Source organism: Haliotis cracherodii, unplaced genomic scaffold, assembly GCF_022045235.1.
Source record: "Haliotis cracherodii isolate W230 unplaced genomic scaffold, xgHalCrac1.p SCAF_23, whole genome shotgun sequence".
Classification (NCBI taxonomy): Eukaryota; Metazoa; Mollusca; class Gastropoda; order Lepetellida; family Haliotidae; genus Haliotis; species Haliotis cracherodii.
In genome coordinates this window covers 9,935,130-10,002,673 of record NW_027266279.1, presented here as the reverse complement: position 1 = coordinate 10,002,673, position 67,544 = coordinate 9,935,130, and the positions used below count along the sequence as shown (strand labels likewise).

The following is a 67,544-nucleotide window of genomic DNA, read 5'->3' as shown; positions in this document are numbered from 1 at the left end:
TGTGCACTAGCGACAAAAATATCTGTGCTTCATAGAAAGTGAATATTAATGACCCCACGACCTAGTTTGGCGATGTTCGTAGAAGTGAGTTCTGCTGTATTGCCATCGCATTTGTACATTTTAATCCAAATATAAGTCATAATACTTATTTCAAATAGACAAAATAGCAGTTCGTAAAGCGGGTTTGTTTACGTAGTACATATTCTCAACAAGTGCGTTTAGTTTCGAATGTGGGCCCCACCTCGAACTTCGATTAGGCAAACGGAGTTAGCTTCCTTCTCGAACCATCGATAATATCCACGGCTCGTAGACGTTTATTTTCAGCAAGCCGTGGCATCACGTCAACGGCATTTACGGTTAAACAAAGTTGTCCTTTTGTGGTTAAACGCCGCACTTGGCAATATTCCGGCTATATGACGGCGGTCTGTTAATGATCGATTTTTGACTAGACAATCCAGTGATTGACATCATGAGCATCGATCCACGCTATTGGGATACGATGACATGCGTCAACCAAGTCAGCGAGTCTGACCACCCGATCCCGTAAGTCGCCTCTTACGACAAGCACAGTCGCCTTTTACGGTAAGCATGGGTTGCTGAAGACCTATTCTATCCCGGAATCTTCACGGGTCTCACCATGAGTTGACAATCTTAGAAGAATGTGTGGAGCGCCCTAAATGTTAGCTCGGATCGGAACCATGTCAAAAGCCGAAGCTTTATGCAGTTGTTTACCCGATTATAAATAAAACAAGGATTCATTGGTGGGACGCGAGTGATGATTTCTTCATAAATTATAGAAACTTAAAACATGAAAAACGCCGTAGTTTGAGTTATATATATTTCCACCATGCCCGTGGTGTAGTGGAAGAGCGTCCGACCGGAGAGCGGATGTTCCGGGGTTCGATCCCCTGCCGCGTCATACCAAAAGACGTTAAAAGATGGTACTTGTTGTTACCCTGCCTGGCGCTCGGTATTAAGGGGCTAAAACAAGGACTGGTCGGCTCGGAGTTAGTATACAGTCTACAGATGAAACGTTTTTCAACTGATAAATCTGTTAATAAGTATGAGAAAATAGAACTTAATCTGTGCTCTATTTTAAATATGAATATTGTGAATGGTCGAGCTGGTCCAGATGCGTCCGTTTGTGACTGTGCATTTCTTGCGTCAACAGGAGCGAGTGTAATAGATTATGTCATTGTGTCAAGTGATTTGTTTGCAATGTGCTCAGATTTTAATATCGGATCGGACCGAGTCACCGAACCTGCCAGTCAGTTGTGCATTTCAATCACGTGACTATGAAATCCACACCAGTTCGTCAGCTGATACCCACCGAGACGGGGAAGGTTTCAAATTTCTATGGGATAATAATTTTGCTTTAAGATTTAGAGACAATATCTTGTCATCCGACATATCATCTATGCTTAATGACTGTTGCACTCTTGCCTTGACCGATATCGACCAAGCTGTTAAAGATTTTACTGATTCTATTCACCAGGCTGCGGACTTCATGAAGAAAAAGAAGAAAACTTATCCTGTAAAATCAGATCAACCATGGTTTGACTCAGAATGTGATTTCAATCGATCAGAAACGCTGAGGCTTCTGAAATGTTTTAGAAGATCAAAGAACAGTGAATCACTACATTTATATATTACTCAACGCAATAAATATAATGATCTAATAAGGAGCAAAAAGAGACAATATAATACATCTGTCAGAGACATTTTACTAGGTAATATAAATAACTCAAAAGAGTTTTGGACTGTGCTAAAGATATATACAACCAAGTCGTCAAAAAGGACAATGTAAATATATCAGAATGGTTTTCGGTTTCCGGAACTTATTTGAAGAATGTAACGCTAATTTGCCAGAACAGACTGATACTGACTATAATGCTAATGATACGGCCGCCTGTGTACTGGATTCTCCAATCACCCAAGAAGCGATACAAGAAGCAATCTATAAAATAAAAAATTCTAAATCTCCAAGTCAACATAACCTTACCCCATAATCTTTCAAATCCTCCTCCGATATATTGTTGCCACACATGGAATTGTTGTTTAATGTCATTTTTGAATCATCTTATTTCCCTTAAATCATGGAGTACAGGTATCATAGTCCCTTTGTATAAGTCAGGTGATAAATCTGATCCTAATAATTATAGAGGTGTTTCCCTTTTAAGCACTTTAAGTAAACTTAATACATCAGTTCTTAATGCAAGATTAGTATTTTGGGCAAATTCGTACGACAAAATTAGCGAGTCGCAAGCGGGATTTCGAAAAGGATATAGCACAAAAGATAATATTTTCATTTTACAAACTATTATTCAACACTACCTTTCAAAAAAGCGTGGTAAGTTTTATGCGCTTTTTGAGGACTTCAAAAAAGCTTTCAACTTTGTTAACAGATCTAAATTATGATCTATATTAAAATACAGGGAGTTTAACCCAAGATGTTAAATGCACTCTGAAAGTTTTGATTGCCCCTCGGGCCTCAGTCAAGGCTGCGTGTTAAGCCCCTTATTATTTTCTATTTTTATAAATGAGCTTGCTGAACAAATAGAATCTTCCTGTGCGCCAGGGGTGCAACTGCATCCTGATATCATACTGCTGTTATTTGCAGATGATATCGTCCTTTTTGCAGATACTGTCTATGGGCTACAAAAACGAATTCATGTTTTAAGTTGTTTTTTTGATAAATACCACCTATCTTTTAACTTTGCAAAAACTAAAATAGTTGTTTTTAAAAATGGTGGAAATTTATCAAGAGTCGAAAAGTGGTATTTTAACGAGCACCAGCTTGAATGTGTTTCATGTTACAAATACTTGGGATTATTATTCTCTAGATCACTACTGTGGTCTGCTCATGTTAATAGTGCATCAACTCAGGCAAAATAGGTTCTGTGTGGAATATTTAAATCATTATATATGTTAAATCCTTTACCTCATGATCTATTATTTTAAATCTTTGATTCCAAAATAAGACCCGATTCTACTGTATGGCTCTGAAGTTTGGGGTGTTCATAATTACGAAGAAATAGAGGTTGTACAAATGTTTGCCTGTATCCGCAAATCACGTTGTTAGAGGAGAATGCGGAAGATACCCAATGTACATATTTGCATTTAAACGTGTTGTTAAGTATTGGTGGAAAATAATTAATATGCCTGAATCACGTTTGGTAAAGAAATGTTATAACTTATTATTGTTAGAGTGTAGTAATGGTAAACTAACTGGGCATCAAAAGTAAAACACACCCTAGTCTCTACTGGTTTTGGTTTCATATGGGAACAACAATTTATAAGTAAAATCTCCAGCTTTCTGTCGGAATGTATACTCCGTCTTGAAATATCTTATGAACAAAATTGCTCTTTGATCAAGCTCAAAATCAACTTTTTACAGTTTATTCAAAACAAATTTCGGCTTAGAAAAATATTTAAAAGAATTATCAATTTTTAAATATTGGCGTGCCTTTGTGCAATATATATGTTGTTGTCACCAGTCCCGAATTGAGACTGAGAGGTATAAAAAAGAGTTAGAATCTGAAAGGTTGTGTCTGGCTTGCAATCAAAATCAAATTGAAGATGAATTTCATTTTATAATAATTTGTGATCGATATGTACATTTAAGACGAAATTATATACCCAAAAGGTTTTACCTGTACCCCTCCATACATACGTTTAATATCTTAATGGCATCAAATAATGTAATAATCATTCAAAATTTATCCGTATTCTTTTACAAAGCAATGAAACTACGTCTTGTGTAAATCACCTAAAATTTTGTATTATAATGTTTCTCTCTCACTGTATACTCTGTAATGTATAATGGGCCTGTGGCCTACAGTACATAATGAATACTATAATACTGTGTCTGAGTGGAGTATTTATGCTAAAATGCGGCATGGTATCTCAGTGTGTAAGCACTATAAATCGGCATCAGTCCGGACTAGTACAAGCACACACACACACACACACACACACACACACACACACACACACACACACACACACACACACGTACATGCACGTCGCTATATAAATGCAATAATCTTGGACGCGACGTTAAACCCCCATTTCACCTCACCTCACCTTTCACCATGCCACAGATATTTATGGGGCGCTTCTATTAATATTTCGCCCCATTATGAGTTTTCGTGAGTGAATATTCACATTGTGTCGGGTGGGTGTCTTGCTTCTGTCTATAATAGTCACGTGACACAATTGTAGCTGAATCTAATATTTACCACCACTAATCATAGTTTTAAAAGAATATATCTTCAGCAACCCATGCTTGTCGTTTAACAGGCGACTAACGGGATCGGGTAGTCAGGTTCGCTGCCCTGACAGTCTCCAAATGTACTCCTGGGGCCACTTAGGACAACAGATTAAAACTCTTAAATTGTTTGATAGGCATTACTTAGAAGTTGACGGATGACAAGATAGACACAATTTTTTATGGATAACAACTTCTTTAATACTGTAAAAGGCGACGTTTCGGTATAGATCCTTATACCGTTGTCAAGCAAGACTGAATGAGGGACATAGTGCAGAATATATATAGCAAGTGGATGATTAACAATAGATTAAAACTCTGCAAACACACGGGACTTGACACAGACAAACGGGGAAGTGACGCGGAACACCGAATCACGTCTAATGAACCTATGAAACGTCATGTGCGGGCGTGCCTTGACGCCAGCAGGGACACATGCGATATTTACTGTGACCATCCAGAATAGATTATTGCACTTATATAGCGACGAGCATGTACGTGTGTGTGTTTGTGTGGCTGTTTGTACTAGTCCGGACTGATGCCGATTTATAGTGCTAGCTCACTGAGATATCATGCCGCAGTTTAACATGAATACCCAACTTAGACACAGTATACTGACTCCGAGCCGACCAGTCCTTGTTTTAGCCCCTTAATGCCGAGCGCCAGACAGGGTAACAACAAGTACCATCTTTTAACGTCTCTTGGTATGACGCGGCGGGGTATCGAACCCCGGACCTTCCGTTTTCCGGGCGGACGCTCTACCACAAGACCACGGAGGCGCTCAAGAAGACAATGAATATATGTAATAACATATGATAAACTATTTATTATTTACAATCCTATGCCCATATTATTACACTGTCCGCATGTGGATTCCATTCCATGGTCGCATTAATGACCACGTACTCTTGATACGCCTGAGGCTCTGCAACAATACCAATCTTGGTCTGTGCCTGGTACTGAACATTTAAAGCTTCAGTTTCCATGGAATGATCCTTTCGTGACCAACTCGTGTTATTCCGGGACAAGCCGAATAGCAATCTCATTAAAATTAAAATCTCATTAGTTTTAGCTACTGCTAAACAAAGATCTGAGGACATCCTATTACGGGTCACGTCAGAACGACCTTTCGCGAACTTTGACCGATCAATGAAATGACTGACAAGAAATCGACATTATCCAATCAGAAGGCAGCTTTCTCGAGCTTTATGACGCTAGTTTCAAACTGGCGACTACGCTTCGAAACATATTTTGACGTATTCTCGATTATAAAAAAATAAAACTCTTTAAAATAACATTCTGGAATGGCTTACATATGGCCTAGATTGTATGGATATAATCACAAACCTCGTCATTGTCGTTCGGAATACCCTCTGTTAAATATTTCGAGGTTGCATGATTAGAAAACACATTCCGTCTGGCACTTTCATGATCTGGTAAGTGCAATAATCTTGGACGCGACGTTAAACCCCATTTCACCTCACCACCATGATCTGGTAAGCGACGCTCTGATTGGTTGGATGAAAGGTCGTTCTGACCTCAGATCTTTGTTCAGCGATAGCGAGAACTAAGATCTGATTTTAATGAGAATAGCGACTCGTGTCCCGCTCATGGCCATTTTTGCGACCGGCTTCCGTTTTAGCATCGTTGCGTAATGGTTGACATATCTTTCCCCATATATTATATATATTTCAGATGCAAATTAAAGCACGACAGGAAATGCGAAATTATACAGTATGATTGAACACATTTAACTGTGTCTTGGGTATTTTGTTATGTAAAATCAAAAAATATTTCCGGGGGATTCTTTGACGCGGAATTTGAAATCATACACGCATTCTGATTGGTCTGTCGTATTTTCGCACTCGTTGATAAAAGTGGCAAACATTCTCGGAAGCCTCGGAATTTTTCCACTGTTATCAACTCGTGTTGATATATTTGATATCAAAAGACACTCGGGTGAGATTCTCTCTCTCTCTCTCTCTCTCTCTCTCTCTCTCTCTCTCTCTCTCTCTCTCTCTCTCTCTCTCTATATATATATATATATATATATATATATATATATATATATATCTATATAAATATATATCAATATCAATCATTGAATATATATATATATATATATATGCACTATCGGGTATCATAGTTGTGCTTTGGGCCTTAATGTTGTAAGTTTGTTCGATTTTATAATATTTGTAATTTTGGAGTTATATAAATCTAAATTTCAAGCGCATGCTTTCTTTTGCCCAAACCTGATGCTACGATGAGGGCGTGTCGTACCCAATATGCACGTGGAACCCATGCCCGTGCCTTAAACCAGGAACGCCACGTAGTTGGCTGGAGCAAAACCATGAATCATCTCATAACGGAATGTGAACATTCACAGTCACACAACCCCGACCGGAGAGTCGAACAGTTGGGCCGATTGGCACGCGCAATGCTTCTTAAGTTTCTGATGTAATAACGTGTAACGTTGTCAAGAGTGGCCCTCAAGTATGCATCCACACACCCAACGAGGTATGGGATGACATGGGGAAACGTTCAGTGCTAGTCATAGGAATGAACCGGCAAGGACGTCCCTTCCCGCTCAGCGTTAGTGTAGACTTACAATGGCTTCCAAACAGGAAAATGGGATTGGGAACTTGACACGGGAAGGTATGGTCATAATGATTATGAGTGGTTTTAATCACTTTATAAATAAGTATACGGTTTTTAATTAAATAGATTGAAGCGGTAAGGAATTTGCACATTATTAGCCCATGAGCCGTTAAACATTCTGTCAAAGACGCCAGTTACCGTTAAACATCTTGCCAAAGACCCCATGTGGCGTAAAACATTGCATCAAAGACTCAAGGCGTCTTCAATTTATAATACTTGAAGGAAATCAACGCGATTCTTTCATATTACTATATTATCTCTCATGACATGAGACCCGTGAAGATTTCGGGGTAGAATAGGTCTTCAGCAACCCATACTTGCCGTAAAAGGTGACTATGCTTGTCGTAAAAAGCGACTAACGGATCGGGTGGTCAGGCTCGCTGACTTGGTTGATGCATGTCATCGATCCCAATTGCGTGGATCGATGCTCATGATATCAATCATTGGATTGTCTGGTCCAGACTCGATTATTTACAGACCACCGTCGTATAACTGGAATATTGCTGAGTGCGGTGTTAAACAACAAACAAACAAACAAATCTCATGACATGACAGAAAAACGAAAGCAGCATGAAGGAATATTTTGTGTTGTGTTTTGTAGATACAAGAACTGTGAGCTGGGTGGTTAACTGTATAAATACTGCCTACATGCCACTAAGACATGATCACTCACACAACCCAGGTCGTTAGCCAATACCGTTGGCCAAGCTGTATATAGAGGACAGAATGTGTAATAAAAGCGGCAAAAACATTTCCATAATCATAATTAATTGTCAAGTGTACGATTTCGTCTTTATCATAAGCGTGCGTTTATGAAAAACTATCATGATACCAGTCGTTCGCGAACAGGTGAGCGCATCCTGCCCCAACGGCTGCACCGGTCGCAAACACATGCAAAGGCAAGTCAAGTGTTCACCTGAACACGGGTACAAGTTAAAATACGGACTGATGTACATTGGCCATCATTTTGGTCACTGATGGATCAAATTTGGAAATGACCTCCGTTCATGTGGTCACCATAAAACCTCACCCTGTTTGCTTCTGGTACAACTGTGCGCCGTCACCGTACCTCCATTTCAGTTTTGAGTTATGTAATGTAATTAATTTTGTAATAGTAATTGTGGTTTGAAATTGAAGAGTTTTATTGTTTTCTTTAGAAATGCTACATTTGCTACTTCATAAAGTGGGGCGATCGGGTTGCCTAGTGGTTAAAGCTTTCGCTCGTCACGCCGAGGACCCGGGTTCGATTCCCGACATGGGTACAATGTGTGAAGCCCATTTCTGGTGTCCCCCGCCGTGATATTGCTGGAATATTGCTAAAAGCGGCGTAAAATCAAACTCACTCACTACTTCATAAAGTTCCTTCAAGTTGTATTTGTTTGCGAACTTTCATGAGCTGGTAAACGAAATACAACAAAAAATATATTAAATCATGAACGTTGAAACTCTGGTTTCGAGTGGTCACTATTTCAGAGTTTACGTTACTCGTAACATTAACATCGTTCCCTCAATGGTGTCTGTCTTCAGTCACGAAGACTGTTTACGTTAATTAAATACGTGCCCCTGCATAAATATATACGGTATCGTACAGCTAATGAAAACTCGTAGTTTTGGAAGCGAAATCTATAGATAGATAAACCCTGTCTTTCAGGCTGTTGTGTCCATTTAGCAATTTCGTCTGACGCAACCGTTGAAACATACAATGTTACTACATGTATAATGTCTTTCAGAGGGGCGGTCGGGTATCCTAGTGGTTAAAGCGTTCGCTCGTCACGCCGAAGACCCGGGTTCGATTCCCGACATGGGTACAATGTGTGAAGCCCATTTCTGGTGTCCCCCGCCGTGATATTGCTGGAATATTGCTCATAGCGGCGTTAAACCAAAACTCACTCACTCTTTCAGACAATTCACACAGCCATGATAAAAACTCCAAAAAGGCTCCCCTGCCCTTCCGCCAGAAAATTTCCTCATGGCGATGGATGACATCCATGATCGTCTGGTTCGGCTTCATCAGCAGCACCCTCATGCGCAACTCCTTCAACATGGCGCTGGTGTGCATGACCGGAAGTACGCCCCCACCCCGACCGGGAGCGAACCTAACCCAGCGGTTGGTGTACACTACGAACGTCACATCAAATGCGTCAAGAGAATCGGTGAATTGAGTTTTCATTTTCCTGTTTTGTTAAACCAGTTCAAAACGTGTTCATCATAAGATTTCAGAAAACCGAAATAACCAAAAGGACGCGAAAATGGATGGTTCCGTTTGATAAAATATTGAAATTTATGAAAAAAGATTAAAAAAACGACTTGGCAAAATTACAGCAGAAAATATCCCCATTTTAGATAACAAAAGCCTCCTTAACCTTAATTATTTTGTAATTTCCGTTAAAAAAATTAAGCTTCAGGGTAGGCTGATAAGTTCTGAGCTTCACTTGACCTAAAGGCATTTATATGGTATATTTTGTACCAATGACACACTTTGGCCAACGATGTTTGGTGGATTGTATCCATGTTTCGTGGAAGTCCTTATCTTGGCTGTTCAAAACGTAAGCTCTCCACAGTTGCTATGCCGTCATCGTTCGTGTCGAAATGGGTTCGAGTGTGTCTTCATGTTTTGGAACAGATGGAAGTCTGACGGAGCCAGATTAGGAGAATAAGGTAGGAGCGGAAGGAGTTCAAAGCCAAACTTGTGTATTGTAGACATGGCAATGACTTATTTGTGTAGTGGCGATGTCCTTGTGGAAGAGCACACCTTTTCTCAGCTTCCCACATGCCTTAGTCTAACTTTTATCCCGTAATTGTCTAAAGCACGCAGCACAGTTAAGCTCCGGTTATTGTCAGAAATGGGACCATGGTCCACAGTGATGTCTACCTCAGCATCCTAGAACACGGAGGCCATAGCCTTTCAAGCTGGTGGGGCAGTTGTGATGGCGGTGACGTCAAATGCTTCCATTGTTTTGATTGTTGTTTGGCTTCAGGATGAAAGTGGTGATCCCAGGTTACATCCAGAGTTACAAATTGCTGCAAGAAACCTTCTGGATCAGCTTCAAACGGATGCGTGAGTGAGACAGATCGGCGTTTCAGGTTGTGGGCAAGATTTGTGAATATTATTTCAATACACAAAGTTTGACGTTGTGCAGAACATATAAACATAAAATGGCTGTATCGGTTGACATTTGGCGAGCAGGAAATGGAACCTTTACCCAACCTAGAGGTTTTGCCTTACTCCCCGTCTTGAAAATGGACGCCATTGCTTGACCTGTCTTACCACTTGGTAATCCGTACAACGTTATTGCTGACTATATGGTCTTCAGGTCTTACGGTTACATCATGGTCGATTTGTTTTGTTTGTTTGTTGTTTAACGCCGCACTCAGCAATATTCCAGCTATATGACGGCGGTCGGTAAAATAATCGAGTCTGGACCAGACAATCCAGTGATTGACATCATGAGCATCGATCCACGCAATTGGTATCGATGACATGTATCAACCAAGTCAGCGAGCCTGACCACCCGATCCCGTTAGTCGTCTTTTACGACAAGCATAGTCACCTTTTACGGCAAGCATGGGTTGCTGAAGACCTATTCTACCCCGGAATCTTCACGGGTCTACACCATGGTGTACTTATCCCACATTGATTCCGCCACCATCTTTCTGTGATGCTGTTGAAGCTTTTTGTGTGAGCAAAATGTCTGGATCAGTTACGAGTTCTTTGTTTACGTACAACGAAAACAGGAGCCACATCCGCAACCACCTCTGTGAAAGGACATGTGATGATGTATTAGTGGGAACAACTCAACTATATACAGACAAACCCTTAGCAGACAGAAGTTTAACAACATGCAGAATCATCTTGTGACACCTTTTCTTCACTCCACGTCAGAGACAACTTGAACTTGACCCAGAATTGACTAAAATGTGTTGTGCAGATACTGATATTATGATCTGGGATAGAACCCAATCCTGGTCCTGAGACAAGAACAAACAGTGGGCCAAACAAGGAAAGTCAACCTCAACAGGTATGACAGATTTTGATAAATCTGACTTTGATGTTTGTTTGTTTGTTGTTTAACACCGCACTCAGCAATATTCCAGCTATATGACGGCGGTCTGTAAATAATCGAGTCTGGACCAGACAATCCAGTGATTGATATCATGAGCATCGATCCACGCAATTGAGATCGATGACATGCATCAACCATGTTTGCGAGCCTGACCAACCGATCCCGTCAGTCGCCTCTTACAACAAGCATTGTCACCTTTTACGACAAGCGTTGTCGCCTTTAACGCCCAGCATGGGTTGCTGAAGACCTATTCTACCCCGGATCTTCACGTGTCTCTGACTTTGAAAGACTGCTGTCTCAAATAAAGTTGGTTTCTATCAAAGTTGATAAAATTCAGACTGATTTGTCTTCTAAATTATCAACTATGACTGCAACGCTAACTTCACTTGCAACAACGGTTACTGATTTGAACTCAAAATGTGGTCATTTGGAGAAACAAAATACATCCTTGAGAAAAGAAGTGGAAACACTCACTACGAAACTGTACTACCTCCAAAATCAAAGCCGACGAAACAATCTCTTGTTCCACGGTATCCCGAAAGTTAAACAGCAAGTTGGAGATATATCTCAGTGTACTACCTCTTCAAAAAAACCCAGAACATTTGACATCTATAATTCAAGAGTGTGCTGAGGACAGTGGTATGGCTGTAACACTAACATTAGCTTGTGTGCTTCTTCGCTGTGGTTTGATGCAGAATGTGAAAATATGAAACGCTGTAAATACAAACTGTTAGACATGTTTAGAATTAGTTGAGATATAGACTCTTTAAAGAACTTTCATGTAGTCCACAATAGATTTAGAGATATAACCGGCGAAAAAAGGATGTATTTGATGAATCTGCTATTGTAAATATTCTCCTGTTATGATAAGAGAAATTCAAAAATATTTTGGTCCGAACCGAAATTTCACCTACGGAAGCCACCCGTAACCACCCAGTATTGGTGTTTCTCAGTGGACTGATTACTTTAAAACTGTTTTGAACATAACTGATAATGGAACTGATGTTCATATGTTGCGTTCTGCAAACCTGTATAACAGAGGATCGAGTTAATAGCATCAATTGTTATGTATGTAACGATGAGGGTGTTGACAGTTTGCTGAATCAAGATATAACGGCTAAACAGGTTTCAGAAGCCATAGAATCCCTCAAATGTGGTAAAGCAGCTGGTCCTGATGGTATTTTACCAGAGATGATAAAGTATGGCAGTGATGTTTTAATTCCACATCTTCTAGTTCTCTTTAACAACATTCTATGCAGAGGTAGTTTTCCAGATCAATGGTCTGAAGGTATTATCTTCCCTCTCCACAAAAAAGGTAATGTTCATGTTGTTTATAATTATAGGGTCATTTCCTTGATTGATATTTGTGGTGAGGTTTTTACCCAGGTTTTGAATAATAGATTACAGCATTTTGTTGAGTTACATGATAAACTCACGGAATGTCAGGCTGGCTTCCGAAAAAAGGATAGTCCGCAGTGGATAACATGTTTATTCCCCAATCATTAGTGCAGAAATATTTGTCTAAGTCAAAAGGAAGATTTTACTGTATGTTCATAGACTTTCAGAAAGCTTTCGACTCTATTATTAGGGATCTTCTTTGGTTTGTTCTGCATTCAAATGGAATTCATGGGAAATAGTTACTATCATACAGGACATTTATTCTAAAACTCTTGCTTGTGTTAAAATTTCAAAGAGTAGCATCTGAGATTATTTTAACACTCTCAGTGGTGTATGACAAGGGTGCGTTATAAGTCCTCTTTTGTTTTCGTTATTCATAAATCAGAAGAGGAGATCCAACGGTGTGGTGGTAGAGGGATTTTTGTACATGAGGCTTAACTGGAATTGGTTCTTCTCTTATATGCGGATGACTTGTGTATTTTTGCAGATCCAGTTCTTTAACAACAGAAAAAGATTGATGTATTACACACATTTTGTAACAAATGGGGTTTAAAAGTTGACATGGATAAAACTGATATCTTAGTTTTTCGTTATGGTGGTAAGTTAAGGAACTACGAGAAATGGAAACTAGGGCATATGCATGTCAAGGTTTCTACATATTACAGTTATTAGGGTGTTAAATTTCTAACAGACTGTGTTGGTCGAGAACAGTTCAGACATTAGTTTGAAAGCAAGTAAAGCTTTAATTCCTATAAAACAGTTCAGTTATAATCATCGAAATATCGCTTCTAAAGTGTTTAAAATGTTCGACTCTCAGATTAAACCTATTATTTTATATGGTTCGGGGATTCGGGGTGTACATAAATGGTTGTTTCTCGAACGTTTCCAAGCGGAGTTTTGTAAATCTGTTTGGGGTATTAGTTCCAAATCTACAATTGTTGTAGGTGCTTGGAGAATGTGGTCGATATGGTATTTATATTGATTCTTACATAAGATGTTTAAGATATGGGTTTAAGCCTCTTAATATGTCTCGAGAGATTTCCAAAACGGTGTTACGATATGTTAGTTTGGTTTGATGCCGTTGGTAGGTTTCTGCTATTAAGAATGTTTAATTCTCATGGCTTCGAACGTGTGGGAATTTCAAGATGCTGGTGATCGCGAATATTTATAGTTTATACTGAGGGTTAAGGACTGTCATGCACAAACATGGCACAAACATGGTATTCTGAAGTGTCTGGATGCTCGAAATTAGAACTGTGTTCATTATTTAAGACATCATTATCACTATCTATTAAATATATTTTCAAAAGAAAAGCGATGCAAGCTTACCCTTTTACGTCTTGGAGAACTGGGAATTATACATAACACAGGAAGGAGGAATGGCATCGATAAGACACTCCGGTTTTGTCCATTGTGCAAGTTAAGGGCAGTTGAAAATGAAATTCATTTCATTCTTGTTTTCCCAATTTATGAAGATATTCGCTCAAAATATTTCCTTTAGACTTTATTACTGGTAATAATCGTAAAGACATACTGGGGCAGTCGGGTAACTTAATGGTTAAAGCGTTCGCTCGTCACGCCGAAGACCCGGGTTCGATTCCCGACATGGGTACAATGTGTGAAACCCCTTGGTGTCCCCCGCAGTGATATTGCTGGAATATTGCTAAAAGCGGCGTAAAACCATACTCACTCACTAAAGACATACGAGTCAGAATGTTAAACTCTACTGGTGTAAACTATTTTGAGAACTTAGCCAATTGTGTTAAAAATGCTATGTTTTCGTTCTTCTTACCTGTGAATATTATTTCACACATCATTTGATGTGAAACTAAATTGTATATATCTGCACGTGGGCCTGAGGCCTTATTACCCAATAAACTGATTGATTGAGCTTCAAACAGAGCCACATTATCACGAGACATGTGTTACCTGGTGCATTTTCTAATAAACGTCAGAAGCTTTGGAACCCAACGACATGATACTTTTCCCATTGCCAAGTTTCTGTGATAATGGAATGAACTCCGTCTTGGAATATGCCTAATATATATATATATATATATCAGGACGAGCAACATGACGCTCAGACATTCACCGGCCATGTCGTTACCATGTCGTTACTATGTCGTTGCTTCTCGTGGTTGTCTTCAAGGGCTCTCCCTGCCACGCTTCCCTATCGGTGTACTCATTTCTTCAAGTACCTGATCGCTGCACATTTTCCTAAGGTCACGGACTCCTGTTTATTTTAATGACTTGCGAAACGTTTCGCTCAACTGACCCAGGCTTATGTTGGTGTGCCTCTTTGACATCATCTGATGACCACAACAAAAGATTCCATTATAACGCAATTCCTTCCACGTGAAGCTCAGAACTCATCAGTTATACCACTTACACGTTTATAACGAACACATTTATAACGAACTGTGCTGTTTTTATCCTTATAATGAACTACGGTAATGACGAGCTAAAGTTAATGGTTTCTTTGACTTCGTTAGAACCGTTGTTTAATGTATTAAGCACTGGGAAGAGTCACTATGTGAACTATCTTTCTCTGTTTATTAATATATTCATTATTTTTAACGTTGCTTGATGATATGCCATTTTTGCCCCCAAGGCTATACATATGTATAAACAGTAATTTGTTGCCACAGATCCCCCCTCCGGGAGAGTTCGACTGGGATGAAGCCACCCAGGGCATCATCCTCTCCTCCGTCCTATACTTCGGCTTCATGGCCCCTGCCATCAGTGGCTTGATTTCCAAGAAATTCGGGGCTAAGAAAGTCGTGGGAATCAGCATGACCATAAGTTCGGTGATGAACCTTCTCACCCCCTTCGGTGCCCGAGGTCACATGTACCTGCTCATTGCCATGAGGGTCGTCATTGGTTGCTTCTCGGTATGCTGCTTTGTGATTGGTTGTTTCCGTCTATGCCTGTTCCGGAACGATTGAAATTTATTATTAATATGCCCGCGAAACTATCCTGAAACTTTGCTGCAGTGATGTAACAGATACTTTGCATGAAACGAATCTGTTCAAATGAACCTCTCAGTGTTTAGTTTTAGATGGAACGTGCTTTCTATGAAGAGATGCTACCACTACTGCGACATAAACCTATATGTTAAGATATGGAGTTACAATCACCTGAGCGCTGTGATCGTTTTGCGGAACGAGTGACGGGTCTCAAGTTTCATTTTACATGTCTTATTTGTGCTTTCATTTATTGATCTATCCCAAATGACGTTCGGAATTAAATATAATTCCACTACGATAAAGTAATTTCAAAATGCCCAGTCTGAATGACTAAATGGGACGCAGTTTTCATGACATTCTCATTCTAAATGGATAGTGATTTTAGAGGTCTGTGGATCCAGTTAGATATTATTTTATATTATGGGTCGGCGAAAATCTCGTGATCAAGTAATAGAAAACACACAAATGTAGAATAACGTGCATCTGTTGCTGGTTATGGAGCTTGTTGGACACACTGTATGTTCTAGGGAACCATTCTGCCCGCAACCCAGGAACTGTGGGGACACTGGGCCCCTGATGAAGAGAAGGTGCAACTTGTGTCCTGGACACTGTCCGGTAAGATAACTAACAAAACATACCAAAAAGCCATGGTTCAAGATAACGAGCTGCACTAGTTGAGGATGAAGTAATATTATAAACGATAACTTCTTTGATAGGCATTTAGAAATAGTATCAAGCTTGATAACCGTGTTAGAACCTACACCGAAACGTCGCTGTTAATTGTAATAAAGAAGTTGTTCATCCATAAATTCTTATCCTTACTTAATAAATGATAATCGAACGTTTTTCTCTTGTGTATGTCAGATGGCAAAAAATGAACATTTCTAGATTTCTTCTTACATAAATAGCAAGAATTGATTAACCTCAGGCCTCAGCATTACAAAGCTTAACCACAGATTTGTCCTGGTTCAAACCTCGTGGATAATGCTGAATTTGGCGGAAACCAGTTTTCACACATGCTCTTCGGTTTCACTGTAACCAAACCAGGGAAAGAGCAGATCATAAACCTTTTTCATTTTTTGACCAAGGGTTCATTCTTTTGTCTGTTAACTTTAGACTGTAGACGTTAGACCTATTTGCATACCTTGTCAATGCTTATGTTCATACCCTGACAACCAGTTTCTCATACCTTGACAAGTAGTTACACTCGGGGGCACGGGTGGCCCAGTCGTCTAAGGCGCCGCGATTCGCTGTACAGAGTTGCGTCCCTTGGGCACGCCAGAAACCTATGATTGTGGGTTCGAATCCCGGTTCGCCCCGATTATGTTTCTAGGTTTGTCTGCACCATACCCGTGCTCGTGGGTTTCACCGAAGTGGTAAACGTCTTAGACCTGCATCATTTCGGGCTTTCCTCCCACATTAAGCTGACACGCCGTGATATAACTGGAATACTGTTAAAAGCGGCGTTAAACCCAACTCACTCACTCACTCACTCACTAGTTACACTCATTCATTGACAAGTAGTTACACTCATTCATTGACAAGTAGTTATATTCATACCTTGACAGATGGTTCTACTCTTACCTTGACAAGTAGTTACACTCATACCTTGACAACTAGTTCTACTCATACCTTGACAACTAGTTCTACTCAAACCGTGACAACTAGTTCTACTCATACCTTGACAGCTAGTTCTACTCATACCGTGACAGCTAGTTCTACTCATACCTTGACAACTAGTTCTACTCATACCTTGACAACTAGTTCTACTCATACCTTGACAACTAGTTCTACTCATACCGTGACAGCTAGTTCTACTCATACCTTGACAACTAGTTCTACTCATACCGTGACAACTAGTTCTACTCATACCTTGACAACTAGTTCTACTCATACCGTGACAGCTAGTTCTACTCATACCTTGACAACTAGTTCTACTCATACCTTGACAACTAGTTCTACTCATACCTTGACAACTAGTTCTACTCATACCTTGACAACTAGTTCTACTCATACCGTGACAACTAGTTCTACTCATACCGTGACAACTAGTTCTACTCATACCTTGACAACTAGTTCTACTCATACCTTGACAACTAGTTCTACTCATACCGTGACAACTAGTTCTACTCATACCGTGACAACTAGTTCTACTCATACCGTGACAGCTAGTTCTACTCATACCTTGACAACTAGTTCTACTCATACCTTGACAACTAGTTCTACTCATACCTTGACAAGTAGTCATATTCATACCGTGACAACTAGTTCTACTCATACCGTGACAACTAGTTCTACTCATACCCTGACAACTAGTTCTACTCATACCCTGACAACTAGTTCTACTCATACCCTGACAACTAGTTCTACTCATACCCTGACAACTAGTTATCTGTTGTAGGTGTCAACATCGGAAGTCTGGTGTCTTCCCTCATTTCCGGGTTCCTGTGCACGATCCCTCTAGACAATGGCTGGCCTTTCGTCTTCTATGTGTTTGGTAATACAATAAGTACACAATAACGAAAGAACGATTTACATTCACAAACATAGGGGGCGGTCGGGTAGCCGAGTGGTTAAAGCGTTAGCTCGTCACGCCGAAGGCCCGGGTTCGATTCCCGACATGGGTACAATGTGTGAAGCCCATGTCTGGTGTCCCCCGCCGTGATATTGCTGGAATATTGCTAGAAGCGGCGTTAAACCGAACACACTCACTCACTCACAAACATAGGATGATTACGCACAAAAATTAATGGAATACGATTAATGGGTTTGTGAAGTGAAGGTTACCATCTGGGACGGTCGGGCAGCCTAGTGGTTAAAGCGTTCGCTCGTCACGCCGAAATGGTTCGATTCCCGACATGGGTACAATGTGTGAAGCCCATTTCTGGTGTTCCCCGCCGTGATATTGCTGGAATATTGCTAAAAGCGGCGTAAAACCATACTCATTCACTCTTTTAAATAAAAATCGTGTATAATCGCCTCCACACCCATTCTCATTCTCCGCCTCCACACCCATTCTCATTCTCCGCCTCCACACCCATTCTCATTCTCTGCCTCCAGGCCCATTCTCATTCTCCGCCTCCACACCCATTCTCATCCCCCGCCTTCACACCCATTCTCAATCTCCGCCTCCACACCCATTCTCATTCCACGCCTCCACACCCATTCTCATTCTCCGCCTCCATACCCATTCTCATTCTCCGCCTCCACACCCATTCTCATTCTCCGCCTCCACACCCATTCTCATTCTCCGCCTCCACACCCATTCTCATTCTCCGCCTCCAGGCCCATTCTCATTCTCTGCCTCCACACATTCATTCTAATCCTCCGCCTCCACACCCATTCTCATCCTCCGCTTCGAAAACCATTCTATTCTCTGCCTCCACACCCATTCTCATTCCACGCCTCCACACCCATTCTCATTCTCCGCCTCCACACCCATTCTCATTCCACGCCTCGAGACCCATTCTCATTCTCTGCCTCCACACATTCATTCTAATCCTCCGCCTCCACACCCATTCTCATCCTCCGCTTCGAAAACCATTCTCATTCTCTGCCTCCACACCCATTCTCATTCTCCGCCTCCACACCCATTCTCATTCCACGCCTCCACACCCATTCTCATTCTCCGCCTCCACAACTATTCTCAATCTCCGCCTCCACACCCATTCTCATTCTCCGCCTCCACACCCATTCTCATCCTCCGCCTCCACACCCATTCTCATCCTCCGCCTCCACACCCATTCTCATCCTCAGCCTCCACATCCATTTTCATCCTCCGCCTCCACACCCATTCTCATCCTCCGCCTCCACACCCATTCTCATCCTCCGCCTCCACACCCATTCTCATCCTCCGCCTCCACACCCATTCTCATTCTCCGCCTCCACACCCATTCTCATTCTCCGCCTCCACAACCATTCTCATTCTCCGCCTCCACACCCATTCTCATCCTCCGCCTCCACACCCATTCTCATCCTCCGCCTCCACACCCATTCTCATCCTCAGCCTCCACATCCATTTTCATCCTCCGCCTCCACACCCATTCTCATCCTCCGCCTCCACACCCATTCTCATTCTCCGCCTCCACACCCATTCTCATTCTCCGCCTCCACAACTATTCTCATTCTCCGCCTCCACACCCATTCTCATCCTCCGCCTCCACACCCATTCTCATCCTCCGCCTCCACACCCATTCTCATCCTCAGCCTCCACATCCATTTTCATCCTCCGCCTCCACACCCATTCTCATCCTCCGCCTCCACACCCATTCTCATTCTCCGCCTCCACACCCATTCTCATTCTCCGCCTCCACAACCATTCTCATTCTCCGCCTCCACACCCATTCTCATCCTCCGTCTCCACACCCATTCTCATTCTCCGCCTCCACACCCATTCTCATTCTCTTCCCGGCACGTCTTCCAGGAGGTTTGAGCTTGTTGTGGTGTCTGGTTTGGTGGCTGATGGTCTATGACACACCTGATGAACACAAGTGGATCTCGGAGGCAGAAAAGAAGTATATCAAAGCTAACATCAGAACCGTTCCCGATAAGGTAAAGATAGGATTCTCTCTCCTCTAACCCCCTCCCACCCTCCCTCCTCTTTCTCGCTACCTCTCCTCTCTCTCCCCTGTAACTCTCTCCCACCCTCTCTCGCTGTCTCTCATCACTCTCTCTCTGTCTGCCTGTCTCTCTGTCTCTTCTTTCCTTCATCTTCTCCTCAGCCAATAGTTTAGGGTTGTGATTCTTAACCTGACACGTTTATCTCCCCAACAGAGTACATTTATCCCCTACAAGAGCCTGCTGACATCGGTACCGCTGTGGGCTTTCATCTGTATCCAGACAGTCCACATGTGGTGTGCAACCATTTTCTTCACCTACCTCCCCAAGTACATGAGGGACGTGCTCCGGTTCCCCATAGAACAGGTCAGTCTAAGTCTTCTCATAACATGACTTAAGGCCACCAGGTATAGCCGTCGTTCGAAACACCCGTAGTTTAGCATCGATTTACGACAACGAAGCCAAGCTAAGACTTCTTCGTGACATTAGGTGAGGTGAAGTGAAATGGGGTTTAACGCCGCGTTCAAAATTATTGAACTTATATAGCGACGCGCATGCAAGTGTGTGTGAGAAAGTGTGTATGTGTGTGTTTGAGAGTTGCATGTGTGTGTTTGAGAGAGTGAGAGTGTGTGTATGCGTGTGTGATTGTTTGGCGTGAGTGTGTGTGTACGTGTGTGTGTGTGTGTGCGTCCGTCCGTGCGTGCGTGCGTGCGTGCGTGTGTGTGTGTCTTGGCGGTCTTGTGAAATGGGGCCCTAAGCCAGTATTACAAGATGGGTGTTACGATTACCTAAGCGCTAAGATGGCTTTGTAAAGGGACCTGCTTCTTACAAGAGTGAATGAGTGAGTATGGTTTTACGTCGCTTTCAGCGACATTCCCCCAAAATAACGGCGGGGGACACCAGAAATTGGCTTCACACATTGTACCCACATCGGGAATCGAACCCGGGTCTTCGGCGTGACGAGCGAACGCTTTAACCACTAGGTTACCTTACCGCCCCTTTGTCACAAGAGGCGTCTGATGTCTATTGGGTGTCTATGTGCCCGAACGGGACGGATAGTTGATCATTCATTCAGTCATTGATTTGCTTTACCAGAATTCGATCATTTGCAACCCGACATCACAAAGCTAAAATATTGCTAATCTGTGCGTAACGCTACCCACAACAAACAAGACTTCGGCGGCTGTTCTGAGTGATAATATTGGATTATTAGTCTGAAACTGTGAGTTCGAATCCGGTTCGCCCCGATTATGTTGATATGTTTATCAGCACCATACCCGTGCTCGTGGGTTTCACCGAAATGGTAAACGTCTGAGGCATGTATAACTTCGAGCTTCCCACATCAAACTGACACGCTGTGTGTAACTGGAGTGAGTGAGTGAGTGAGTGAGTTGGGTTTAACGCCGCTTTTAACATTATTCCAGTTATATCACGGCGTGTCAGCTTAATGTGGGAGGAAAGCCCGAAGTGATGCAGGTCTCAGAGGTTTACCATTTCGGTGAAACCCACGAACACGGGTATGGTGCTGACAAACCTAGAAACATAATTGGGGCGAACCGGGATTCGAACCCTCAATCATAGGTTTCTGGCGTGTCAAAGGGACGCAACTCTGCACAGCGAATCGCGGCGCCCTAGACCCGTGTATAACTGGAATACTCGTAAAAGCGGCGTTAAACCAAACTCCCCCACTCATTACTGTTGGATTATTTTCCAGAATGCCATCGTCTCGTCTGTCCCTTTTGCCTCAAGATTTCTCGGGGTCATTTTCTGGGGTGTCGTGGCTGACCAGATGTCCAAACGAAATATAAGCACAACGGTCAACAGGAAGGTTATCCAATCAACTGGTATGTCACTGGTGACCTCGATTTTTAAATGTTTAAAATAGTTAAAAAATTAAAATTATATTTTACCTTCGCATCGGCATTGTTTCAGCTCAATCTACTCACTGGACCCGTGAAGATCCGGGGTAGAATCGGTCATCAGAACCCATTCTTGCTGTAAAATGCGACGATGCTTGTCGTTAGAGGCGACTAACAGGATCGGATGGACAGGCTCGCTGACTTGATTGATGCATGTCATTGATCCCAATTGCGTGGATCGATGCTCGTGATTTCAATTCCTGGATTGTGTGGTCCAGACTCGATTAATTATAAACCGCCGTCATATAGCTGGAATATTGTTCAGTGAGGCGTCAATCAACAAACAAACAAAACAAAACACGAACTCACTGCGCATTCTTGGTCATGCCGATCGCTGATTATAATCCCGTCTTTTTCTTGTCTCGCCAGGCTTTTTGACCTGTGCTGCGATCACTGTAGGTATTGGTTACATCGGTGAAGATCAGAAAATTGTGGGCGTGGTGCTCTTTGTTGTCACCATGTTCTTCCAGTCTTGTTCCTTTGCCGCATCCTCCATTGTCCCACTTGATATCGCACCAAGGTACGTATTACCCCCCGAGCTATGGAGTAGGCTGCCATTGGATATTAGGAACATTGACAGTCCTACTTTGTTCCGATCAAGACTCAAAACCTATCTTTTCACCAAATATTTCTTAGAGTATTGAGGCTTTGTGTTTTCCTAGCTGTGTAATGTCTCAAATGAAGCGATTTTGAGCAGTTCTTCGAACTGGACACCAGCGCTTTATAAAACTGTAAACTGTTATTATCATTATGATTACGCACGCACGCAGGCAGGCAGGCAGGCACGCACGCACGCACGCACTTGCAGGCACGTCGCTATATGAGTGCTACAATCCTGAATGCGACGTTGCATCCCAATTCATTTTCCCTCACCTTAAGGAAGATACGGAGATCATAGGCAAACTGTTCTTGTGAACACGAATACGAGTCTGATCGAAGATAATCATATTATGATGGTTGGACGTTGCAATCTAGTGGACGCACATGTTCACAGAGACTTGCTGAGCCTATGCCCACTTGTCCACTCGTCCCACTCCTTATGTAGCAGTGATCAATTGAGTTTGGTTTAACGCCGCTTTTAAGCAATATTCTAGACGTGGACATTATACGTGGGCTTCACACATTATGAGGATGTATCGAACCCAGACCTTCGCAATGATGCGCGAACGTTGTTCGTTATTTAAAGCCGCACTCAGCAATGTTCCAGCTAAACGACGGCGCCTCTTATGTATAAGTGGTAGAAACAGATACCCGTTCTTCCGTTGACAAATGTTACATGGAAGTGAAAAAGAATGTTCCACATTCGACAGACTGTTCTAACACAGTCAATTGTGACGTAAGAAGCAATTAATGACGTCACATCACGCGTTATAACGTCACATCATGCATAATGACGTCACATTACGAATTATGACGTCATCACGCATTATGACGTCATGGAATATTTGTATCAGACAAAATCCTATGACGATAATGATAAGTCTGGTCATGTCGCACACGCATGTTTGTTTCAATTATTTTACATGTGTAGTGAGTGAGTGAGTGAGTGAGTGAGTGAGTGAGTGATTGAGGTGGGTTTAACGCCTCTTTTAACACTTTTCCAGTTATATCATGGCGTGTCAGCTTAATGTGGGAGGAAAGCCCAAAGTGATGCAGGTCTCAGACGTTTACCACTTCGGTGAAACCCACGAGCACGGGTATGGTGCTGACAAACCTAGAAACATAATCGGGGCGAATCGGGATTCGAACCCACAATCATAGGTTTCTGGCCTGCCCAAGGGACGCAACTCTGCACAGCGAATCGCGGCGCCTTAGACGACTGGGCCACCCGTGCCACCCTTACACGTGTATGCTGTCAGCTGAATGGCACTTTGCGTTTTAAGTAAAGTCATGATACGAATGCATGAAGATATTTCAATTTCAGATTAGCGAGCGTCATAACGGGCATGTTTGTCGGGGTGGGAGCCTTTGTGTCGATATTTGCACCCATAACCGTCTCCAGCTTGACCCCAGATGTAAGTATGACATTAACCTAATCGGGTTAGAATAGGTCTTCAGCAACCCATGTTTGTCGTAAGAGGCGACTATGCTTGCCGTCAGAGGCGACTATGTTTGTGGTAAGAGGCGACTATGTTTGTGGTAAGAGGCGACTATGTTTGTCGTAAGAGGCGACTATGCTTGTCGTAAGAGGCGACTATGCTTGCCCTAAGAGGCGACTATACTTCCCGTAAGAGGCGACTATGCTTGTCGTAAGAGGCGACTTTGTTTGTCGTAAGAGGCGACTATGCTTGTCGTAAGAGGCGACTATTCTTGTCGTCAGAGGCGACTATGCTTGTCCTAAGAGGCGACTATGCTTGTCGTAAGAGGCGACTATGCTTGTAGTAAGAGACGACTATGCTTGTCGTAAGAGGCGACTATGCTTGTCGTAAGAGGCGACTATTCTTATCGTAAGAGGGGACTATGCTTGTCGTAAGAGGCGACTTTGTTTGTCGTAAGAGGCGACTATGTTTGTCGTAAGAGGCGACTGTGCTTATCGTAAGAGGCGACTATGCTTATCGTCAGAGGCGACCATGCTTGTCGTAAGAGGCGACTAAAGGGTTCGGGTGGGCAGGCTCACTGACTTGGTTGATGCTTGTCTTCTTATCCCAATTGCGTGGATCGATTCTCATGATATTGATTTCAGCATGGTCTGGTCCAGATTCGATTACTTACAGGCCGCCATCATATAGCTGGAATATTGCTGAGTGCAATCAAATTAACGGAAACCTCAGCTTCACCCACTAGCTGCTTTCATACGTTCTAGTCATAATGATTGCAAATGTCATGGTCTTGTTTTGTTGATATAAGAAAAGATGGTGAAAACCAAAATGCGTTATATTTCATTTCATTATAAGTCGCCGGCCGCCTCCGTGGACTAGTGGTAGAGTGTATGCCCGGAGAGCGGAAGTCGGGGTTCGATCCCCGGCTGCGTCATACCAAAAGACGTTAAAAGATGGTACTTATTGTTGCCCTTTCTGGCGCTCGGCATTAAGGGCTAAAACAAGGACTGGTCGGCTCGGAGTCAGTATACTGTGTCTGAGTGGGGTATTCATGTTAAACTGCGGCATGGTATCTCAGTGAGCTAACACTATACATCGGCATAAGTCCGAACTAGTATAAGCAGACACGCACACACACACACACACACACACACACACACACACACACACACACACACACACACACACGTCGTCATATAAGTGTAATAATCTTGGTCGCGACGTAAAACCCAATTTCACCTCGTCTCTTCCTAAACCCCCACCCTCTCCACCCCGCCGCTGTTATCCTCGTGGCAAAGATAATCATCTCCTTATTATTGAAGTTTACATGAAATTTTAGAATGCAGCTTGCACTGATATTCATAACTTGTTTTTCATGGTATTCAGGGCACTCTGGAAGAATGGCGATCAGTGTTCTTCATGATTATTGGTTGCTATGTCTTCGGCGTAACAGTCTTTGCCATATTTGGAAGTGCCGAGCTACAGCCGTGGGGAAAGAGCCTTGCTGTTGCCATAATACATCCGCCAGAGGGCGTAGCAGACAAAAGTAACCCGGATGTCACAACAAATGGAAAAGTCAGTCACGACGCCATCAGAAAAGGACCACCCAGAGTTCTCATTGAGCGAGAAGTTAGCGTTATTTCAACCCATTCCATGAGAAGCATCCAGTCGAACGCGTCCGCTATTCCTGCTCCGATCATAGTGAAATCGACGTATTACTTGGAAGAAACCAGTGACGTAGAAGATAATGTCTTTGTCGATGACGTTAATCACAGAAGCGCAGAAAGCAAGGACGGAAGTGTTAATTACGGGTATATTAATGACGTCAATAATGATGAGGAGGACACCCGTCTGTAGACACGTGGGCACGGGTGTCCCAGTCGTCTGAGGCGCCGCAATTCGCAGTGCAGAGTTGCGTCCCTTGGGCACGCCAGACACGTATGATTCTATGAACCAATGTCAGCACCATACCTGTGCTCGTGGGTTTCACCAAAGTGGTAAACGTCAGTGACCTGCATCACTTCGGGCTTTCCTCCCACATTAAGCTGACACGCCGTGATGTAACTGGAATAGTGTTAAAAGCGGCGTTAAACCCAACTCACTCACTCACTCACTGAGACTTGCAGGACTGTGGGTTTTCCTACGACATTAAGCTGACACACAGTGATGTAATAATTACCTCATCACTGTCACGTGTGCCGCAAAGTCTAATAATGAACTCATCACTTGTGCCATTGTATGATAAAAATGATGTCTGTTTGCTGAGGATCTTCTTGTGATGTCATTGTACATTTTGAACACATTATAGTTATACTGGCACAGAAATATACATCGTGTTGTATTCTCTGCTATGAGCAATGTAATATTGATCCAACCAATTGTGATACATGCACAAGCAATAAAATATGTGACTCAGAAAGATATTTAGATATAAATAAATATCTCATCGTTTCCATAGATTAGAACTTGTACAATTCTGTTTAAATGTATGTTATATGTATTGATGGGCAATATTTAGAAAGGAGTTTAAATTCCACTGCATATATTTATTGTATTATTTATGACACGTGAATATTCCTGAGGCTTGTAGATATTGTTTTCACATGAAATTTTAACAGAAAATGGATCACGAATTCGACACCATTTCGACAAAATGGTGTTTCAACTGCAATATTTTCAATTCAATGATATTACTTCCATGAGGACTACCATATACATGTGACAAAATATATATGAAATAAAGCATATTAATTATGAATTTGTTATTCTTTTGACATCTTATCTGGATTCCGGGGCAGAAGACCATTGTCTTGTGCTAAAAAAGCCCACTAAAACGTCGTTCGGGTGGGTTCAGTTTGATCATCAGGGAAGGTCGGGTAGCCTAGTGGTTAAAGCGCTCGCTCGTCACGCCGAAGACCCGGGTTCGATCGCCGACATGGGTAGAATGTGTGAAGCCCATTGCTGGTGTCCCCCGCCGTGACATTGCTGGAATATTGCTAAAAGCGGCGTAAAACCGTATTCACTCGCTCAGTTTGATCACCATTGGACAACGATCGTCGGTTATGCAATGAATAAAACCTTCTTGTGGCGCCAAGACTCAAGTATTTACAAACCGTAAACATTTGTGACAGCAGTAACTCCTTGTGGCTGCCAACCCCCTTTTGATTTGCGGGATTGGGGGTACGCGGGACGTAAAACAAATTCGTATCTCGTATGAAGATTCAACGTATAAACATCATTAGTAGTGTTCTTAAAAATGATGTTTCTTTCATTTATACTTATTTAAGTAATTTAACTTCAAATCGCACCTTTTAATGACCGAGGAACGTGTTCCCTTGGTCTTTGTGGTCAACTTGATGCTTTTGTATATTGAATTCAGCAGGTGCTTTTAAGATTTGTGTCAAGTAGTATTCAAAATTCAGGGGTGAACAAATGAGACTCTGAGTGAAAACTTACATGGTATTTTAGATTCAGGGGTGGAGGGGTTGGCGCTAATCTCGGTGTCAGGCCAATGTTCTGTTTCCTTCAGAGTTCATCAGAAACGTTTGACATTGAGATTAAATCTTACTCTGCCAATACTGTGTTGTGAACAGGATGTATGAATGAATATTTTAAATAATAAAATTAATAATTTTCATCTAAATTTTGGAAGTTGATTTTTTCAGATATTTTTTAAATTGAATTTGCTGTTCCCTTGGACAGCAACGTGATTGGCAAAATGCAAGAAAAGCAGGAGAAGCAAGCGGACTTCGCTTTTGAATTGTTTCACTTGCATCCTCAGCATACAGTCGTCCGACGCCCCATTGTTTCCGGTCCCCCCGGTTTGGTACCCTCGGACCTCTCAGTCTCAGAGTTATTGATAGGCCGACTTTGTCCGTCCCCCAGACCCTAAAGTATAAATAAAAAAACACGTATTCGTCCGAAGTCTGGAATGATTTTCAAACCTGAAATTAAGCATTGGACTCCATTTGGATTTTACTGGGATTTTGGTGATACATATTTTCAAATATGATAACTGAATTTCTTGGACTAAATGTTAGTCTAGGTTCGACAAGACGGCACTTCCAGGGACAAGTCCCATTCGCTGTCTGAGCTGATGATGAGCCAAACCAGCCTCTTCGCTTCAGTTTTTTATTTTAACCTTTGATAATGATGATGATAATAATAATAATAATAATAATAATAATAATAATAATAATAATAATAATAATAATAATAAAAAAATAAAATAAAAATGAAAATAAAAAAAAATAAAATAAAGATACTAATAAAAAAATCAATAATAATAACCAGCCTTACGGTGCCAGGATCACCAAATTCATATTTGCTGCAGTGTTGTTGTAAGTTGTAAGTGTTGGTGTATAATATGAAATAATATTAATTTATTTTGCTGACAAAGCCACGGTGTTAGTGTTAAATCAACTTCAAACAGAATATACCATTGTATATTTCATGCACAGATCAATCAAAAGCTCTGCGAAGTATAGTCAGCTATATATAACCTTATTGAGAAATATACAACAAAAGGTTTCTAATAATGCAAAGTAAGTAACGAGGAAAATTCGTGCTTGACCATGGCCACATAAAAAAAACATTTGTAAAGTATTTTTGTTTGTTTTAGCCTTCTAGCAAGGTCTCCTCTGATAGTTCTTCCACCTGAAAGAATATTTGACTTTTCGTTCCCATAGATTTTAAAGAAACCGATATTGCTTCAAAGACGAGCACGTTTCTTCACGCGTCATGTGTGCCTGACTCTGTTAGTGATGTGTTTCATCACGAATACATAGATGGTATATAAGAAGCGGTGCCTATCGTTCAACTCAACATACCGGAGAAGATGAAGTTTCTCGTCGTGTGTGCTGTCGTGCTGACGTCGGCGTTTGTCCACGGGGACAAGGTAGAGGAGGATGGTGAGTATATTACTTATGACAAGTTTGGTTGTATTACCTGTGTTAAGATGTGTCCCTGCATTGTACACCCGTGGGAATTCCGGGTTAGGGATGACCCGTGAAGAGCCGGGGTAGATCTGTAACAGGCGACTTTGCTTGTCGTAGGAGGCGACTAACGGGATCGGGTGGTCAGGCTCGATGACTTGGTTGATGTATGTAATCGATCCCGTTTGCGTGTATCGATGCTCATTATATTAATCACTGGATTGTCTGGTCCAGACTCTATTATTTACAGACCACCGTCTTATAGATGGAATATTGCTGAGTGCGGCGTAAACCAACAAACCACCCGGGTTAGAATGATGTGAGTGAGTGAGTGAGTGAGTATGGTTTTACGCCGCTTTTAGCAATATTCCAGCAATATCACGGCGGGGGACAAAAGAAATGGGCTTCACACATTGTACCCATGTCGGGAATCGAACCCGGGCCCTCGGCGTGACGAGCGAACGCTTTAACCACTAGGCTACCCGACCGCCCCGGTTAGAATGATGTCCGACTGGTCGTAAGAGGTGACCAAATGGATCTGGCAGTCAGGATCGGGTAGTCAGGATCGGGTAGTCAGGATCGGGTAGCGCCTTGGTTGATTGCCTGTCATCATACCCCGACCGTTGCTCACAATATCAACCACTATACTATCGGATTCGATCCCCGGTCGCGTCAAACCTAAAAGACGTTAAAATATGGTACTTGTTGTTACCCTGTCTGGCGCTCGGCATTAAGGGGCTAAAACAAGGACTGGTCGGCTCGGAGTCAGTATATTGTGTCTGAGTGGGGTATTCATGTTAAAGTACGGCATGGTATCTCAGTGAGCTAGCACTCAAATAAGATATGAAAATAGACATTTCACGATGACTCATTGAATGAACTAAACATTTCTCGGATTGAATCGAATTTGTACTTTTGAATTTATATAATGTGATTGTATTTTTATACATACCTTTTACATCTCCCTTCATCATAACATGTGTTATGAACATAATTGCTAGGCAGAATTCGAATTTAAAATTTAGATCAAATTATAAAAAAATCAAGTATGTCTTTCTCCTATGTCTTTCAACCTAATTAAATACCAGTACGTACACATCTTCAAAGAAAAGCACCTTGACTTAAGTATATGGTTATGGCAATATACACAGAGTACTCGTATATTTTTAGTATTTTTTCTTTTATAGAGACAGCATACCGACTAAATGATCCCAAGATATCAAAGGAAAAAAAAAAGATTTGGAAATATTATTTGAAAAGAAGTCGATTGTTTTGGAATTAAAGGACACATCGAAAGTTTGAAGTGACCAAGCTTTAAGAAAAATAAATTCAGGCATACGTTTGAACAACTTCGTAACGGTGTCCACATATCCCCATACTGTGTTGCATATGACGTATTTAATGTTTTATGTTATTTTCCCATGTAATCATATTTATACTAAAACAAAAGAAAACGCGTGATATATCTGGAATGCTGTTCAAAGCGCTGTAAAAACTCACCCACCCTTCCAAATCGTTGGTATTCTGTTTTGTACGTGTTAACAGAATTGTTTCCAGAAACCGAGGACCCGGGCATCGCCCCTACCACACTGGACGCCAGGGTATCGGCCCTCGAAAAGAATAGTAAGTAAAAAATATATACATGTATACCTTCTCTTTTAAAATGTTGTGGGGGCGGCCGGGGAGCCTAGTGGTTAAAGCGTTCGCTCGTCACGCCGGGTTCGATTCCCGACATGGGTACAATGTGTGAAGCCCATTTCTGGTGTCCCCCGCCGTGATATTGCTGGAATATTGCTAAAAGCGGCGTAAAACAAAACCCCACTCACTCACTTAAATGTTGTGAGTGAATTACGCCAAGGGATTCGAACCCGGGCGTGTGGTGTGACAAGAAAACGGTTTAACCATTCGGCTACCCCACAACCCAAGCCAGAATTACTATACTTAGTAAAGGACACGGTACCGAACTCTGACGTTGACAAAAGTGATGACTAATGCAATTTCCTATTTTGTCTGGTACCACATGTTCCCGAGTTTTCGGGTGAACAAATACCTTGCGCTTGCATGTGTTTGTGACGGGAGCCACAGACGGGCTTGATACGCTCCTCTCTTGGCGAACACCCGATATCATTACCATTTGACAGTGATTCTTAAACACTTGGACCCGTGAAGATCCGGGTAAATGTAAAGAATAGGTCTTCAGCAACCCATGCAATCCGTAAGAGGCGACGATGCTTGTCGTAAGAGGCGACTAACGGGATCGGGTGGTCAGGCTCGCTGACTTGGTTGATGCATGCCATCGTATCCCAATTGCGTGGATCGATGCCCATGATGTCAATCACTGGTTTGTGTGGCCCAGACTCCATTATTTACAGACCGCCGTCATATAGCTGGAATATTGCTGCCGTAAAAGGCGACTATGCTTGTTCATATGAAAATGCAACAATGATAAGTAACAATGTCACATGTAAAGTTCATGAACACCAGGGGCGGTCGGGTAGCCTAGTGGTTAAAGCGTTCGCTCGTCACGCCGAAGACCCGGGTTCGATTCACGACATGGGTATAATGTGTGAAGCCCATTTCTGGTGTTCCCCGCCGTGATATTGCTGGAATATTGCTAAAAACGGCGTAAAACCATACTCACTCACTCACTCATGATCACCATCTCACTCGGCATCAATTGCTTCTCTTCCACAGTGACGGAAAATGAAATGCTGAGCGAGGAGATTCCATCACTAGCCATGGAGATTGAAAAGATGAACGGGGAGTTGGACAAGATGGATGCTTATATAGCCAAACTTTATGCATTCACCAAGAAGATCAACAAGGAGATCGACGATGGTAATGTATTTAAGTTTAGCGTTGGTATACAAAGAAATGAAGAATTTTTTGACCACGGATACCAGGAACTATATAATTCTTATGTTTATCACATACAGGCTTGCGATAAACCAATACGATAAATATGTAAATGTATATAAACTGCAAAAGAAGGTTTTGTTTGTTTGTTTGTCGTTTAACGCCGCACTGAGCAACATTCCAGCTATATGACGGCGGTCTCTAAATAATCGAGTCTAGAGCATGATGTCAATCACTGGATTGCTTGGTCCAGACTCGATTATGTATAGACCGCCGTATAGTGCGGCGTTAACCAACATACAAACAAACAAATATAGGAGTACTGACGATTACAATTGGTTCTGTTATCTATATGACATACATATTTATAATCACAAGTGCGGGGAATAAGTAAGACTTTGACTGAGTGAACTCGTGTGTATCTAATGGGAGAATATTTACTTTTAACGCTTCTTGATTTTTTTGCCTTTCGTAAGTTGTAAACCGCTGGAGGAAATAAAGCTAATGATATTATAGCTATGTGTATTTTCGTATCCTCAACATGATATATAAGGAATTGAAAGTATTTATTCCTTATATATTATATTTACGATTCAGAAACTATTCGGCAATTATTATACAATCTGTATGTTTATGTTACTAGTGAACAGCTCCTTTTGGTTTGTATTTATTCCAGGTAAAGAGCATTTGTTGAAATCAGTAAAACAAAACGAGGCTTGGGCCGCCAAGCTGCCTGGTCAGATCGAAGCCCTGGAGAAGCAGATAGCAAACAAGCGTAAATATGCCAATCTTTCACATGTTATAACCCAATCGCTAAGGTTATTTTCGGATGTTCTGTTGAGATTCTGGGTCAGTGTATGTCCCATGTAGCTCAAACTTGTAATAAACGTTGCCCATATACCATTGTGGCTTCGGTTGGTCAGGCGCTGTATCTTAGTTTCTACCCGTGAAGATCCGGGGTAGAATAGGTCTTCAGCAACCCGTGCTTGCAGTAAAAGGCGACTGTGCTTGTCGTAAAAGGCGACTAACGGGATCCGGTGGTCAGACTCGCTGACTTGGTTGATGCATGTCATCGGTCCCAATTGCGTGGATCGATGCTCATGTTGTCAATCAGAGGATATGAGTATTTCATGCTTGTTCAATTGCGAGATATCAATCACTGGATTGTCTGGTCCAGACTCGATTATTCACAGACCGTCGTCATATAGTTGGAATATTGCTGAGTGTGGCGTTGAACAACATACCAAACCGGCGTTATATAACATTTGTTCTCATGGCAGTGTTTACGGATTAGCCAAGGTGGCTGAGTGAGTTTGGTTTTAATGCCGCATTCATGACGGATTCGCTATTTTGATATGGTTAATATGGTGCATTTTACACATGTAGGGAGCACAGTTGGAACCCAGGGTATTTCATGTTTGAGGAAATACAGCATTTCACATATTGTTTTCTCAGTTAACTGCTGATGGCATTTGCTTTAAGTTTTGTCCCGAACTCCGTAACCAACCCATGGGTCTCAGGAGTAAACGTGACACACCTTCATACGAGCCTTTAGATCCTGTCATCGGGATATGTGATTTGGACGTCTGCGTATGATTCTACCCTGATGGCTTGGATCGTTGTTCATAATATCAATCACTGGTTTGTCTCGACTGTTTATGTGCCTCATTACTGTAATTATTTGTTTATTAGTTGCTTAACGCCGTTTCAGCAATATTCCAGCTCTTTGACGGCGGTCTGTAAATAATCGAGTTTGGGCCCGACAATCCAGTGATTGATATCATGAGCATCGATCCTCAGTACTGTAACTGAAATATTGATGAGTGCGGCGGTAAACATGAAACCATAAAAAAAAATCGGGTGCTTGTGTCCCATATTCGGCATTATATAACTGAAAAGCTGTTGAATGGAGGGTAAAATAAAGCCAACTCCTTCTTTTAAATAAGGGGCGGTCGGGTAGCCTTGTGGTTAAAGCGTTCGCTCGTCACGCCAAATACCCGGGTTTGATTCCCGACATGGGTACAATGTGTGAACGTGTTCGAAATCACACAATCACGGTACACTGTTAATAAGTCCGAAAAGAAAATCATAAATTTATCATGACCTAATTTTCAAACTTCATTTCACATCTCTGATTGCTATCAGAGGACAAATACTCAGATAAGGAGAAAGAGAAATATCTTCGCGGCCTGTGGCAAAACTGGAAAGAAGGAAAATTCGGATTGGCCGCCGTGACGCCGAAAACAGAGGAGGCAGCCCCGGAACACCATGGTAAGGAATAGTGGCCTGCTTTTGGGAGGACCAAAAACTGGGACACATTTTGAGGTTCTTGTTCTTGTTAGAGCAACATAAATGTATTATTGCACGCCAAAGATTCCAATGTTTTAGTGTGATCGATTATATTCATTGCATATTTCTCCTTATTTTATCCCTTTTCTAATGTATATGTTTATAAGTATGATGCATTTTGGAGAGGGTCATTTAAGCAAGATGTACTTTCCCCTAAACCGGATTGACAAAATTATGTGTTTAATTATAAATCAAACAGATTGATGACGATAACAGCCATACTATTAAAAATCGTATATTTCAAAAACAGAATAGGTCTTCAGCAACCCATGCTTGTCGTAAGAGGCGACTATGCTTGTCGTAAGAGGCGACTAACGGGATCGGGTAGGCAGGCTCGCTGACTTGGTTGAAGCATGTCATCGATCCCAATTGCGTGGATCGATGCTCATGATATTAATCACTGGATTGTCTGGTCCAGACTCCATTATTTACAGAACGACGTCGTATAGCTTGAATACTGCTGAGTGCGGCGTTAAACATAAAAAAAACAAACAAACAAAACCATTTACTATGAAGACTTATTGATCAAAGTGAAGATCTATAACCACAGCCACTAGAATAACTCCAACATGCTGTAGCTTCTCACAGCATCAATGGGCTAATTATATTTGAGAAGGTCATTGCGATCCACGAGGAGGTGGTGAGGTGAAATGGGGTTTAACGTCGCGTCCAAGATTATTGCATTTATATAGCGACATGCATGCACGTGTGTGTGTGTGTGTGTGTGTGTGTGTGTGTGTGCTTGTACTAGACCGGACTGATGCCGATTTATAGTGATAGCTCACTGAGATACAATGAATACCCAACTCAGACACAGTATACTGACTCTCAGCCGACCAATCCTTGTTTTAGCCCCTTAATGCCGAGCGCCAGACAGGGTAACAACAAGTACCATCTTTTAACGTCTTTTGGTATGACGCGGCCGGGATCGAACTCCGGACCTTCCGCTCTCCGGGCGGACGCTCTACCACTAGACCACGGTGGCAGGTCCCGACCCACGAGGAGAAAAGGAACCTTATTGGTGCTAGGATACTGTTCTGTGACGTCATCTAGACGATTGACGTCAATCTACTCAGTGAAGATCGACATGTGTGCGGACTGTACAAATAAAATCTCATTTTTCTCTCGTTAGTTCGTAATGTAATAAAAACATTATTTCCGGCATCATATCTAAAATCGGCAATTATTACATAAACAGTTATCAGTCGGAAAATGAGTCCAAGTGTTTGATGCCATATATCCCAGTAAGAAATGTGGATTATAACTTGTGAATTGTATTTTTGTGTTCCTAAGATACTGCAGCTTTAAAAGAAATGAGAAGTAAATTTTTTCACCCATTAGGTCCCTTATCTCAAGGTCAGTCACAATTATGGCGCCTAAAATGCATTATCGGGGCATTTGGAACATAGGTAAATTGAAATTCAAATCTAAATATCGCAAAACGGAACATTGTGTTGATCCCAAACACTCTTTACACATAGATAAAACTTAATACCATTTTGAAAAAAATGAGCGAAGAAAGGCTACAGGTAGATTTTGCTGTATATTGTATAGTAGTGTTGTATTCCTGAGGAGAAGGTGCTTATAGAGGCTTAAAATGCATTTTGGGGGAATTGAGAGCTTAGTAAAAGGGGATCGAAATCTAAATATCTTGATTTAATCATGAGGTGAGGTGAAATGGGGTTTAACGTCGCGTCCAAGATTATTGCACTCATATAGCGACGTGCATGCACGTGTGTGTGGCTGCTTGTACTAGTCTGGACTGATGCCGATTTATAGTGCCAGCTCACTGAGATACCATGCCGCACTTTAACATGAATACCCCACTCAGACACAGAAAACTGACTCCGAGCCGACCAGTCCTTTATTAGCCCCTTAATGCCGAGCGCCAGACAGGGTAACAACAAGTACCATCTTTTAACGTCTTTTGGTATGACGCGGCTGGTGATCGAACCCGGACCTTCCGCTTTCCGGGCGGACGCTCTACCACTGGACCACGGAGGCGGTCTTTTAATAATATGACTTACACCTATTGATCATGAACCCAGGGGTTACACACATGCCACGTTTCAGCATCAGCGCAGGACAAACGACATCCGCCAATTTGACCTTCAGTCATGTAAACCGAAAATGGCTTATACAAATTCAGAATTAAATTTCAGATGCGACAACTCATCACCATCAACATCACAGTCACAGTCATGGCGGCCATGGCGGTCATGGAGGTCATGGTGGGGGTGGCGGTGGGTGGAAACAGAGGTGGCTAGCCAAGAAGAAACAGCAATGGTTGCAGCAGCATCAAGGTGAGAATTGTATCAGTTCAAGAAAAAGAAAACAAAGTCTTTGTTCATCAAGGGGGCACGGGTGGCACAAAGGGGGCACAAAGGGGCACTTTGTTCATCTAAGGCGCCGCGATTCGCTGTGCAGAGTTGTGTCCCTTGGGCACGCCAGAAACCTAGGATTGTGGGTTCGAATCCCGGTTCGCCCCGATTATGTTTCTAGGTTTGTCAGCACCATACCCGTGCTCATTGGTTTCACCGAAGTGGTAAACGTCTGAGACCTGCATCACTTTGGGCTTTCCTCCCACATAAAGCTGACACGCCGTGATATAACTGGAATACTGTTCAAAGCGGCGTTAAACCAAACTCACTCACTCACTTTGTTCATCAGGTTACATTTCCTGCATAACGCTGTGACCTTTTAATATTCATGTAGGGGAACCTGGGGCCCGTTCCACAAAGCGATCTTAGTGTTATGCTTGTCGTAAGCCCAGGTTTAAGTATGGGAGTTACGATCATCCTAAAGCTGAGATCGATTTGTGGAACGGGGCCTTGGACGTCCGGTCAGAATATGATTTCGGTCACTACATCAAGACTTGCTATCAATCATTGGATTGTCTTGTCCAGACTCGATTATTTACAGACCGCCGTCATATAGCTGGAATATTGCTGAGTGCGGCATAAAACAACAAACTAACCAACTTGCAGACGTCTCCATGGTGTTAGTGGAAAAAGCGTCTACCAGGGGACGGGAAGGTACCATCCTCAACTGCGTCATACAAAAAGACGTTAAAATATGGTACTTTTTGTTACCCTGCCTTGTGCTCGGGATTAATCGGTGTCAGTATACTGTATCTGAGTGGTGTGTCCATGATAAACTGCGGCTTGGTATCTCAGTGGTTATCACAATATCCGGAGTTGTACAAGCAGAAACCAAACTCAACTCAGTTCACATCCTGACATTCTACTTTTATCCCCCGCCACGAAAGGGAAGGCGGATACAGGAATGGGTGCAGTCCGTCCTCCCTTCCGTCTTCGTAAGAGGCGACTAACGGGATCGGGTGGTCAGGCTCGCTGACTTGGTTGATACATCTCATCGGTCCCAATTGCGTGGATCGATGCTCAATATATGAATCACTGGGTTGTCTGGTCCAGACTCGATTATTTACAGACAGCCGTCATATAGCTGGAATATTGCTGAGTGCGGCGTTAAACAACAAACCAACCAACCAACCAACCCTTCCGTCCTACCGTCCGTCCGTCACGTTTCGTTTCGGGAGCAGAACTAAAAAAATAGGAGATACATCTTATCCAAACTTGACATATAGATAATTATAGTCTGGAAGTTAATTTAAGGTACCGACGTTTACTGCAATATCTGAAAAACTATTGGACCTACTCCAGTCAAAGTTGGTATGAGATTATTAAACAGTCATACAAAACTGGATATTACATTTAAAGACAATCGGTGCATGAATAAAAAATCTGTCTATTTAGCTATCACTATATTTCATCAACAACCAGACCTGTTCGTCACGGGTGGAACTAGCATTCATTGTAACAGCCATCTGCATAATGCTACCCCTGCGTCACAGGGCCATATGACACAGTTGAACCAATCAACTCAACTCGAAAGGTTGCACGGGAATCACGCACGCACGAATACGGTGTTAGCATTAGATTTCATGATGTCTCAGCGCAAGCATCCATCCGCTGATGCGAAAGGTTTCGTTGTTAAAATATTTGAATACTTTAAGGCTGAAAGTGAAAGACGTTCGCCCTTCTTTGACATTTCAAAGAACATGAAAAGAACAATTCATGCGTTACAGCTTCCCAAACAAACCGTAGTTAAAATTTTGAACTCTCATAAAACACATGCTCCCTGCACATCCCTTAGGGGGCATCTCAAAACAGGATAGGAAATTTCTTTGATAAGAAAGTTGTCAGGGACGTGATTCGGCGGTTAATACGAGAAAATGAATTTATTTCAACACGAAAACTAAAACAAATTCTCCTTACAGAGCATGGACCATTTGTAAACTCCTTTCCAAATTTGGATATCAGTACAAAAAGACGAAAGGGTCGAAACTAGCAATGTGTGAACGACCAGATATCATTCGTTTGCGTGTCAATTATTTGCGCACCATTAAAAAGAAACGAGAAGAAGGCTATGAGCCTGTCTATTTGGACGAAACCTGGGTTAACGCCTGCCACACAGCGGCTACCAATGGTCTCACCCAGATACCAGAGAGCCACAGCGCAAGATCCCCCCCGGTAAAGGGGTGCGTCTGATTGTCCTCCATGCAGGCTCCCACAGAGGTTTCCTCCCTGGGTGTGATCCAGTGTTCAAATCCAGATCTACAGATGGCAGAGACTACCATACCGAGATGAATAGTCAGGTCTTCACTGCGTATGTTGAGGAGCAGCTCCTCCTAGCACTGCCTGATAAATCCTTGGTAGTTATGGACAATGCTCCCTATCGCAGTTGTCGAGATCCTATTAACCGTTGTCCAACCTCAAATTCCACCAAAGGTGAGATATGTCAGTGGTTGGACAACAACCGCATTGCTCGGCCCACGAAAGCCAAACAAACTGACTACTACCAACTGGTTCTTCAGAACAAACCCCCGCCCTCTTATTTGATTGACAACATGTTGAGGGTTCTCTTTTTCGCGGCATAAACTGTTGTGCCAGGTTATGGTATTATTTATGTGATTTTGAAAGGTTTGGATATGTCCACACACAAAATATCAGTTTCAAAGAAAATAACTTTTGTTGATCTTTATTATTTTTTTGAACAGCAAAACAGGAAGCCTCAGCCATGGTTACCAAGGCGCCACGAACGGAGATAGACCTCGATGCAGGCTTTACACTTGACGCAAAACTCAGAGAGGGCAAACCAAGCCTTGATAATAACTCAGGTGGCAGTGCCGGTATGTAAAATGATCAAATATTGTTGCACGCATTATCAATATCGGGATAAGTATAAACAAAATATCAAGGGGGAGGTAGAGCTTCAACTCATTCGTAGAAGATGTGAGACAGATGCTCTGGTCCATGTGGTCACTGATGGTCAGGCTCGCTGTCTTGGTTGTATGTCATCGTATCCCAATTACGTGGATCGATGCTCATGACATCAATCACTGGATTGTCTTGACCAGATTCGATTATTCACAGACCGCCGTCATGCAGCTGGAATATTGCTGAGTGCGGCGTTAAACAACAAACAAACAAACAAACAGAATGTTAAGTTACTAAACTTTGAAATTATTTATGTCAGTTTGCTGTGACCTTGATGTGGAATTTTCACTCTTGTCTTTTTTAGATGAAGAACGCGAGCTCATATTCCGATAGAGAGACCAATGTGATGGTGCGTACATCGCTGCAGCAGGAGTAGTGAACATACATTCTCTTCGTGTAAACCAGTGATAGTGACAATGATCTGGTGCATCCGAGTTTTCTGCTTTTCATTGTTGAGCTGTAAAAGCATCCGCACATCGTGGTCAGGATCTTAGATGCGCCGCGATAATGATGCTTAGTTTGCCCACAACACACTTGTGTTCAAGGGTTTGATCATCAAAGTGGTGCAGCCTGCATCGTTGTAGGGTCTCCCCCAACATTAGCTGATGTGCCACAATATAACTACACCACGAACTCACCCATACACTCAGGGAACAAACAAGTGTGTATTAATTAAAACCTCAAAACCATTTCCTCAATCATAGGAAATCCATTACGATTCCGACTAAATCATAAGCATTTGTTTATGAATTACTATCAAATTATGATGGAACCAAGTGTTCGCGAAAAGGTGAGCGTACCGTGCCCCAGCGGTGGCAAAGTCATTAACACATGCAAAGTCAAGTCAATCAAGAAAAAACTCGGGAACATATGGTACTATTCAAAATGAGGACTAGCCTAACAGAAACATGAATTTATTGTATTTTGTAAAAAAATCAAACATGATGATTCATTCCAATTGCCAAATTCATAACACATTGTGATTAAATCTGTGTATGTGACTGCAGTTACTGGGTGTTCAGAAATGAGTACTGTAAGAATGTGGGGATTGATCCGTACGTGTGCACATTGTGCGAGTGGCGGTGCTACCGGAAGGCAAGACATGCTAACCCTTTCCGCGAACGCCTAGTGTCGTCATTGATCCTGTCATATAGATTTTAACCGATATTTTGCCATTTACGCCCAATGGAACCTGTTTCGGTGGATAATCGAGACTCATTATTCTGCGGTTTTATATATTAACCACTCGACCGCCCAGATGTTTAGGACCCGTGAAGATCCGGGTGGAATAGGTCTTCAGCAACCCATGCTTGCCGTAAAAGGCGACTATGGATTGGATAACGGCATCAGTGGCGTGGCTAGGACTAAATACAAGTGCAGGCACCATTTGAATACCGTAAATGTGAAACCACGAAGCTCGCATTAACTTGCGGGGATTGGGGGAATGTTTTCCTCTCCTGAAGATCCGGGTTACGATAGCAATAGTCTTCAGCAACCCATGCTTGTCGTAAGAGGCGAAAAACGGGATCGGGAGGTCAGGCTCGATGACTTGGTTGATGCATGTCATCGATCCCAATTGCGCGGGTCGATGTTCATGATGTAGATCACTGGATTGTCTGGTCCAGACTCCATTATTTACAGACCGCCGTCATATAGCTGGAATATTGCTGAGTGCGGCATAAAACAACAAACCAAACCAAAAAACAAAACCCAGATGTTTAGACTGCCTCACCCTGAAGTATTTCCTCTCTGTTTCAGGTTGTTGTTTCGGACAATACATGTGAATACATCTAAATAAATTAAGAAGCAAGCTTTGTTGTGTTCAAATTATTTATTAAGTTTTGTTCTCATGTTTCTGCTTTGTTAATGAAACATGATTACCCCACATCCCTTATCTCTTTGAATACGTTCATTAATTCTTGGAATCGGTACCTAATTCCTGGGAATCCTTCGTGATACCCAAATAATTACAATCGGAAATAGCGGATTCTTTCGATAGAAATTGCAACCGGACTGCATAATAGATTGCAATAAAGCTGAAAATCAATAGCAACAACAATGTCGTCATGTCTGAAAGCACAGGCAGTTATAAAGTGCTCCTGTTCACCTCAATATTATGGTATTATATGGTGCTTTCATACTGGCATTGTTATGGGTCCAAGGTCAGTCATATTGGCAACGCCGATGGCCAAAACAGCCTGGCAAAGGCCAACAGGTCTGGCCAAAGACCTGTAAACATGGCCAATATGAAAACACCCATTTCATTTTTTATTTCTTAATGGACTATGTTTCCAAGTAGTATAGGCAAGGAGAGCACAAAAGGCGAAAAATGTCACAGTGGTAGAAAATAGATTCACGCTCAAACGAAGTGTGATGACGACCGTCTAGCGCCTTTATGTGATTGCAACGTGAGGAATCCAATCATGGGAGACTTCCCACCAACTCCAATTGTCTATTGCTGTTGTTACAAAGCCAGTCAGGCGTGATAATCATCCCAAACAAAAGGTGTCTGTTGATCCCTCCAACACGTTGGTTGAGTGGGAATGAGCCCAATCGATCAGGCGCCAAAGTTGTAGTCACAATTTTGAATTTGTATAATTCATTACCATTGATACCGCAGCATGTACGGACCTCAGATATTTCCCCTTTGGCTCAGTGAAAAAGAATAATCTAATAAAAGCAAAGCTGTATTGTAAAACCACTACATAAAGCAATACGCGTTACTTCCACTTTAAAACCTGTTTAACATACATATCAATCGTATCCAACACAATGTCCGCACAATGTATACACATAAAAAAGGGTAAGCACCCCCCTGATGCTATGTATGATAATACACTACCATAAAGCATTATGTTCATGGCAAATACTAATTATGATATTAATGTTGTTGTGTCCGAATAATGTGACCGTTTATGCGTGATGGTGACGTCTCAATTTCCCGTGTTTTGCACGTGCATCATGCCTCCCCAGCACTCAGTAGTGAGTGAGTGAGTTGGGTTTTAACGCCGCTTTTAACACTATTCCATTTATATCGCGGCGTTTCAGCTTTATGTGGGAGGAAAGCCCGAAGTGATGCAGGTCTCAGACGTTTACCAGTTCGGTGAAACCCACGAGCACGGGTATGGTGCTGTCAACTGGGCTACCATTACTCAGTAATCAGCCGACTAGTGCGAAAACACGCCCAAACCCATTCAGTAAAGGACCTGCCACATACAGGACGCCCTCCTGTGACGTCAGGACGTCAAAACAGGAAATTACTGCGATTACTGCGGGAGCACCTTCCTGAGGCGTAATTGGTTACCCCATAGACGTCTGTCTTGCCAAACATTGCGGAATCGTTGAAGAGCTGCTGGAATGAGGGCCCGAAGAGTCATCAAACGCCCCCTACTGGTACAACGTCATCGGAGACTGCGATTACAATGGTGTTTGGCACACCAAGGTTGGAACCTCAGAACATGGAGACGTATCAATTGGTCAGATGAAAGCAGGTTTCAGCTGCATGTGAATGATGACCGAACGAGAGTGTGGAGGCACCAGGGTAGAGCATACACCCCCAAGAACATTAAACCAACTGTTCCGTTTGGTGGTGGCTCCGTGATGATATGGGGGTGCATATCCCACGATTGCAAGCTGGACCTTATGACTGACTATTCGGGGCAATCTCAATGTTGAACGTTACACCCGGAAGTTCTGGAACCAGTTGTTGTTCCCCATTTTGACAACCGCCCTCTGGCATCAAGACCCCTGTTCATGGACGATAACGCTAGACCCCACCGTTCAAGAGTTGTGACTGCATATTTGGCAAACAACGCCATTGCAACTCTACCTTGGCCTGCAATGAGTCCTGATCTTAACCCCATAGAGCACATTTGGGACATTCTCGGGCGTAGAGTGCAGGCAATGGACCCTCCTCCACACAATCTGGATGAATTGGCAGCAGCTTTGCATCATGAATGGGCTCTATTTCCAGTTGAGATGATCCGACGTCTGACTGGAGGGATGAGGAGAACGGGCGAGGCTGTCATCCGGGCTATACTTATAGTGAGTGTTATGGTTTTACGCCGCTTTTAGCAATATTCCAGCAATATCACGGCGGTAGACACCAGAAATGGGCTTCACACATTGTACCCATGTCGGGAATCGAACCCGGGTCTTCGGCGTGACGAGCGAACGCTTTAACCACCAGATACCCGACCGCCCCCTATACTTATAGAGGGTGTTGTGTTGTGGTAAAAACAGTACCGTGGCAACCATATCTCAATTAAAATTTCATTCTGGCTCAAAATTGTTTGATGCCTTTTCCAACGTCTCTCTGTCCATTTTATCATGTTCGTGATTTTTATTTACTTTTCAAAAAATTCTGCGGGATGCTTAACTATTTTTGATGTGTATATCTCATTTATCGCGATTGGTTGTAGGATCGTCAACCACGCTTACTATCATCGGCGACACCTTGTCCTTTTTCAGCTTGGTCACCTCTTCACTGCCCCGGAAGTCGGAAGCATACGAGTAGAACGTGACAAAATTATCCACCAGTAGAGGAACTGTCAGAGCTAGGGTCATTATTCCCATAGCCGCACACAACACACCAACAAATCTGCCCTGGTAGTTGGAAGGTACGACGTCCCCATAACCCACTGTTGTCATGGTGACGATGGCCCACCAGGCAGCAAACGGCAAATCTTTCATCGTCTCTTCGTTAACGGTGAACACGAGAGTACCAAACACAATCGTATTGATAACTATTAACAGGACCATGAAACCAAACTCCTTGTAGGAAGTGGACACGGTGTATTTCAACACCTTTGCCCCTGTGACATGTTTCGCGAGTCTGAAGAGCCTAAGGACTCTGAGTATCTGAAACGCTCCGAGATAATCCAATGAGTTTTCCCTGAATCTTTCTGGCGGACTGACATGATGATGTATCGCGTCACTGCAAGCAAAGGCCACAGCCAGAATGTCCACCCAGTTCATGATGGACTTGAAGAAACGGGTGATACTGGGGCAAGACAGCACTCTCAGGAGGAGCTCCAGCATGAAGAAGGATGTGAGGAATACCCCGATGTTGTCAAATACTTCATTTTCAAAGAGCACATTATCAGGGAGAGTAAAATTTGTTATCAGTTCCTCGGCAGTTTGATTGTGTTGTTCAAGGATTTCATTTATTTCGGCTGAGCTTGAACTCAACATGACTCTAATCTGATCTTCATGCTCCTGGAACTGAGCCCCGTAGTACAGCCTCCACAATTCAAGGGTCATGTCTTTCTTGAACTCCTCCATCGACTGCAGAAACACCACCACCACAGACAGGACCACCATCAACGACGACACCGCGAAATATATCTGAAAGAAGTATAGTTACTCTGTCACGGCTGTCTGTTACAAATTGTCATTAGGTACTATCCCTATTAGATTCCTTTATCGTTTTAGTTTCGGAACATTAGATTATGATTTCAAGTTCCAGTGTTCATGGAGTGAGTGAGTGAGTTGGGCTGGATAACGGCATCAGGGGCGTGGCTAGGACTAAATACAAGTGCAGGCACCACTTGAATACCGTAAATGTGAAACCACGAAGCTCGCGTTAACTTGCGGGGATTGGGGGAATGTTTTCCTCTCCTGAAGATCCGGGTTAGAATACGTCTTCAGCAACCCATGCTTGTCGTAAGAGGCGACTAACGGGATCGGGTGGTCAGGCTCGCTGACTTGGTTGAATACCAAGTATTATTATACTAGGTAGGTTTGGTGCCAAATTATTTGGCTACATGGAAGACATGATAAGAGAGAATCATAGAAGGGGTCCTGATAACGAAAGTTTAAGCGAGTCCTCTTTCGAGACTCAAATCAAGATATGAGAATCTTAAATCAAGTCAAGGCATCTCTTTCAATGACACATTCAGTTCTCACATGAATGTCTCTGTGTACTTAAAAGAAAAGGGTGATCATTGTCCACAGTACACTGATTTCCAGCCACAATAACATATTATTAAAATAAAAAAAAGATATTTCATTTCTTTTAGAAAATGCAAGTGTAGGCACGTGGTTGTTGCGCCTTTTGGCAACTACACCCCTTGGCATGCCATCTTAATGTGGGAGATGATGAGGTGGCAGAGAATGGCCAAATCCTGGATTTGATCGGATCCTTACACGTCTAAGGGGCGCAAGTCTGAACGGCGAATTACCACACCTTTCACTACTGAACTATTCAGTTGATTGACTCTCTGAAGATAAGATCTGACAATAGCTAAAATTGTAATAATCGCTGCAGTTATATTAATTGACGCCATTTGTTGGCCCAGCATGAACAGTAGGCTGCAGAACTTTATGTCTGTGCTGTTTTTTTGGGGTTAGATTTGGTCATGGCATGTTAATCGTTTTATGAAAACACTTACTCGCGCAGGAATTGAAGAAAACGGTTTATCCAGGAGGCTCCAGAGACACCGCCTTCCTTTTGTAAGACGGGATCCGGTTAACTGGCAACATCCACGACTATTGAATGTGTCATGGTCATCTTTCATTGACTTTTCAAACGATTCCAAGTCCCTTTGTAGTTTGTTGAATTTGTTTAGATTTCTTTTGCAGCAAGGCTCAAGGTCATTTATCGTGAGACCCCAGAATGCCAGTTCGTCCTGTTGAATATATAAAATAAAAAATCATCTCGTGGTTCTTACATGTGGGGTTAGATCCCGGGTCAAATTTGTAGAAAGATGCACGATCTGATGGTACCCAGGGACGGACTTGAACACAATTCCTTCCCTTAAATTTTTACCGACCCGAGACATAAAGGGGCTAGTACATGCAGGTTCCCGTTCTGATGCACACCAGGAGTGATATAGTCAGACGTACGTACACCCCTCACTTAACTGTACAGACCCGAGACACATCGGAAGCTGGTATCTGAAGGTTCCCGTTCTGATGCACACCAGGAGTGATATAGTCAGACGTACGTACACCCCTCACTTAACTGTACAGACCCGAGACACATGGAAGCTTGTACCTGCAGGGCCACGTTCTGATGCACACCAGGAGTGATATATTCAGACGTACGTCCACCACTCACTTACCTGTACAGACCCGAGACACATAGAAGCTGGTGCATGCAGGTGCCCCTTCTGATGCACACCAGGAGTGATATATATAGTCAGACGTACGTACACCCCTCACTTACCTGTACAGACCCGAGACACATAGATGCTGGTACCTGCGGGTTCCCGTTCTGGTGCACACCAGGAGTGATATATTCTGACGTACGTCCACCCCTCAATTACCTGTACAGACCCGAGACACAAAGAAGCTGGTGCATGCAGATTCCCGTTCTGATGTACACCAGGAGTGATATATTCTGACGTACGTACACCCCTCACTTACCTGTACAGACCCGAGACACATAGAAGCTGGTGCATCCAGGTTCCTGTTCTGATGTACACCAGGAGTGATATATTCTGACGTACGTCCACCACTCAATTACCTGTACAGACCCGAGACACATAGAAGCTGGTGCATGCAGATTCCCGTTCTGATGTACACCAGGAGTGATATATTCTGACGTACGTACACCCCTCACTTACCTGTACAGACCCGAGACACATAGAAGCTGGTGCATCCAGGTTTCTGTTCTGATGGTGCCCTAGGGCACACTTGAATACAGACTTACACATCCTTCACTTACCTGTCTGGAGCCCTGAAGATCCAGGTTAGAAAAGGTCTTCAGCAACCCTTGCTTATCTTAAGAGGCGACTAACGGGATCGGGTGGTCAGACTCACTGACTTGGTAGATGCATGTCATCGTATCCAAATTGCGTGGATCGATGCTGAAGATATCAATCACTGGATTGTGTGGTCCAGACTCGAATATTTACAGACCGCCATCATAGAACTGGAATATTGCTGAATGCAAAACAACAACAAATGTACAAACAAACAAACAAACAAACAAACAAAAAGACTTACCTGTACAGCACCGAGACACATGGACGCCGGTACATGCAGGTGCCCGGTCTGATGGTACCCAAGAACAGACTTGAACCCAGACATGGGTCTCTGGAAGAAGACTTCCTTCTGTGTGGATGACGTCAGACGCCCAAGTGTAGAATCAGGGAATCTGGACAAGACATCCCGTCCTATCTCGAACCGCCGTCCACTCACGTTGACAGTGATAGTATCCGCCATGCTGTTATGGACGTCACAGTCTGTCTGTGTTTGCCTGTAGTCGGTGTCTCTTACTCATGCACGGCGGCACGGAAAGTCAAGTCAAACACACGGAACCCGTTGCCTTTGCGCCTTCCACTTGTGATCTGTTGACGATCGATGAATGTGCTTCAATGTGTACCGACGGACATATCAAAAACTAACCAAGTTCGATTCATAATACATAATGACATTATCGAGTTACTGCAACATTTGTCACCATCAGCTTGGGTAGAGACAATTTCAAAACAGTCTCATTGGTAGTCCTGTGCCCTTCAACTGTGTCGTTCCATAATTGATGGATTCAAGAAACTTAAGTAATTTTAAAAGCTATTATATTGTGCAGTCTATGTGTACGTCAATTTCTGCTTTGACCAGACGCTGTGACAAAATGCTTCAGAGGATTCACAGTCAAGGATAATGCTCTTTGTCACAGCCATGAATAATTAGCTACCTATCATGTTGGCTTTTCGAAAGAGATGAGCATGCCCTGATCGATAACGATTTACCCTTGATGCAGTAGCATATCGATCATGTTTAACTTTGAATATGAAGATAACAGAGCGGAAACTGTTGATGTCATGACGACCGAGGTATCTAGGGCTCAAATGATTTTTAAACAAGGTGAGTGTGGACAGCGATGGCTAAAGACCGGGCGTACGGTTGGGTGAAATAGGGTATAAAGTCTCGCTTATTGCGACGTGCATGAGCGTATGTGAGTGAGTATGGTTTTACGCCGCTTTTAGCAATATTCCACTAATATCACGGCGGGGGACACCAGAAATGGGCTTCACCCATTGTACCCATGCGGAATCGAACCCGGGTCTTCAGCGTGACGAGCGAACGCTTTAACCACTAGGCTACCCTACCGCCGCCATGAGCGTATGTGTGCTTGCTAGTACTGGGTATGGTATATTTGATGTTGGGAAATATGCGGAGAGGGGATATTAGGGAATGAAAACAAGCTTGAATGTCAGTATTATGGGGTTAAGGTATGAATGAGGTTTGATGGACTGGGTGAAGAGGAGTAGCTGGCTTGGGTAAGATGGATGTGGGTTGATGAATGGGTGCTCGGTGTTGCGGGTGCTGTGATGGTTGTGTCATAGCGACTGACTTGGGACAACCATTGTCTGAAGAACATTTAATTCCAAAGGCTAACCCTGTAGCCATAACATGTAGAAGAAGAAGATTTTATTAACGTTTCACTTGTATACCTTTTTGTTAAAACAAATTAAAAATATAGTTACATTAAAGTTGTATACAACCAATCGCAAATCAATTTATGAGAGACGGTACATTGTAAACAGGCACATAGTAGAAAAAAAAAGCAAAAGCTAAATATTAAAATATACATACATTAATATACAATACAATGTTTAAGACTCAATGATATAAAATATTCCTCCGGGTATATAAAATGTCATGGCAGGTTCTGGCACAGTAAAAAGGTGAGGTCATCAGTTGATAGAATCCTAATATATTTATTTTGCTCTGTCAAAGAAGTAAAATCTATCCATAAACTGTTGCACTTGTTGATGAGGCTAAAACGTATTTCGTCGTAAAGGGGACAGAATAAAAGGACATGCTTCTCATCTTCTATGACATTTTTGCAGGTCAGATGTTTGCACGTATATGTCTCCATAACTTAATGGCCATTATTTATAAGACGCTAATCCCCGTTGTTAATCCTCACCAACATTTCATTGTATATCGACTGCCAGCAAACCTGGGCTCCCATATCCCTTTCCGTAAATTAATGTTATTTATTGTATGACATTTATTGCCTTAATTGATCATTCCCTGAGCGGGGACATGGGTGGCCCAGTCGTCTAAGGCGCCGCGATTCGCTGTGCAGAGTTGCGTCCCCTGGGCACGCCAGAAACCTAGGATTGTGGATTCGAATCCCGGTTCGCCCGGATTATGTTTCTAGGTTTGTCAGCACCGAAGCGGTAAACGTCTGAGACCTGCATCACTTCGGGCTTTCCTCCCACATTAAGGTGACACGCCGTGATATAACTGGAATACTGTTAAAAGCGGCGTTTAACCCAACTCACTCACTCACATCCCCTGAGCTGTGTCGGTTCATCACGCCCAAATGTCCCAGTCCATTGTCTTTTGTCTGTGCTCCTTTTTATTTTTTATTTTTTATTATTTTGTAGACATGGATACACCAACCAGGAAAGAAATTGATGGAATATTAATATCACATGTTACCACTTATCCAGTTGAATTCATCACACATTAAAATATTAGTATTTGATATTGCGAAGTGCATGATCATGTACATGTTTACTGTAGTAATACTAGTCAACTTGATAATAATTTTTATCATAGTGTAGCACGGCATCAACGATAACTATATGATATCCTCACTTGTCATCGATGTATTGACATCGAACAATGGGCGACATTTCCACATTATTACAGTACCGGTGTCAGTACAATTTTCGTAGTTAAAATTATGTATCTACAAAATATAATGTAAAGGAGTCCAGAACAATGCTTACTTTCAGGGATAGTGAGGGAAGTGAGGCAATCTAGACTTGCCAAATCGTTCTAGACTTGATCTGGATTCCTTTAAAATTTATTCTCTATGGTCTGGGAGACATACAGGGGCGTCTGTATCGCATGGAGAACTGACGTGTAGGGAGAATCCCGCTGTGTCAGTGTAATCGTATATGTTGTGGTGTTTCGGGTTTGGGCTGTTTGCTGAATATCAGATATGTTATTGTGATTTGAAATCTCTTTTCGAACAATTGCGAGTTATTGTATACTCTGTATTCTTTCGTCATGGTAGAATATATATTTTCTCTGTTGCTTTTTGAATTATCCACAAATAATGAGAACTAGAATGCAAACATCTATCTGGAGATATACAATAATACTACTGAAGCGCATATCTTAAAAATGGGACTAATCGACTAATATTTCTTTCTTTAATACTGCCCGTTACAGGCATTCTATTCATTATATTATACTATGTATAGTTTAAAAGTTGAGAAATATTGCTTTTCAAATAATGGCAAATTGTGTATCCTGCTACATTTTTAATTCATTATAATTTCTGAAATAAAACATCAGATAGTGATATAAACGAATATGATCCATACTGTGAAAAGTAAATTGTTAATTTCTTATTATGAATTAAATACACTGAAATATGACAAGATAGTACAACCAAATTGTTATCATCTGTTCATGTGAGTAGGTAACCAGAGATCGAGGCAACTCACTGACGTAACCATTTGTGAAAAATCAAATATTCAAAGTTTAGGGGTTGAACATGTGCATTGCTTGACAGACAAGAAAACAACGCAATGATTACATTATTAATCCAATTATTTTATAAATAAAACTAAATATATAGAAAACACAAGTTTAATTTCTCATTGTTGGAAGGTGTTTAACAATAGTTTTTGTTTGATTGTTGTTAAACGCCGCACGCAACAATATACCAGCTATATGACGGTGGTTTGTAAATAATCGCGTCTGGACCAGACAATTCCAGTTATTAACACCAAGAGCATCGATCTGCGCAGTTGGGATACGATGACATGCATCAACCAAGTCAGCGAGTCTGACCACCCGATTTTGTTTTCACCTTTGTACAAGCATGTGTTGTTGAAGGCCTATTCTAAACCCGATCTTCATGGGTATTTTTTTAAATAATAAGGTACAATGAAATTATGTATATGTCCAGAATAAGTGTGTATAAGTAGATGGATAAACTATCCAATTAAATGGCTTAGACTGGATATGGTTCAATAATGAGCTCTTTTACAAGTCCATATTTCAAAACATGTTTTTGATGATCATAATAACTCCACAAAAGCTGCACAATGGCGACGAAAACGGTACCAGCATCACAGATACCAATAATGCATTTTTGAACGTGAGATACATATAATTACTTTAAAGATTAAACATGTATCTAGCTGGTAAATTAGAAGTAAAAAAATATTCGCTACCGACATGTTTCGTATTTGTTTCGTTTGGAGAGAGAAGTAGTGACTGGTATCTAATGGGTGCAAACAGGTGTCGAGTCGCGCTGTCTGATGTGCATGTTGTATACAGTATATATCAGGTGATAGAAGGATAAAAATATACGCTACCGACATGTTTCGTATTGTTTTCGTTTGGAGAGAGAAGTAGTGACTGGTATCTGATGGGTGCAAACAGGTGTCGAGTCGCGCTGTCTGAGATGGCTCAAACTTCTTAGCTCTAAAGATCACGACGGCGATACAGACCGTGAAGTACATGTAGTTTGTTTCACAGTCCATGAACCATATTATTTTCTCTTCCGCCCAGGCCTCACTGCAATGCTATAGCCCCTATTGAAACAAGCCTAGATGTTCAACAGGTTCAGGCTGACATTTCAATCCCACTGGGGCTACTTTCAAATTTAAATATAGTTTCTCGTTTTATTCAAAATTTTCAGAGACTAAGCGTTACTCTAATCGTGACGTAAACTATCCAAAAGATCCCATGCATGTCTCTATTTCAGACTCTCCTTGTTCCTATCGATATATATCAAAAGACAATATCATTTAAATGTCAACACTGATGCAGTGAATGTACCACAGACATGATGCCAGAATAACATCTAATCTCTGAAATGAATATATATAACAGAAAAAAAACAGTTGTTAAATAATAGTTATCAAACATAATAAAAAGGAGCCAAGAGACTTTCTTCATTTTGCCAAATATTGGGCTCTATTGGACATATTTTTGTCAGGGTCTGTATCACAGACAAACCTGATGCTTTGAAGTATAATGACTGTGTAAAACAAATTCTTCATATAACGTTTTCTAGTGATTGTCATCTTTTACACAATGTCCTGAGCCTAATTATGATTCATTGTACTTCAAAATGTGCTGAAATGTAAAAATGTCCTTTCATACATGCATGGGATGGGTCAGCTCTGTTAATAGTTCAATGAAATTAGCAGGTTCGTTTATTTAGAAATGATCAAATCATCAAATTAAAGATACGTAAGTATAGCTGTATATGTTCAAATATGTTTGTGATTATCCCAACCTTGAAAAATATTGAAAGATGAGTGGTAACTATTTATGTCGTTATTTCAAATTAGAATGATAGCACTTTAGGAACCAAATAGTTTTTAAGTAAGAGCAACATCTATATGGTTTAAACATATTTTTATTTCAAAAGATATCTGGATCGGTAAACAAGCAAAACTTGCTTATGTAAATACCTCTCCAGGTAATAACTTTACAACAGTTGGTTATATATCAGATAATATGTAAAATAGTGCTAAACATAAACATACTAAATGCACAAATGAAATACATGAAGCCAATACAAGTGGTGTCTGTGAAATATGATATAACAGTTTTCCATTACTCCATGCATAAAATTAAGCTACTCTAATCTTCTGCTTTTGACAATGAAATCGTGAACTGATTTAAGAATAGTCATTTTTGTAGAACTGCTAACTGAACTATTGCCATGTAATACCGTTTTTAAATCATGTGTGTAGTAGTACATAGTGTTTCTGATATTATGGTATTTTTGACAGGTATAGAACAAGTGAATTGCATCTTCAAAGTGATACCCACAAGTGCAGTCTGATATGTCTGATACATGTCGTCTTAACTTATCAGCGTTTAGGTCACTGCAGCCGAGCCTAAGGCGACAGTGGAATTGTGTGTGTGTGTGTGTGTGTGTGTGTGTGTGTGTGTGTGTGTGTGTGTGTGTGACTGTTAGATATTACATAAAAGATTCATCTTGAGCGAGATGGTGGGGGAGGTTAGGTCTTGGATTTAACTTGAACGGGACGGTATTGGTAGATGGAATATCATATGAACTATGATTCTCCTTAGGAAGGAAATGCCACGCATGAATATATTGACAACATTCCCAGGTACATGAGGGCCTTTTCGTCCCCAGGAATATCCACAGATCGGATTCAATGAATATCCACGATTTTCGACCTGGTAGAAGTGTGTAATCAAAACGCACGGCATTGGCCTTTGACTGGCTGTGGCGCCAAACAAACTCATTCATGTACTTGAACTGAATGTCCATCTTAAACTGTTATGGATAGTTACGGAGCCGTGATCCAGAGAAAAGGATGTCATTAGATAAGAATAAAGTGATAATAGGATTACCAGAAAAACGGGGTATAAAACCAAAGACAATAAGCTTCGCTCAGTAACACCAGAGTAAGTCAGTAAAAGATTGAAAACTGCCCCATAATTAGGTATGACAGGCTAGTCGGGTAGTGCTACATGTATATGTGAAAACAAAGTTATGTAAATGAAGAGCAAAACTGTTGAAAGTTACCAATAAACGTGCATACGTGTTATCTCGTCACTGCAAAAATAATGAGTGTTTGTCTTTAGTATTAACATTCAAATACGTGATGTCTCCATCAGCGATATTGTCTACGTTCCACCGGTGAGTAAGCGTTAGCCTTATTATCTCGTAGTATCAATATTTGCAAGAAATTGTTTTTCTGAAGAAATCACAATACAGATTTTACGATGCCTCACGTTTGCATTAGCGCTTGATAACAGTCTTGTGTTTGAGTGTTTCAGGAGTTTAAATTGCTGCTCTTGATATTGTTGACTAAACTTTGATACTTTGAACAATATAAGGTTATATGAGAGGATGACTTTAGAACGGTAACATGCGTTAATGTATATCTGATATATACACTCTTCACAAAAAGAAACGCACTGGTAGTATGTAGTCCATTGAACCTGACCACACAAAAAATCCGGTATATAAATTCATTATGCATGAACTGATTCCAAATCAATCATATTGAACACCAACTGTAAACATTATGAACAGATTTAGTGATCAGCTGTTGAGTCGAACGCCGATTTCACATTCCAATCACACTGGTACAGTTAAACCCCGAGAAGATCCTCAGCAACCCATGCTTGTCGTGAGAGGCGACTAACAATCACTGGAGTGTCTGGTATCAATCAAGCAAGGTACAATTAATGCTGGGAGAAAGCCCACAATGACGAGCGGATCCTTAAAGATCTACGGGAAGCAACTCTGTACAGCGAGTCATGGCGAGATGGATGATCAGCTGCGGAGGTGTACACGAAACCCGTCCATAAAATGTCATTTGGGACCGCGTGACATCGGAGGTAGAGTGAGTGAGTTGGGTTTAACGCCGCATTTTAACAGTATCCCAGTTATATCACGGCGTGTCAGCTTAATGTGGGAGGAAAGCCCGAACTGATGCAGGTGTCAGACGTTTACCACTTCGGTGAAACCCACGAGCACGGGTATGGTGCTGACAAACCTAGAAACATAATCGGGGCGAACCGGGATTCGAACCCACAATCAGAGGTTTCTGTCGTGTCAAAGGGACGCAACTCGGATGGAAGGGGTCTCAGGATGCCAGATTTGCCCTGATAATGATAACAGGTCTGTCAGAACCGAACATTGCACACAAGAGTTGCGTCAAAAATGGGCCACGTCTTCCACATGCATTTACGTTCCTCCCATCCTATGCTGACCAGCCGTTATTACTGATACAAACAGCTTCAAATCCAATTCACCCACATCCTGTTCCTTCAATCAATGATCATTTATGATATTCATACCGGGTGAAATATAACTTATATACAGTTTACGAGTGCTTCACTTACTTTTGATGATTATAGTAGATCTCTTCTTAATGATTGTAATTGTTGTTTGTAACTAAAAATTGTTGTGACTTGATTATATACACATGTACTCTGGGCTGGAGGCCTTAATTACAGAATAAAAGAGTCTTGAAGTCTTGAAGTCTTGAAATATAACTGTTCAAGCCCCGTGAAGATCCGGGGAAGAATAGGTCTTCAGCAACCCGTGCCTGTCGTAAAAGGCGACTGTCCTTTTCGTAAGAGACTAACGGGATCGGGTGGTCTGACTCGCTGACTTGGTTGATGCATGTCATCGTATCCCAATTGCGTGGATCGATGCTCATGACGTCAATCACTGGATTGTCTGGTCCAGGCTCGATTATTTACAGACCGCCGTCATATAACTGGAATATTGCTGAGTGCGGCGTTAAACAACAAGAACAAACAAACAAAAATAACTGCTCAAATCCCTCTGATCCGGATATCTGTCTTAACCAGTCTAAACACACAAATCCTGTTCAGAGAGATTCAATGTAAGTTGCATGCTTTAAAAAAGAATGGTGTTGACTAATAAACGAATAGTTTGCATTTATACGGAGGCTATATGTACATGTATGTTTCATCTCCCATTTTTCTAATAATAAAGTCTTGGTGCAATACGATTGAATTTTTCTCGATCTTATCACCCATGCGTGAACCTCGTTTGTGGTTGAAAAACTCGCATAATATAAAAAATAAAATTTATTCATTTTGGGTAATTATGTTACACTGCACGGTGTTCAAAGCCAAGATTTAGGAATTCGATTGTTCTCCAGTACCATACACCACACGTAGAGGACACCAACAATCAACTTCATCGTAAAGCAGGCAGTCCATTGTCATGGGTTTTATGGGGCATTTCTAACGGATGACCATCGGGTTTTCTCATGGGAAACTGAACACTTCCTTCAAATAGTGGCTGCAGGTTCTCACAGAAAAATCTCCTTCCATCATCAGTACTCAAAAAACGTCCGAATTTCATCGGATGAAAAAAGTAGTCATCCGATGTAAACAGTTCCTGGAACCTATACCTGTCTTCGCCAAAGATCAACTTCCCAGGAATGTACTCTATGTCCTCGCGTCTATCCATTCCTTGAAGAATTGTAGGAATTCCCATTTCAACAATAACTCTGTGCTTCTTTAACAATGAGACGAGGAACAAAAACATGTCCTTCAGTCTCTGTGGTACATAATAGAAGTCACATGTGGATGAAAACATCAGATCCAAAGACTTTCTGTTCCGAATATACGTCGTGTAAAACCGATTAGCCAATTCAGCATCTCCTGTGCCTCTTTGAGATATTTCCTTCAGTTCGTGAAGCACCTTCTCATAATTGTGCCTACCTTCTGCGCTCTTCCACCAATACCAGGGTGTGATCAACACAGTCCTGTTGAAGGCATTCAGCTTGCTGTTAAACCATGCATTGTCTCGCGGCAGTTTATGAAGATTCCAAATTTGTAGAAGCGTGTCATCGCCAATGTGAAGATACCCTTTGACTCTGTAGTTCATCTTCATGGCATATGCAACACAATCGTACATGAAATGCCATCCGTCAAGTAAGCCTTCCAAATGGGACATTTTCTTGTTGCTGAATCTGAGGAACGCGCCCATACTCGGACCACAGAAGAGTATATTGGGGAAGTATCTTCTATACACCGACTCTACGATCCAAGTAGTCCAGTAAAGTTTTGGGTAGTTTATCTCCACAATAAGCAGCACATCTGTGAACAAGTACTTCGCGGGAGCTCTACTTCTCAGCGCTTCTTTGACTTCATCCACTTCAGGACAGATGGGCTTGTTATCCCAGGGTAGCCGCACAACCACGGACATTGACGTCAGGTTATATATCTTATGATTGTGTTGACTTGGTGCAAAGTGCATCTTAGTACAGTTCTGACCTTCAGAATAGTGTTTGCTTTTACGGAAATCCATCCGAGGATTATCGCGGAGGAGATTCATAATCCGTAAATCATTTATCCACGATTCCATTGCAGCAATGTTAGCTTTAGATATGATAGCTTTAGCTACAATATATCGTACAAGACTATCGAAACATCCAAGTAAGTTTTCAGAGGAATCACATCTCCACTTCTCTAATTCCTTCATCAATATCTTGATTTTATTCAACACTAATTTCTTAAACTTAGGATTAATGTTTCTTATTGCTGTGGTACCCATATGGCCAGTATAATCACCAGTCTCCCACATTAACCTCTGGGACAAATAGCCTCGTACCACACCATCAATTAATGAATCTCCAGAAAACGGAAGTAGCATTAACCAGAATGCTTTACGGGTGAAAAGTGTGTTTCCGGCTGTGACTGCAGAGAATCTACCCGGAGGAACAAATGCTGGAGGTGCCATTGTATCAAACTGAAGATCCAGTGTCTTTTCTCTGCTGATTTTTAATATTTTTTCTCTCTGGTCATGATAAAGAGGCGTTTCGCCACTAATGATGCCGTGTTGTATTGGAGGTGTAGGGACATAGCACAGGTCAAACATTTTAGATTGTGTCGCGTTAACATATTCTGGGAATCCCACGGGATGCAAATACGGTTGACCAAAATGTTTGTAGTGGTTGAATGTGGTGTTGCCGGTGTAGATGAGGCCATGAGTGTGGTCACTGTAGATGAAGTTGTTCATTGGAAGGATGGGTTTGACACCATATTCCAAATCGTAGATAACCTCCGCTGATTTTGACATGGCATAGAGGTAGGCTATGTTCTTCAGGGGGTAGCCTTTTTCTCCCACATGCTTAACTGAGGTGAACGATAGAGTCTGAATATTTCCGGGATGAATATAAGTGCACTTTGGTTTCCTGCAATGGAAACCAGGAAATGATAAACTGAAAACCAATGTTACAGAGTTGCAGAAAGGGCCCCCTTTTACCCCATGAAATCAATTTTTAACCATTTCACAACGTTAAAATTGTCTGATCCTTCATTTGATGCAATATAACGATTGTATTAACTGAATTAATCCCAGATAACCGTCACATACACAAATAAAACCATTGTGGCTCTCCAAAAGCGGACATTATTAACATGTTAATGGCTTCGTATTACCGTACATCACCTACGACATGCAACTTTACTTACCGGCACCCATCTAAATATGGCTGGGGACCCGATACCACGATATTCCACCCTATGACGTCATCAAGGTAAGACACGTCGGTCTGGTAGGCAGAGTCGAGGGAGAGCACGATCCACCGGCCACTGTTACAGGTTGGAAATCGTACATGTTGTTATACAATGGCTGTGTGGTAGTCATAGAATTGCAAGTGCACATTTATTTTACATGTGCACTAGAACCTCGTTAACCCGGACGAAGCGTTACCATTTTATTTGGCCGGATTAACGAACTCATGGCTATGAAGACGGTCTGGATTCAGAATTCAGTATTCCAGATTTATAACCGTAATCCAGGCTACAATGCCCAAAGTAGATATACATAGTCCTTAATTGAAAAAGAGGTGCGGTGAGGTAAAATTGGGTTTAACGTCGCGTCCAAGATTATGCAATTATATAGCGACGCGCATGCATGTGTGTGTGTGTGTGTGTGTGTGTTTGTGTGGCTGCTTGTACTAGTCCGGGCTGATGCCGATTTATAGTGCTAGCTCACTGAGATACGATGCCACAGTTCAACATGAATATCCAACTCAGACACAGTATACTGACTCCGAGCCGAGCGCCAGACAGGGGCACAACAACTACCATTTTTTAACGTATTTTGGTACGACGCGGCTGGGGATCGAACCCCGGACCTTTTGCTCTCCCGGCGGACGCTCTACCACTTGACCACGGAGGCGGTCAATTCAAAAAGAAATATTATAAAATACATGCACGCACGTTTATGGAAGACGATTTGATGCGTTTGGGGTGCAATATGATGAAGCGTACATAAATGTCAGTTGTCCATTGTATCAGACATATCCGGCAGACAGATGTTTCATTACGTCTGTATATCATTCAACAGTGAGTGAGTGAGTTAGTCAGTTGGGTTTAACGCCGCTTTTAACAGTATTCCAGTTATATCGCGGCGTGTCAGCTTAATGTGGGAGGAAAGCCCGAAGTGATTCAGGTCTCAGACGTTTACCGCTTCGGTGAAACCAACGAGCACGGGTATGGTGCTGACAAACCTAGAAACATAATCGGGGCGAACCGGGATTCGAACCCACAATCATAGGTTTCTGGCGTACCCAAGGGACGCGACTCTGCACAGCGAATCGCGGCGCCTTAGACGACTGGGCCACCCGTGCCCCCTATCATGCAACAGACATACGCGTAGTGACGGTGAGGTTCCGCGACGCGTAGTTTTTTGTTTGTATTTTGTTTTGTCCTACTGTGGCGGCGTCATCTGCGTGTTTTTGTTTTTGTTTTTGTGGGTCCTTTTATCAATAGTATAGAGATCCGTTAATAGCACCGCAATCATAACTGTTTCCATGCCAACAGCTGCCACAAAACAAGATTATGTTATACGTTTAGGCGGTGCACAACACTTGAATTATTTGACAATATTTACCCCCAGTTGCTATTTCGGGTGATGCGTCGGTTCACAGAAGGTCGTGCCGGGTTGGAATCGTGAAAGAATGTTCTGTAGTTCCGATGTAGCAATACAGCCAGGAAAATGGTGGAAGCGACCAGCAAAGCCCAAAACAACAGTCTCATACGCATAGTGAACACGTTCTTAACTGAAAGTAAAACACACAATGATAAACAACGCGGATGGAACAGCGTCTGAAGTTTAAATAGGAGTATATAGAAAGTTTGTTTGTTTGTTTGTTTGTTCTTTAACGCTACACTCAGCAATATTCCAGCTATATGACGGCGGTCTGTAAATAATCGAATCTGGACCAGACAAACCAGTGATTGACACCATGAGCATCGATCCACGCAATTGGGATACGATGACATGCATCAACCAAGTCAGCGAGCCTGGCCACCCGATCCCGTTAGTCGCCTCTTATGACAAGCACAGTCGCCTTTAACGGTAAGCATGGGTTGCTGAAGACCTATTCTACCCCGGATCTTCACGGGTTAGTATATAGAATGACTGAATGAAAATAGGAGTATAGGTAATGACAGTGTTCAACGTGTGCTAGATAATGTGTGTTTTGTGCAACAAGGTATGCTAAGAATCTGTACAACAGTGTCTTGTCTACATATATAATCTTCATCCCTTCACTAGAGGTCATGAATATGGGCATTTAACCATATATATGTATAACGAATATGCTATTTTCAGTCGTCTCTATAATCAAATGATCAAATGATATCTTCAAAAGCATAAGTCGTGTGTGGATCTTTTTACAGTTGTTACGCTAAAGAATGCTGCACGGTTTTTTTGCGCGCTGGATCAGTCCATTTGGGACACGGGTGAACTCAACAATGTCATATTTGGATAGCTTTGGGGTCACAAATTCGCGCTTGGAAGTGGCGTTCACGAAATGTACCTTGTGTCTTCTACCCCACCACTTAAACCATAAATTATTCACATACTTACACATGTGTATATATAACGTGACATTATGTGGATGTTCTTCTATCAACAGTGATGTAATTGAGTGACGTTTGGTGTGCAACATTTGTGCTGTGATGTGACGTGCTTTGTGTCAATTCTGAAAATGGATATATATCTGCCATGTGGATGTTCCGTCGGACATGTCGAGTGAGTATAACTTATTTTTACAACGCGGTGATTTCTAGATGGTAATTATCGATGACACATGCCCTCTGTTTGTTATGTTTGTACCTAATTTCCTGTAGGATAAGTTCTTCCCTGAAAAAGTTATATTGGGAATGAGTACAAGAGTGTCATGTCCGCAGTCGTAGTCTTCAGTTTTGTACATTGAGGCCAGGAATCCACAACCGTACGCGTATTGGGCATTCCACTGCATATACGTTCAACGAATATGTCGTGTTTTTTCGTCCCTGAAGGATCAAATAATACAATAACTGGCACAAGTCGTGCGTACTACTTATGCAACTGCTACGTTAATGCTGATTTAGTGTGTGTGTGTGTGTGTGTGTGTGTGTGTGTGTGTGTGTATTTCAAGATGGTCATTTTCGACGAAATCCGAGCCCATGCAATCCGTGGGTAGGCGTTGCCTTCCTTGGCTGACAATGTTATATACTTTTAATCTATATGTTTTAATGTTATATACTTTTAATCTATATGTTTTAATGTTATTTTGTCTATACTCCATTTCATGCATTTACCACAACTCTGTTAAACAAGAACAAATAGCCCGAACATGTATTTATTCTAATAATAACGTTTTCACTGTCTCTATATACCTATTTACATAATCTGCGTACTGGTGTGCCTCACAATTCTTCAACCATATGTATACCAGTCGTGAATTAATAAATGGTGACATACTGAAAATAATATCACAAAATCGTAGAGGTATCAATGATAAAACTAAACGTAAAGAAATGTTTACATTTACATTTCTTTAGAAAAAGAAACCAAGTATCTACTTTTTGCAAGATTGTTTGACAAAAACTACGGAACAAAATATTGAAGAGGAATGGAGAAACAAAGATTGTTATTAGCCATTATAACAGTAGTTCTAGGGGTGTAGCCATACTGTTTGTCAATAACTTTGACTGTAAGATCGAAAACGAAATATGCGATGTAAATGACATTATGCTTCTTGTAGAAATGACATTAACGATTACAAGCTAGCTATTGTTACTATTTATGGACCATATATATAAATATAGACGATGTGGAATTCTATAACAATTTAGAAACGACAATTAGATCTCTCGAAAGTGACCATATTGTTTTGTGTGGAGACTGGAATATTATGCAAAATATTCAAATGATGCATTCAATTACAAAAATGTAAATAACCCAAAAGCTAGAGGTACATATCTACAACGTAAGGACGAATTGGATTTAATAGATATATGGCGTGAACATAACCCTTTCAGCAAGAGATATACATGGCGATAATCCACCCGTTTGAAACAAGCGCGCTTAGACAACTGCTTAATTTCCCACAATATGCTGCCTTCCGTTATGAAGGATCGAACCACTCACCAATATCACTGATCTTCAAACACACAGATCTTAAAAAGGGGCAAGGGGTTTATGAAGTTCAATAATTCTCTATTAAAAAACGAAACTTATGTAACACTCTTCAAGACTACCATTGAAGAAATATAGCAGCAGTATAAAAATGAAGATAATAACATAGAAACCGAATTTTATATAGACAATCAATTTTTTTGGGAAATATTGCTTTTTAAGATAAGAGGTAAGACGATACAATAATCATCCTACAAAAAGTGAGTGAGTGAGTTTGATTTTACGCCGCTTTTAGCAATATTACAGCAATATCACGGCAGGGGACACCAGAAATGGGCTTCACACATTGTATCCTACAAAAAAGAAAAAGCAACATAGACGAGAAAGAAAAACTCAAGAAAAGTTAACTCTTCTGACTAAACAATTAGATGAATCCCAGGAGCAAATGGTGAAAGAGTAAATTCTGGAAGAGATTATGATAGTCAATACAGAATTAGAAGAAATCATAAAACATAAAACAAAAGGGTTAATGGTACGGGCAAAGGCACAATGGATGGAGCAAGGGGAAAAACAACAAAATATTTCTTAAGTTTAAAATTAAGTTCAGAATTACATTCAGTACTGTTCTCGCCGAAATGGTTATGATTATGCATTTAGAAAATGTGACACACTCATGTCCATTGGTCTTCAAGAAACCTTACTCCCTCAGGGAGAAATACCGTGTTAAAATCACTAATTGTGCCAAAATGTAACCATTTATTTTCATCTCTACCAGATCCACCAGATACTGTGGTGAAACGTTTTCAAAAAGGTGTTTCTGATTCATTTGGGGAGGTAAACCCGACAAAGTTAAGAGAAGTCAAATTATATTTGAAACAGATGGAGGTTAAAATGTTCTAGAATTAATAGATGCGCAAAAAATAGCATTGATACGTAGAGCATCAAAATCGAAATCAAAGTGGTTTCGATAATTCTTCTTCAAAAAACCTCTTTCTGGATCCTTCAATGCATTAAGATTACAAATGATTACCAAGATTATTTAATATAAGGACCGTATTAAGGTCTGGTGGAAATTCATAGATAACACCCACATCGAAGGTATAAATCACAAGGTACTATCCTAGCACAATAATGGCATAACGAAAACTTGTAAAGAATAGTTTGTGAAAGGGGCACGTTTCATTTCTGATCTTCTAGATAATAACGGACAATTCATGTCATTCGAAACCTTTAAAACCTTTTACAAATTGAAAACCAACTTTTTAACCTTCACGCGTGTTGTTCTCGCTGTTAAACAATACTGTTGAGCCCAACGATTATCAAAATTTACCATAACCCAACAATCTCCCTTCTTCCCATTTCATATATATCATCTGAACAAACAAAAAAAGGTTAACAGTATTTCTATAAAATACTTATTAAAATATATGTGAGAGAAATAACCATTTTGCTAAATTAGAGTACGAACACGATAGTGAACAAGAGACAGGAAGATGATCAATTCTATCCCGTTTAGGTGCACAAAGGTGGCGAAACTACAATTGTTCCAGTTTCAAATTTTAAATCATATATTGCCAACAAACTGTCTTCTAAATAAAATGGGATACGCAGACAGTACAAAATGTAGCTACTATTCTAATGAAGCAGAATATCTTACACATTATATATTTTGGGAATCCAACAAAGTGAGCTCCATCTGGCGAGACATGGAAATTTGGATATCGCACAAAACCAAAAAATTCGGTAACAATATCCATAGGAAATATTCTTTGGGGTTATTTATCACAAAATAAACGATCCTTTAAACCTTAACATTATTTTGTCACAACGAATCATTTTCAACATTATATATATAAATAATATATAACCACCAGAATTACAATTTATACAGAAAGAGCTCACTGAATTTTAGAAGTTCACAAGGAATACTTCCGTCATTAATTGCAATAAAGATTACTTTAATAAGCTTTGGTCAAGCTGTCATGCTTTATTTCTGTGAATTGTCGTGCAAAACCGCGTAAATGCTCTAGAAAAATATACAAATTAAGTAAACTACGTCTATAACGAACACGCTTATAACGAACCGACCGATATAACGAACTTATTTTTCAGTCCCGGCCATGTGTTGTATATTTGCTGTATATGTGCGTATAACGAACTACGATTATAACGAACTAAAATTAGTTTTGATACATGTATGAAGCAGCCTGGTGTATACACTGAAGTTGACTGAAGTTTTAATTTTATTCAAACATATAAAAGTCAGAAGGAATGGGCGTAGTAGTCAGGAAGAACTGCGAACATAAGTGACTTGTAGTTTAAGCATAGAGTTTTAAATACATTTTGTCATTAAACAATATATCACGTGACTAACCACAGGTCCGGGTAGTCCTGTGGGTACCCGGGTCCTACTCAGTACCCACCCGACCCGAGTACCCGAGTTACCCGTCCCAGGTTATCGCTAATCCTTAAATCCGGTTTCGCCAAGGCCACTCAAAATCATTGTGTAATTAACATTTATCTACCAGCACTACAAGATTATTTATCAAGAGCATTTAATCCGATAAACGTAATATTGGCGAACTTGACTTGTTGAACCAAGATCGAACTTTTTCATCACATGTGAAATACCTCTGGGGTGTTTTAACCTGCATACAAATATGTCACGGGTGCAGGAATTGCGACCTCGCTGGAAACAGTTTCCCGAGAAATATGTTTACTAAAACAGTTACACAGACAGCAATACAAATAGTGAAGGTGAAAATTCAATTTTGGATTTTGTATCTCAATCTATTAGAATTGCAAAACACTAGACACCGAATCATATAAAAGACTCTCAAATCATTATAACATTGTACATACGTTTTAAATCCACACCTTTATAGTCATATGCAAGCTTTTGACAGTCTCGGTAAGGTTCCGAATGGTTTGTGACAATTATTACTCTTCCATGACATACCTTCATCGAATAAACTGGGTCAGTTAACCTTTGTTGCAGTGAACACCCAAGCCGCCCCGTCAGGTAGGTGTATGCTTGATTGGCTGCCCCGACTGAGCATACACCCTGACAAATACCTTCTCATTGAAGATGGGGGCACGGGCGCCGCGATTCGCTGTGCAGAGTTGCGTCCCTTGGGCACGCCAGAAACCTATGACTGTGGGTTCGAATCCCGGTTCGCCCCGATTATGTTTCCAGTTTTGTCAGCACCATACCCGTGCTCATTGAAGATGTTGTTTTAGGGGACAATCTGTTTGACCTTTGACTGTCGTTGGCGGACTCAATATTGAGCATTAATTTGTGAGAATTTGCACTTGTAAGGGGGAAGGCCAACCCAAATTCCAAAGGATCTACTTGTACTAAAAGTAATTTGTTATTGTACCATCTCAAAAAACTGCATTTATGCTATGAACACACAATGATGTGGGGTGGGTGGTGTGTTGTGTAGGTGGATGGTGTGGAGTGGGTGGTGTGGGGTGTAGGTGGATGGTGTGGAGTGGGTGGTGTGGGGTGTAGGTGGATGGTGTAGAGTGGATGGTGTGGGGTGTAGGTGGATGGTGTAGAGTGGATGGTGTGGGGTGTAGGTGGATAGTGTGGAGTGGGTGGTGTGGGGTGTAGGTGCATGGTGTGGCGTGGGTGGTGTGGGGTGTAGGTGGATGGTGTGGAGTGGGTGGGGTGGGGTGTAGGTGGATGGTGTGGAGTGGGTTGTGTGGGGTGTAGGTGGATTGTGTGGAGTGGAGCGGGTGGTGTGTGGTGTAGGTGGATGGTGTGGAGTGGGTGGTGTGGGGTGTAGGTGTGGGGTGTAGGTGGATTGTGTGGAGTGGGTGGTGTGTAGGTGGATGGTGTGGAGTGAGTTGTGTGGGGTGTAGGTGGATTGTGTGGAGTGGGTGAGGTGTAGGTGGATGGTGTGGAGTGGGTGGTGTGGGGTGTAGGTGGATGGTGTGGAGTGGGTGGTGTGGGGTGTAGGTGGATGGTGTAGAGTGGATGGTGTGGGGTGTAGGTGGATAGTGTGGAGTGGGTGGTGTGGGGTGTAGGTGGATGGTGTGGAGTGGGTGGTGTGGGGTGTAGGTGGATTGTATGGTGTGGAGTGGGTGGTGTGGGGTGTAGGTGGATTGTGTGGTGTGGAGTGGGTGGTGTGGGGTGTAGGTGGATGGTGTGGAGAGGGTTGTGTGGGGTGTAGGTGGATGGTGTGAAGTGGGTGGTGTGGGGTGTAGGTGGATTGTATGGTGTGGAGTGGGTGGTGTGGGGTGTAGGTGGATTGTGTGGTGTGGAGTGGGTGGTGTGGGGTGTAGGTGGATGGTGTGGAGTGGATGATGTGGGGTGTAGGTGGATTATGTGGTGTGGAGTGGGTGGTGTGGGGTGTAGGTGTTGAGTGTAAAGTGGATGATGTGTAGTGTAGGTGTGGAGTATGGAGTGTGGATGGTGTGGTGTGTAGACGTTGTACAGTGTGGAGTATGGAGTGTGGATGGTGTGTTGTGTAGACGTTGTACAGTATGGAGTATGGAGTGTGGATGGTGTGTTGTGTAGACGTTGTACAGTGTGGAGTATGGAGTGTGGATGGTGTGTTGTGTAGACGTTGTACAGTGTGGAGTATGGAGTGTGGATGGTGTGTTGTGTAGACGTTGTACAGTGTGGAGTATGGAGTGTGGATGGTGTGTTGTGTAGACGTTGTACAGTGTGGAGTATGGAGTGTGGATGGTGTGTTGTGTAGATGTTGTACTGTGTGGAATATGGAGTGTGGATGGTGTGTAGTGTAGACGCTGTACAGTGTGGATGGTGTGTTGTGTAGACGCTGTACAGTGTGGAGTATGAATGTGGATGGTCTGCTGTGTAGACGTTGTACAGTGTGGAGTATGGAGTGTGGATGGTGTGTAGTGTAGACGTTGTACAGTGTGGAGTATGGAGTGTGGATGGTGTGTTGTGTAGACGTTGTACAGTGTGGAGTATGGAGTGTGGATGGTGTGTAGTGTAGACGTTGTACAGTGTGGAGTATGGAGTGTGGATGCTGTGTTGTGTAGACGTTGTACAGTGTGGAGTATGGAGTGTGGATGGTGTGTTGTGTAGACGTTGTACAGTGTAGACTATGGAGTGTGGATGTTGTGTTGTGTAGATGTTGTACAGTGTGGAGAATGGAGTGTGGATGGTGTGTTGTGTAGACGTTGTACAGTTGGAGTATGGAGTGTGGATGGTGTGTTGTGTAGATGTTGTACTGTGTGGAATATGGAGTGTATGGTGTGTTGTGTAGACGTTGTACAGTGTGGAGTATGGGGTGTGGATGGTGTGTTGTGTAGATGTTGTACAGTGTGGAGTATGGAGTGTGGATGCTGTGTTGTGTAGACGTTGTACAGTGTGGA

The 67,544-nt window shown here is 41.9% G+C and overlaps 4 protein-coding genes across 4 annotated transcripts in view; 2 read left to right on the top strand and 2 right to left on the bottom strand.

Annotated features, from left to right (window-relative positions):
- The first annotated feature begins 6,879 nt into the window (after positions 1 to 6,879).
- LOC139471623 (uncharacterized transporter slc-17.2-like) lies at positions 6,880 to 25,728 on the top strand. Its single transcript, XM_071254013.1, has 11 exons — positions 6,880 to 6,925; positions 8,831 to 9,081; positions 15,039 to 15,281; positions 15,884 to 15,971; positions 17,758 to 17,853; positions 19,780 to 19,907; positions 20,130 to 20,279; positions 21,628 to 21,757; positions 22,202 to 22,352; positions 23,757 to 23,847; positions 25,258 to 25,728. The coding sequence occupies exons 1-11, from the start codon at positions 6,880 to 6,882 to the stop codon at positions 25,726 to 25,728; spliced, it is 1,845 nt and encodes a 614-aa protein (XP_071110114.1).
- Positions 25,729 to 28,708: 2,980 nt separating this feature from the next.
- Positions 28,709 to 39,643, top strand: LOC139471586 (uncharacterized). Its single transcript, XM_071253963.1, has 8 exons — positions 28,709 to 28,781; positions 30,351 to 30,428; positions 31,500 to 31,643; positions 32,338 to 32,436; positions 33,807 to 33,932; positions 36,173 to 36,313; positions 39,091 to 39,210; positions 39,615 to 39,643. The coding sequence occupies exons 1-8, from the start codon at positions 28,709 to 28,711 to the stop codon at positions 39,641 to 39,643; spliced, it is 810 nt and encodes a 269-aa protein (XP_071110064.1).
- Positions 39,644 to 43,609: 3,966 nt separating this feature from the next.
- LOC139471554 (potassium voltage-gated channel protein egl-36-like) lies at positions 43,610 to 47,479 on the bottom strand. Its single transcript, XM_071253929.1, has 3 exons — positions 47,261 to 47,479; positions 45,703 to 45,939; positions 43,610 to 44,656 (listed from the first exon to the last, which is right to left on the bottom strand). Exons 1-3 carry the CDS (start codon positions 47,477 to 47,479, stop codon positions 43,709 to 43,711), a joined length of 1,404 nt encoding a protein of 467 aa, XP_071110030.1. The 3' UTR covers positions 43,610 to 43,708.
- An 8,355-nt stretch (positions 47,480 to 55,834) lies between these two features.
- The window catches only part of LOC139471759 (uncharacterized), a 31,339-nt gene continuing 19,629 nt past the window's right edge, over positions 55,835 to 67,544 (bottom strand). The window contains exons 2-4 of the mRNA XM_071254244.1: positions 59,676 to 59,844; positions 58,250 to 58,369; positions 55,835 to 57,969 (exon numbers count right to left, since the gene is read on the bottom strand). Coding sequence (XP_071110345.1) covers positions 55,965 to 57,969; positions 58,250 to 58,369; positions 59,676 to 59,827 — 2,277 coding nt within the window. The 5' untranslated portion in view covers positions 59,828 to 59,844 and the 3' untranslated portion in view covers positions 55,835 to 55,964. The remainder of the gene's footprint in view (positions 57,970 to 58,249; positions 58,370 to 59,675; positions 59,845 to 67,544) is intronic.

Coding starts and splice junctions, on each gene's coding strand:
- LOC139471623 (XM_071254013.1), top strand. CDS start 6,880: ATGGCTTCCAAACAGGAAAATGGGATTGGGAACTTGACACGGGAAG. Junction 15,972..17,757: donor TGTGTCCTGGACACTGTCCG/GTAAGATAACTA, acceptor TATCTGTTGTAG/GTGTCAACATCGGAAGTCTG. Junction 20,280..21,627: donor TCCGGTTCCCCATAGAACAG/GTCAGTCTAAGT, acceptor ATTATTTTCCAG/AATGCCATCGTCTCGTCTGT.
- LOC139471586 (XM_071253963.1), top strand. CDS start 28,709: ATGAAGTTTCTCGTCGTGTGTGCTGTCGTGCTGACGTCGGCGTTTGTC. Junction 36,314..39,090: donor ATGGTTGCAGCAGCATCAAG/GTGAGAATTGTA, acceptor TTTTTTGAACAG/CAAAACAGGAAGCCTCAGCC. Junction 39,211..39,614: donor AAGCCTTGATAATAACTCAG/GTGGCAGTGCCG, acceptor TGTCTTTTTTAG/ATGAAGAACGCGAGCTCATA.
- LOC139471554 (XM_071253929.1), bottom strand. CDS start 47,479: ATGGCGGATACTATCACTGTCAACGTGAGTGGACGGCGGTTCGAGATA. Junction 45,940..47,260: donor TGTGTCTCGGTGCTGTACAG/GTAAGTCTTTTT, acceptor TATATTCAACAG/GACGAACTGGCATTCTGGGG. Junction 44,657..45,702: donor TTTCTTCAATTCCTGCGCGA/GTAAGTGTTTTC, acceptor TACTTCTTTCAG/ATATATTTCGCGGTGTCGTC.